The sequence below is a fragment of the Aotus nancymaae genome, unplaced genomic scaffold (genome assembly GCF_030222135.1).
Source record: "Aotus nancymaae isolate 86718 unplaced genomic scaffold, 86718_ANA_hifiasm-v0.15.2.pri h1tg000038l, whole genome shotgun sequence".
NCBI classification, from domain to species: Eukaryota; Metazoa; Chordata; class Mammalia; order Primates; family Aotidae; genus Aotus; species Aotus nancymaae.
In genome coordinates, this window is record NW_026988452.1 from 8,524,426 (window position 1) to 8,596,514 (window position 72,089).

Genomic DNA, 72,089 nt, shown 5'->3' on the forward strand with positions numbered 1-72,089 from the left:
AATTTTTAGATGAATTACATATTATTATAATGTTTGGATATATTGAATTAAAATGTAATATTTAAGGACACCTGTTTTATTTTAACTCTTAATGGGGCAAGTAGAAGACTTAATACTTTTATGGTCCATTTTATATTTCTATTGGACAGCAATACTGTGGACTATGAAGAGGAGGCTTACTATTTCACAGAAACATGACGCATCGTGTTGCTGATGCATCCACATGACAGTAAGAAGGTTCTCCTGAAAACTTAAATTTGTTCATCTGATGATAGGTAGAAGACACTGTGTGCCCCACCCCCACCCTCTTTAACAGACCCGAGCACTAATTCCTCAGCTGCAGTGAGTGTTGGCTACTAGCAGCTCACAGCTGCCTCCTTTGAAATATTTACCCCAGACTGATAGCAGTCACCTGGTGAGGGAAGTGACAGTTCCCCCTCACCTCCTTCCCCCAAAATAAGTGGCCAGTGGTCAATGATCTATTTAGTTGTCAAAGGCCAGCCCACTTGCCTCAAGGTCAGACAAGTCCGTGGTGCTTTTATGATCCAAAGCCTCCATTGGAACAGACCATGTTGAGTCTTTGCCTTGCTTTGTCTGGCCCTTGCCCTGCCTAATTAGCTTAGCTCCCTTCCTGTGATCATGGGAGTTTTCTTCATCTTTGGCTTGTTGGTTGGTTTTTGTGTCGTGAAAATATTCTCAATGAACCACAAGCACAAAATCCTTGTGTCAGGCTCTGCTTTTGGAGAATCCAATCTGAAACCTGATGAAACCCAAATATTTCAGTCTGTTTACACAAGTCAAATGTTACAAATGTATTAGTAAAAAGTTCAGCAAGCATGGTAAAACACTACTAGCAATTATTAATGATTTCAAGGATATACGCTTATTAACCCATTTCTTTTTGCCTGACTCCAGTATAAAGGATGCATCTGCTGTCCCCCATTCTAGCTTCAAATGAAATAAGAAAAAAATTAAGAGAATTACAGATATCTTCCTGGGATTTATTTTACATTGCCTACTTAATACTGGATTAGAGAAATAAAAACCTGATAAAGTTCAATACTGGACTGGCTAGAAAGGAAAACAAAGGGAGCTAATTTTTTTTATACACCAATTGTCCCAGTAACTAACCTATGTGCTTTTAAAACTTTACCTCTTTTAACACCTGAGATTATTGTCCCTGTTTTACAGATAAGAAAACTGAAGTGCATAGAAACTCTCTAACTTGTCCTAGGTTACTTAAAACTCAAAGCCTGGTGCAAACGAGGACAGGTGTCTTTTTTATGTAATGTTTTCTGACTGCGAAGCAAGATAAAGTTAAACTAGGTCTGATCTGAGGGAGCCTCTGGGTCATAAACAGCACCACAGGCTTGTCTGCCCTTGAGGCAAACAGTGAATAGTGCCCTACCAATAATTTTCCAACTTTGCCAATTATTCACACCTGTAATAGCCTATATACCCAATGTGTAAAGTTCTAATTATTTTAGGTCACTTTTTAAATATGAGTAGTTTTTTTTTAATTATAATATTGGTGAAGAAATAAGAGTGAAATTCATCCCATTCCCAGAATATCCAAAGCAATCTAAGCAAAAAGAACAAATCCAGAGGCATCATATTGCCCAACTTCAAATCACACTACAAGCTAGAGTAACCAAAACAGCATGGTACTGGTACACAAATAGACACATAGGCCAATGGAACAGAATAGAGAATCCAGAAATAATGCCATATACCTACAAACAACTGATCTTCAGCAAAGTTGACAAAAATAAACAATGGAGAAGGAAGACCGTATTCAATAAATGCTGCTGGGAAACAGGCCAGCCATATGCAGAAAAATGAAACTGGACTCCTATCTCTCAACATATACAAAAATTAACTCAAGATAGATTAGACTTAAGTGTAAAGCTGAAACTATAAAAATCATAGAAGAAAACCTAGGAAAAATTATTCCGGATACTGACCTAGAAAAAATAATTTATAATGAAAACCCCAAAAGTGAATGCAATAACCATTTTTTAAAAACACATAGGACTTCTGCACAGAAAAAGAAATAACATAGTAAATGTATAATCTACAGAATGAGAGAATGTATTTGTAAATTATGCCTCTGACAAGGATTATGTCCAAAGGAACTAACAAAACTACAAGACAAAAAAAAAAAACCATATTAAAAACTGGTTTATACACTGTTGGGTAAAGGACATGAAGAGACACCTCAAAAGAAGAAATACAGATAGTCCCCAAACATATGAAAAAATCTTCAACATCAATAATAATCAGAAAAATGCAAATTAAAACCACAATGAGATATCACCTTACACCAGACAGAATGGCTACTACTAAAAAGTCAAAAACCAACAAACATTGGTATTGATGTGGAGAAAAGGAAATGCTTACACACCGTTGGTGGGAACATAAATCAGTTCAACTTCTATGGAAAGCAGTATGGAGATTTCTCAAATAACTAAAAATATAACTAATTGACTCAGCAATCCCACTACTGGGTAGTTACCCAAAGGAAAATAAATTATATAAAAAAGACATCTGCAGTTTTATGTTCATTGAAGCACTATTCACAATAGCAAAGTCACAGAACCAACCTAAGTGTCCATCAACAGTTGACTGGATAAAGAAAATGTAGTGTGTGTGTTTACACACATATATATGTATGTACAGATGTATAAATATATATGTATATATGTATAAATCATCTATATATGTATTTATACATATACGCATATATGTATGCATGCATACATATACTTTTTAAAAATACATATATTTATACATCTACACACACACACACACACACACACACACACACACACACACGGAATACTACACAGCCATAAAATAGAATGAAATCATGTCCTTTGCAGCAACAAGGATAGAGCTAGAGGCCATTATCCTAAGTGAACTAACTCAAAAACAGAAAATTAAATATTGCCTGTTCTCATTTACAAGTGGGAGCCAAGTAATGAATATACATGGACATAAAGATAGAAATAATAGATACTAGGCAATCTAAAACTAGGGGATGTTTGAAAAATTACCTATTGGACATAGTGTTTACTGAGTAATGGGTGCACCAGCAGTTCAATCCCTACCAGCACAAAATACACCCATGTAACGAACATGCACATGTACCCCCTGAATTCAAAATAAAATAAAATTTAAAAAATAAAAATGAATGTCATCTCATTATTATTTTTCATCATGTTTGCATTATTAGAATCCTCCTAAATCCGCACTTGGTAGAAGTCTTACAGAGCCATTTGTCTACTTTGTGTGTGATAGTTTTGTTAAAACTAAACAGTAGCTAAGAATCCACTTGGCATTGCATAATGATGAGAAAATGAACATAAGGCACCCACTTTCTCTCAAGGCGCCCTCAGTATCTGACATATATCCTGAAGGAAGGCATCTCTCTCAATCTGTATATTACGTGTTTATTAGAAAGGTTTTATGCTTTCTTATATCCTCCAGATTGCAAGGGATTTTAAATAGAATTTCTATCACTTTCCTTTTGCAGGTTAATAGTTGGCCTTTCAGTGCCTGAATCATCCCACTTTGCAGATCAGTCTTCTACTCCATAATGCCTCCCAGGGCTGTCAGCATCCAGTCATTCCTTTATGGCCCCATCACATGATTTCATCTTCTACTATTGCAAGATCCTTCCACTGAAATCAGTGTTTGGGTTTCTCTTCTGGGTAAGAACCATTAAGACATATTGATTAATTTAGCAGCATGAGCCTCCAATCTAACTCCTAACTAATGCTATCCAACAGATGACAGAAGTAGGTATCTTTTCTGACAACTCTCTCTAATATGTTTTCTTGACTATAAAGCAGATGAAGAGAGTGCCATCCTTCCATAAAAACCTCAGTGGCCTGGACAACTCTTCCCTTACAGCCTCTCACCTTCATGTTGATGTCTACCAATTTACATTAAGACTCCCTTCTCCTTGTAGACCAATGTCACTCTCAATCTTCATGTTTCTCTACCCTTAATTCACACCAGGTAACCCTTTCCCTGCTCCATGTTCTTGTTAAATCATGTGATGGGCAAACTGCAAAAAGTCCAGGGCTGAGAGTTCAAGTACATAGTATCACTTTCTCACTCTAACTCCTTCTTGTGTACTTTACATAAGTTCTTTCAAGCCTCAATTTTCTCTTCCCTAAAATAGGATACTGGCTGTAGAAAGCAGTTGGCGATAGTTGTCTCTTAATAAATGTTAGTTCAATCTAGAATTATCTTCCTTCTAAAATTGCACACAATTTTTTTTTTTTTTTTAGCTGGACTCATCATCTCATAGTACCACTGTGTATGTGTGGTAAGAGCATTTAACATCTACTGTCTTAGCAAATTTCAAATATACAATACAGTATTATTGGCTAGGCATATTGACTCATGCCTGTAATCCAGCATTTTGGGAGGCTAAGGTGAGCGGATCACTTGAGGCCAGGAGTTTGAGATCAGGCTGGCCAACATGGTGAAACCCCATCTTTACTTAAAATACAAAATATAGCCGGGTGTGATGGTGCACACCTGTAATCCCAGCTACTCAGGAGGCTGAGGCTGAAGAATCCCTTGAACCCGGAAAGTGGAGGTTGCAAGTGAGCCAGAATCATGCTACTGCACTCCCACCTGAATGATAGAGGGAGACTCTCCCAAAAACTACAAAAAAAAATTTTCCAAATGACCATTTCGCTTTCTCTGTGACCGTACAGGTATTGATCCTGCTCTCTCATTTTTGTCTACTCTACTACTCACTTCTTTCTATACTTTTAATCACGACTTTTCTAAGACACATCTTCCTCCTTCATTTGATCCCTGTGGTTTCTTTTTATTCATTATATTTTTGCTTTGGTTTTGACTGTTTCCTTTTTATCTAGATTCTAACAAATTTGTTTGCTTGCCTGACTCTCCTGCTCCTACGATGCACCCAGATCCCCTTTAGCAGACCAGCACACCCATCGCCCAGCTGTTGTGTTAGCTGCTAACTACTCCCTTCTGAAAATTGCCCTCTGCTAATAGAAGCTGCCTCACTGAGAAATATCTGGAGGGTTATACCTTCCCTGTGGGGTGTCCTGTAGTCAGTGACTGGCCATTGCAGAGGAGAAAAAGCCAGTGTCCTTACCTTAAGACAGGCCAATTCTGCAGTGGCATTTACACCTCACACCTCCCCATGAGTTAGGTTGGGGCAACATTTCAGCTATATCCACATCTCTGCCCAGCTTCTTCCTTGTAGTATCCTGCTTCCTTCATTTCCTTACAAGTTTCTACTTCAATAAATCAACTGTATAAGAATCCTTGCCTCATACTATTTTTAAGGAACCTGAACTAAGACACATCCCATCAATAATCAATATTTTCCCCTCATTAACATTCACCTTCACTTTTAAATTTCATTTGTTACTTAATTGTTCATTTTAAAACTGAAAGAGCACACATTTTCTCTCTCCAAAGACCAATGGTTAACAGAAAATATAGATCATTTTTTTCAGACTTTCTTCCTTGAAATATTTCTATAATTTCTAGTTGCCTTTAAAATATCCCAGTTTTACCAATTTAGTTAATCCCTGCTTGACTAGCAAATACAGATACAGAAATTTTAGCTAGCAAAAGACATAACAAAATTCCAAAATCACTTTTTAAATCTGAACATGGCAAGCTTTTATTGGCCATCCACAAGACCCTCTGCTTATAATGTCACTGTCGGGGAGACAAGCTGCCTGTCATATAGCTCAGCCATCTTTGTTCCTTCCGACACAGTCCTCCAACTCCAAAGTCTGACGTCTCCAACAGACTTTTAGCCAGTAGCTCTGCTTTGTGCCCCTCTGGAATCCACCTAAGATACGGTCTGTGGTCCGGGTGCGGTGGCTCATGCCTGTGATCCCAGCACTCTGGGAGGCTGAGGCAGGCAGATCACAAGGTCACAAGTTCGAGACCAGCCTGACCAATGGTGAAAGCCCATCTCTAAAAATACAAAAATTTCCCGGGCATAGTGGCATATATCTGTAGTCCCAGCTACTCAGGAGGCTGAGGTAGGAGAATCATTTGAACCCGGGAGGCAGAGGTTGCAGTGAGCCAAGATCATGCCACTGTACTCCAGCTGGGGTGACAGAATGAGACTCCATCTCAAAAAAAAAAAAAAAAAAAAGATATGATCTGTGTATTATACACGTTGGTAAAGGGGTTATCTTTTCAAGTATGTTTGGAAAACCATGCATACTAGATTTCTCCATTGGACACCACCTCTATTACTCCATAAATTCACAAACTGCATGCAAAGTATCTAAATGATATACCTGTGGTGGGGATTGGGAACAGAACATCCAAAGTCTGTTTTTGCGATGGTCATTGATCTATTCCAACAGATAAATTTTCCCTCTCTAATTTATTCCATGACACACCATTACTGAAGTCGGTATCAACTAAGGCTTGGCCTCCCGTCTCCTATATTGCAGTCTGGGTCTGTAAGAGTTAAAGTCCTATGAACTTCTGAAAAACTTCTGAATGAAACCCTCACTTTTCCAGGAAAGAATGAGCAAATATTGGCCTAGTTTGCTTTGCAGATATATGACCTAAAATTTTCACCCTTCAAGTGCTCGAAGAGGTGATATATTTACCTATGATCACATAGTTCCTTTGCATTCAGGCTATGGCTCTCCTTCTTCCTTGCAGAGAATAAATGTAAAACCTATTTTATTTTACCTTTGCTTAATTAATAGGAACACCTCCCAGAGGATTAACTCCTTTAAAATTTTAATGGAGTCACTGAGCTCTTCGTTGCTTTGCCATGATACAGCCTCATAGTTATGTTGCTTCAGCTCTTGTAATTGTGTGGCTACAACGTGCATACATGCAGAAGGTTAAATGGCTTGAAACACTTTTTTTAAAAAAAGTGGTTAACAAAGAATAGGGTTTGTGGGTCCAGCTGTTTCCCCTAACCTCCACAGATCATTAGCATAGGCTATCTTGTCTCTGAGATCTACCACTTTTTTGTGAAAAGTTGGAGTAGGCTTAGAGAAACAACCCCACATCGAGAATAGGGCCAAAGTGAAAGTGAAACTTTCTGTTCCTTAATGATAAATGAAGCTCCAAAAGCCAGGATTCTCTCTCAGTGGTTCTGCCAATCTGGAAGCACAGTCAATTCTCCCCACATGATGCAGTTGAAATGAGATCATATTCTGTCACATCAGAAAATGAAACCAACAAGGCACTGCGACCTATTAACAAGTAATGAGAATGACTTGACTAGATTATTTGAAGACCCATCTCTTCTCTCAGATGATTTTATCACCATAATTATGTGACTCAGCTGCCCCAGATTTTAAACAAGAATAAATGTAATTTGGGTTTTAGTTATAAGGGGAAACGTTTTTCTTTAAAAGTTAGAAACTTTATAAATTCTTAAATAAAATAGTCACATTTAGTTAGAATGAAAATGAGACTCTAGAGGAAAAGGATTGTTGTCTTAAATACCTGGAAGACATGTATCTGGAAAGCAAAAATAAAGGAACGGTTGTAGGTTGCATTGAGATATGTTTTTGTTCATTGTTCAGAGCCCCACAAAAGTGAAACGAATGGCTGGCTAGTTAGTTTCTCATTACCCAAACTATTCAAGCATAAGCTCTATACTATCTTGCAACAGATTTACTGTTGAGGCAGTTCATTCTAAGTGTATTATAATGTCGAAATCCTGCATTCCAGGCTTGGGCAAGATGCCCAAGACTATTTTTGAGAGGGGCAGATATACCATAGAGTAACCCAACTTCTGAACTAAAGGTCTAATGACTGATTGTGCTATTTTCAAATATTAATTCTCTTCACATAATAATCAAGGCAAATGAGGTTTAAGGTCTCTGAGATTTTTTTAACAATAAGCCTACATAGAGAATTATGTAGCATTTGAAATATAGAATTTAGAAAAATACATCCTTTAGATTTTGATAGAGTTCTAATTTTCAAGTTGCAACCCTGTTCACCAGGGAGATACTATATTCAACTGTCTTTGGCAATATGTCAATATTGCTGATAAACCACTTAAAAAGTATTCCACATGGCAAGAAGTACTCAGTTGCTCCTTGCTAAAACGATTTTTATCAAAATTAGTTATGGTATAAATTGTACAAAACAATCAGAAAAGTTACTTTAGAATGCACTTCCTGTTTTTACTGAGAAATAATGTAACTCTAAGGGCCTCCATCATGAAGTAAAACCATACACACTGAAATATGCATAAAGCTAATTATATATGGAACCGGTTCACAGGCTGTCATTCAACCAACCACTAACCTTTCCTTTGTTTCCAGTATCGTCCTGCTAGGTACCACTGGCATAATTCATCATTCAGTTTACTTTCTTTTTCATTATTTTATTTGTTTACTTCATGGAATTCTAATGAGATTCTTCTCTCCCAGTTAGCTCTCTCTGTGGAGCAATGGATTACATCAACCTGGATTTATTCTTAGAGAGCTAAAGTTGTAATAAATAGCAGGAACAAAAATGGGAAGCTATCAGAGGGTCCACAACTCTCCAGTGTAACTTGAGAAGCTATAAATGGCATTAATGATACAATATGTGCCTTCAAGAAACATGGAAAAGTTATTACTTAGATTCTAAAGTAAGAACACATGGTGCAGATTTTGTACCTTCAGAATTAGTTTTGAAAACAATACTTTCCAGCAACTCTAAACGTTAAAAGCACCCATCTTTGTGAAATGCTGAAACTTTGAGAAGCTTATGAGAACTGAAGATAACTACTAAAATCTCAGATTCATGTCTCTCATCTCAGCATACACTGGGGACACTAAATTAGTGGTAAGGAGAGTTTCCATTTTTCCTCTATTTTTAAATAAATTCAACTCAATTTATGTTCAATAAGAATTGTGTATAAATAACTGTTTAAAATCTTTTTAAATAATCTTGGGAGGCCGAGGCGGGTGGATCACGAGGTCAAGAGATCGAGACCATCCTGGTCAACATGGTGAAACTCCGTCTCTACTAAAAATACAAAAAATTAGCTGGGCATGGTGGCTCGTGCCTGTAATCCCAGCTACTCGGGAGGCTGAGGCAGGAGAATTGCCTGAACCCAGGAGGCGGAGGTTGCGGTGAGCCGAGATCGCGCCATTGCACTCTAGCCTGGGTAACAAGAGCGAAACTCCGTCTCAAAAAAAAAAAAAAAAAAAAAATTCTTTTTAAATAATCTAATAAACTGATCCAAAAAGTAAATAATTTTCTGCTTTAAAACCAACAAGCAAGCAAATACCAATATTCATGTCTTAACAGTTTACTTATTCCTCTTTCTTCCCATTTTTATGTCTATCACCTATTAATTACATTTTTATGGTTAAGTGCTTTCCTACCTTCACCTCCTTAACTCTCTGTCTCTTTACCCTGACCCCTGGCAGTTTTCTTCATTACACATGTCACTGCCTGGCATGTGTGTATGTGTGTGTGTGTGTGTGTGTGTATGTGTGTGTGTGTGTATGTGTGCATGTTCATTTGTTTCTATATCATCTATATCTCCACAGAGAATGCAAAATTTTTAAGGTAAAAAAATGTCAGTTTTGTTTACCATCATACTCTCAGTTCTCAAAACACATATCAGTATATGATAAACCCTCAATAAACATTTGAGGGAGGGAGAGAAGAAGGAAGAGAGAAAGCAAAAGAAAAGAAGGAAGGAAGGAAAAAAGGGAAGGGGAAAAATAAGGTTAGGTATACAGAGAAGGTTAGGTATACCCAAAAAATATTTTCATTAAAAATTATATTAAGGAAATATGTAAATACAGTAAATTATCAGAAAAATGCAAAACTGACTCAAACATTAAAATATAAATACAGCTATGAAAGGTAGATTTTATTACTAATCAAAAAATTTCCACAAAATAAAAACAAAGGCCTATATGGCTTCACTGATAAATTCTACCAAATGTTTAAAGAATTAACACCAATTTTTGTTTCAGTCCTGGCTCCCACAAGCAGAACAGCAATTCTTGAAGAACTCTTCCAAAACACAAGAGAAGGTAGTACTTCTGAACTCATTTTATAAAGCCATTATTGACCTTATACAAAGCCATAAAAACACATCATGAGAAAAGGAAACTACTGACCAATATCCCTTATGAATGTAGATGCAGAAATTCTCAGCTAAATACCAGCAAGTGGAATGCAGACACATAAAAAAAACATGATATACCATGACCAAGTGTGTTTTAGCCCAAGAGTGCAATGACAGCTTGGCCTATGAAAACCAATCAGTGTAAAATACCATGTTGACAAAATAAAGGACAAAAACCATATAATCAACTCGGTCAATGCAGACAAAGCATTTACAAGATCCAACACTCTCATAATAAAGAATACATAGCAAACTGGGAATAAAAGGGAACTTCCTCAACCTCATATAGGATATATATGGAAAAACTCACCACTAGTTTCTTGCTTAACAGTGAAATATTGAATTTTTTTCCTCTAAAATAAAAAATAAGACACAGCTGTCCATTACTGTCACCTCCATTTAACTCATTTAACTTTGTACTGAAGGTTCTATCCATTGCAATTAGGCAAGAAGAAATAGAAGGCATCCAGATTAGAAGTGAGGAGGAAAAACTGTCTATTCACAGATGACATCATGAGTTGCTTTTGAGGTGGGTCTCACGTCACTCAGGCTGGAGTACAGTGGCGCCATCAGGGCTAGCTATAACCTCAACCTCCTGGGCCCAAGTGATCCTCCCATCTTAGCCTCCCAAGAAGCCGGGACTAGAGGCACACCTCACCATGCCCAACTAATGACATGGTCTTACATATAGAAAATGCTAAGGAATCCCAAAATAGAAAATGTGTGTGTGTGTGTGTGTGTGTGTGTGTATACACATTATATTACACATTACATTACAATTAATAAGCTGAGCAAGGTTGAAAGATAGCAATGAACAATGTCAAATGAAATTAAGAAAGCAAATCCATTTTATCATAGCATAATATAAACAAAATGCTTAGGAATAAATTTAACAAAAGAATTGTAAGAGTTGTACAGTGAAATAATAAAGCCATGTTGAAAGAACTAAAAGGAGACCTAAACTGAGTATATTCCATGTTCATGGATTGGAAGACTTAATTTTGTTATGATGACAATACTGCCAAAATTGATCTACAGATTCAGTGCAAACCCTATCAAAATTTCAAATTCCGTTTTTGCAGAAGTTGACAAGTTGATTCTAAAATTCATATAGAAATACAAGGAATTCAGAATCACAAAACTATCTTGACAAAGAACAAAGTTGGGAATTTACATTTTCTGGTTTCAAAATTTATTGCAAAATAGCAGTAACCAAGACAGTGTGGTGCTGACATTAGGATAAACATATAAACCAACCAAATAGAATTGAGAGTCCAGAAATAAACCCTTGTGTTTATAGTCAGTTTTCAAGAAGAGTGCCAATACACAGTTCAACGAGGAAAGAATTGTCTTTTTAATAAACAGTACTGCAACAATATCAAAATATTAAAGTTGTTTCTCTACCTCATGCCACATGCAAAAGTTAACTCAAAATGGATTATAGACTAAATGTAACAACTAAAATTATAAAGCTCTTATAACAAGACCTAGGACTAAATCTCCATGGTTAGGCAATGAATTCTTAAATGCACAAAAAACTGAAACCCTTTTATCTAAGATCAGGAACAAAACAAGGATATCCATTCCTATCACTTCAAATTCAACATTGTGTTAGAGGTCCTTGCCAGATTAGGCAATGGATTAATTATAATACCAAAACAACAAACAAAAAAAATAGAATAAACTTAATATTAAAAAATGTTGTGCTTCGAGGGACTTTAAGGTAGTAGAAAGCCCACAGAATAAGAAAACATTTGCAAAGCATATGTCTAAATTGATAAAAATTTATCTGACATATACTTCTATACAGAATTTATCAGATATATACAATTCATACAACTCAACAACAAAAGAACAAGCCAATTAAAGATGTACCAGGACTGGAATAGACATTTTTCCAAATAAGTTTTTAAAATGTCAATAAAGAGGAAAGAAAATAACAGGCTAATAAACGATGAAAATAGATGCAAAAATCTTCAACAAAATATTAGCAAAGTGAATTCAACAACATATTAAAAGGTTCATTCATCTTGACCGAGTGTTATTTATCCCTGGGTTGTAATGATGGTTCAATACACACAAATCTATACATGTGATACATCATTTTAACAGAATGAAGGACAAAAACCACATGATCATCTCACTAAATGCAGAAAAAGCATTTGACCAAATTCAAGTTCCTTTCATGATAAAAAAAAAAAAACTCTCAAGAAATTAGGTATAGAAAAAAATGTATCTCAACACAATAAAGGCTATTTATAAACCCTACAGCTATTATACTTAGTGAAAAACTGAAACCCTTTTATCTAAAATCAGGAACAAAACAAGGGTATCCATTCTCACCACTTCAAATTCAACATAGTGTAGGAGGTTCTTGCCAGAGCCATTAGGCAAGAGAAAAAAATAAAAGGCATCATCCAAATAGAAATAAGTAAAATTGCTGCTGTTTGCAAGTGATATAATCTTATATTGAGAAAACGCAAAAGATTCCACAAGAATTATCAGAAATAATAAACAAATATAGTAAAGTTGCAGGATATAAAGATCAACACACAAAATTACCAGTGTTTCTATACACACAGACCAATCTGAGAAACAAATCATGAGAACAATCCCCATTCACAATAGCTACAAAAATATTTAGAAATAAATTTAATTAAGGAGGTAAAAGTCCTGTACACTGAAAACTACAAATGTTAATGAAAGAAGACACAAATAAATGAAAATACATCTTGTGTTTATAAATTAAAAGAATTAATATTGTTAAGATGTCCATACTACCCAAAGCAATCTACAGATTAAATTCAATTCTTATAAATATTCCATTGTCATTTTTCATTGAAATAAAAAAATTCTAAAATTTATATGGAACCACAAAAGAAACCCTGAATAGCTAAAGCAATCATAAGCAAGTAGAACAAAGTTGGAGACATCACACTACTTGATTTCAAACCATACTATAAAGCAATAGTAATTAAAACAGCATAATACTGATGTAAAAATAGACATATTGGCCAATGGAACTAAATAGATAGCTGGGCAAGGAACCCACACATGTATGGTCAATCAATTTTCAACAAAGTCGCCAAGAATATACAACGGGAAAAAGACAGTCTCTTCACTGAAGACAATTGGGAAAACTGGATATCTGTATGCAGAAAAAGAAATTGGACTCTGGCAGTGCTTACATTGTAGGAGTGTCCTTAAATTAACCACAATATCCCTTCCCAACAGAGGGACAAACAGCTTGGTACTATTACAAACTCCTGCCAGAAGATTCGTTTTTCAAATGGTCAGGTTAAATAAGGGGCGAAATGCCCGACTTTATTTTTCCCTTCCATTCCTATAACAGTCGTGGTCCTAGTGGAGGGTTTTCCTGCATAAACAGTAAGGACAGAGTACCCCTGTATCAAAAAGAAACTGAATTTGTGTACCCATTACATCCAGAGTTCCCTGGGGCTCCTCAGTAGGATGAATGTTCCTGGACTGGGGCAGTAAGGAAGGCCCAGGCCCCTTCAGTCTTTATCTAGTTCAGAACTCGCTGATCTTAGAGCGTCAGACGTCTCTGACGTCAGGTGTGTCCTTGCACTACTTTGATTGTTTTCCCTCCACAGGTGATACACCTACTATGACTCCCTTAGTCTCAGGATGAATACTCAGCTTTTTGCATCCCACCAAGTGAAATAAGCTTCTACAGGCTGTAACCTTAGTGAAACAAGGGACCTTGCAATGTAGCTTAAAACTGTTAACAAAGTCAGGGGTTTGTTTCTACAAACAATTAAAAATTACACGTTCTCATGCAAAAAGAATCCATACATAAAACAGGAGTCCCTTTCCCCACTCTAAGAAAGAGAAATAATCTGCACTACCACTTCCCCTACAAATCATCAATAAAATGAACATAGAGGCCTGGCACAGTGGCTCACGCCTGTAATCCCAGCACTTCGGGAGGCCGAGGCAGGTGGATCACCTGAGGTCAGAGTTCAAGACCAGCCTGGCCAACATAGTGAAACCCCGTCTCTACTAAAAATACAAAACTTAGCCAGGTTTGGTGGCTGGTGCCTGTAATCCCAGCTACTCGGGAGGCTGAGGCAGGAGAATTGCTTGAATCCAGGAGGTGGATGTTGCAGTGAGCCGAGATTATGCAACTGCACTTCAGCCTAGGCCACAGAGGGAGACTCCATTTAAAAAAATAAAATAAAAATTTAAAAAAACGAACATAGAAATCACAGAATGAGGGTTCTAACCTCCTGAAAGATATTTCACCATACAAACAAAAAACCTGTTTGTTGCACGGATTTGTCTTGTATTCAGCAGGACCTAAATATCCTGTTCCATAACCAAGTTATCCTATCACAGGAGACTTCAAGCAGCAGGCACCCTTCCAGCTTTTAACTGCCCAACGCATGTCTACAAACAGTGGCTTTGACAAAGAAAGAGAAGGAAAAATAAATCCCAGAATTTGGGCGTACCTTCTGGCTGGCTTGCCAAAATATGTCAGATGGAAGGTCTTGACTGTGGGTTGTCCAGATTCTTCGTGTGTTAAACAAAGAATTGAACAAAATACACAAACAAAGCAACGAAAGAACAAAACAATGAAAGACAAACAATGCAATAAAAGAACGAAGTAACAAAGACGCAGATTTACTGAAGAAGCAAAAGTACAACTCACAGAGTAGGAGCAGGCTCCAGCAAGCGGCCCAGAAGCTTCTCCATTGCAATGCTCTACAGGTGAGATATCACCTCACCTTTAAAGGCCCCAATTGATTACACCCTATGAAGGATTCACCTGCAACCAGTCAGAGGTTGAAGTAAAGGCTTGGCCTACAGTCAATCAGAAGTTGAAGTGGAAACTTCTGTCTTGTATCACGGGCGCAAGGATGTGGCCTGTATGCTGCTGAATCTTGCCTAGAAGTGTCTGCACCTGCTGTGCTTTCACTTATGCAAAATGGCTGCACCTGCTGTTCTTTTGCGCATGCCTTAACCCCTGGTTATCCAACTCTATTCTCCTGCCTCAGGAGGATCACTTGAGCCCAGGAGTTTGAGGCTACAGTGAGCCATAATGGCACCACTGCACTATACTTTGAGCAACAGAGCAAGACATCATCTCTTTTAAAAAGTAGAGCACAAGGAACTTGAATAGATATTTCTCAAAAGAATAAATAGAAATGGCCAATAGATATATATTTTTTTAATCTCAACATCACCAGTCATTAAAGAAATGGTTAACACACTAACCATTAAGGAAATGGTTAACACACTAACCATTAAAAAAATGGTTCACTCAATGTGATATCACTTCACAAATGTCAGAATGACTATAATCAAAAAGATGAAAGGTAATTGTTGGCCAATATGCAGAGAAAGGGAACTCTTGTGTGCTGCTGGTGGAAATGTGAAATAGTACAGCCATTATGAAAAGCTGTATGGAGGTTCCTCAAAAAACTAAAACGAGAATTCTCATATGATATAGCAATCCCACTTTTGGATATTTACTCAAAAGTTTTGAAATCAGTATGTCGAAGACATGTTTACACTCCTGTATTTTCGGCAGCATTATTCATAATAGCCAAGTTATAGAATCAATCTAAGTGTCCATCAACAAATAAATGGACCAAAAATGTGCTATATATACACAATGGAATACCATTCAACCTTAAAAATAAAGAAATTCTGTCATTTGCAACAACATGGGCAGAATTGGAGAGCAGCCACTTAAGTGAAATAAGCCAGGCACAGAAAGACAAATACCTCGTGCTCTCCCCATATGTGGAATCTAAATCCCTTACATGTGAAATCTAAAACAATCAAACTGATAGAAACACAGAATAGAATGGTGATTACCAGAGGCTGCAGGGTGGAGGGAATGGGGATCTGATCAAAAAATACAAAGCCTTAGTTAGAAGAAACAAAGCTTTTAAAATATCTACTACACGGTATGGTAAATATACTGAGAGTAAATTCCGAATGATCTCACCAAAAGAATAAGTATATTAGGTGATAGATATGTTAATTATCTTGACTTAATTACTTCACAGTGTGTTCATGAATCATAACATCACTTTTTACTTGGTAAATATCTACAACCCTAATTTGTCAATTTGCAATACAAGTAAAAAATTAATAAAATTAAACATTTCCATATGCTTAATGTTCAATATTCACATAAAAAGATGTTCAACATTGTTAGACATTGGAGAAACGCAAGTCAAAAGCATAAGATACCAGTTCACACCTAACAGACTAATTAAAATACAGGCAGACAATAATGAGTGTTGTCAATGTGAAGAAATTGAAGTCCTTATATATTGCCAATAGGGTTGTAAAACAGTGCAGCCACTTTACAGAACAATTTGAAAATTCCTCAAAAAGCTAAACATAGAGTTACCATATGACCTGTCTCTTCTACTCCTATTTACCCAAAAGAATTGGAAACGTGTGTCCACATAATACTTGTACACAAATGTTCATAGCAGCACTATTCATAATACCCAAAAAGCGGAAACAATGAAAATGTCCATCAACTGATGAATGGATTAACAAAATGTGGTGTATCCAAACAATAAAAGATGATTTAGTCAAAAAAATAAAGTACTGATATACAGTATAACACAGATGAATCTTGGAAAGATTATGCTAAGTGGAAAAAACTAGTCACCAAATGTCACATATTGTATGCCTCCCTTTATATGACATACCCAAAATAGGTAAATCTGTAGAGAAAAAGTAGGTGGAAAGAAAACAAGGAATTATTTTAGTCTCTTAAAAGAAAAACAATAATGCATTTCACAGTTTCAGTGGAAGTGTCACCAAGATCAGCGAATCTATTGATACATTAGTACCCTATTTCCACAATTAATGGAAAAATTGACTCATTGAACTAGTGTGTCAATACTGTAAGACAAAGCAAAAAGATACTGGATTCTACAAGGGCAGGAAATGTGCACTAGCCCAAGAGATATGTTCAACACCCAAAGCTGACACAGTGACAAGCAAAGAGAATACACTCAATACATGTTTTCCACATGAACGAATTCAATTTTGCTGCAATAACAATCAAAAGGCATCGTTTCCTTTGAGATAATTTATTTCTCTACTCTTTGAGATAGACATTTGAGAGGTTTCCAAATTTTTCCTTCCACACTAGTATTGCTATAAACATTCCTAAACAAATCTCTTGTTCTGCATATAAATAAATTTTTCATGGTATAGACCTAGAAGGACAATTGCTGGGTGTTAGACTGTGTGAATTTTCAGCTGTACAAGATAATGTCAAAGTGCTTTCCAAAAGGTTATTCTAAGTCACACATTCTCCAATAAAGTACAATAAATTATCTGGGTGGAAGAAAGGGGCAACAAAGAAATTGTTTTCTCTGTTCTTCAGGAAATTCCCATCCATCCCACCTTTCTTTTCTATCCTCCCTTTCTTTACTTCTCTTGCTTACAGTCATGGATTGTAAATGCTCAAGGCACTTAAAAATGTTCTGGTCCAATCCATTTGGCAGATGAGGCAACAGGTTTACCAAGGATAAAATGGCATGCCCAAAATCATACAGATAATTGTACACAGTACCATGTAACCAGAGTAAGAAATAGGTCTTCTGATTTTGAATCTATTTCCTTTTGTCTCCCTCACCCCTCATTTCCCCACTTCCTTTCAAAGCACAAGTGGTAACAAGAGGAGCAAAAAGAAAGAGCCGTGTTTCAGAAATCAGAATTCTCTCAGTCATAGTGTTCAGCTGACTTTTTCCAGGAGAAAGAGAACGAGAGGCACCTCATAACCTGCCTATCTCCTGGCACCTCTGGAGTGGGGTGTGAAAACACATCCTTAGGTAACAATAAAGTTATGCTTTGCCTTGTGTTGCCTAATGTTTACAAAGATCTTTTTTCAGAATTTTATGATTTACGATGGCAACTCGAGAGAAGGAGATTTGGGGTTTTCCAAGGTATGCTAGCCACATAATTTTAAGTAGGAAATGTTAAACAGAAATCAGAGGATCTATTTTGTAGAATATGGAAAAATCTCAAGTTAAAAAGAAGCTGCTGGTGGGCATCAAATGAAATAGTCAGAACTTATAGGAGGAAAAAAAAGGCAAGTAAGGATAGAAAACATGCAGAAATGTGGGAAGGTTTGTAGTATTTTAAAGCATAACAATAAAGGAAGCCAAAAACACAGAAGTCTGATGAAATAGGATTGAAGATCTTAGTCAAAATTCAATGGCATTATAACAGGAATTACGAGATGCAAATAAAGTGTAAAAAAAGAAAGAAAAAAAAAGGCAAGGCCATATGTGTTCTATTTGGCTTCTTCTTGGAAAAACTCTGAGGAGTTTGGAAAAAGTTGTCATTTTTTAAATCATCGACAATAAGAAGAATGTGATGTTTATCATTATAAATTTGTGCCTGTGCTTCTCCACCAGACTCTGCTCATGTCAGTGCAAGTGATAAGTCCAGCAGCTGCCCATTCACATTGACTCACCTGCTCCACTCTGCACAGCACTCTTGAAGGAATGCTAAATTGGGAAAAGATAGACATCCCCTTCCTAACGTGTGAAAGTTGACTAGATGGTGGAGCATCATGAGTAGTCTACCCTGGGTTATTTTCACCATCATCATTCTCACTTGAAATATGAGAGTCAACATGTTCCACAAAATTCTATTTTATTAATATCCCTTAATCTTACCATCATTGGCAATAACCTTATTACCGATGTTCATTAAGTTGTACAAAATGGTCCAAGAACACACTGATCATGGGATACAGATAAAGTTCAATACATACAAAATCAAATGTTTCCATTCAAGGAGAGGAAAATGCTTTGTCAGATGCTGTGCGGGAAACTTTACTACATGTCATTTCTTCCTTCATGGGTTTCAAACATCATTATTTTTATTAGACAAAAAAGCCAAGGCTCAGAGATATTAATTTGTCAAATACCACTTTGAAAAGGAACATTGCTAGAACTGAATCTCAGCTTCCTCTGATTTAAAAGCTTATCTTTCTTCTAAAATATCCTGGCCCATAGGTGAGCCAAAAGTAAAAGCATTTTGTACAAAATGTTATTTATTATTACGATCAGTTTAGAAGAAATACAACCAACTTTAATGTTATTTTAGTCCCTGCATTATGTTTTACATACATATATGTGAGCCATATATGTTTCAAAAAAAGCATTTTTTTTTCAAATTTGGATGTGAAACCACAAAATATTCTAATTACAACCAGCATGGGTTTATACACAGCAATCAAAGCAACCATCTTCAGTAAAGCCTGACAATTATTTTCTTGATTGTTGGGATGGCCCAAACATTGAAATAGCTCCTCTTGATTTTATGGCTTTTAATCAAATAAATATGGTCTCTGATTTCTGCAAAATGACTCAGCTCAGAGCCCATTCTGTATTTATGAGGTAGTACTGGAATAAGGAAGAGTTGGGATAGTTATGTAGTCTCTCTGCCCTAAGATTGTTAACCTATAAATGAAACAAATAATGCAAACAGTGCAGATTTTAGTAAGAACTAAATAAGATCAGGCATGTGGAGTATTTAACATAGAACATGGCCTGAAGCAGGCCCAAAGTATATTGCAGCTGTCTGTTTAGAATTTGTAGGAAGTGGGGGGATGGAGAAGTAAAGAGATTTATAGGTTACTTTGTGTCGCTCCTTTCTGTTTTTATATTTTTAAAAAACCCAGATCTCTTGGTGGCTTATTCTCAATAATGGGATTACTCCTCACTTCATCTTTCTGTAGACATAGTGATGTTCATTCAGGTACACCACTTCCATACCAGATAACCTGTTCATACCAGACTGGCCACCTTCTACACATACAAATTAGCCCTCAACAGAATTTTCAAACCTGCTTTTGCTAAGATGACATGATCCAGACTCACATCTATAACACTCCTAAAGGGAATTCACTGCAGCTATTTCTTCCTCAGCTAAATTAACAAGTGTAAGGATCTTATCCACCTCAAAGAGCTAGACTATTACCTAGCTAACAACTATTCTCTACAGAAATTAGACTGCAGATAGGTCACATTAATTTCTTCCTCTATGATGTCAAATAAAACCTCTTTCTTAAAAATTAGAAAGGGAATAATGGGGCTGCCAGGAATATGGACAGCTCCCATATGGAGGTCCCCAGCACCCCCGCTGAAATTAGTATAAAACTGGAAGCTCCTACTGTGTGACAGTCTTAATTGTTCTCAAATTCTATTAATACAACAATTAACAGAATCCACAAGAAGCTTTGCCCAGAGATCTTTCCAGATGAGCCATCCCTGGAAAAGGTTGGAAAATGCAGAGAAGAGAATAGGTTGAAAATGAATGCTTGTTGAGAGGCTGCTAAGAACAATTGATATTTTCTTTAAAAAATGTTTAATACAAAAGACATTTAAAACAAAATGAGATGTTGAGAGAATATCATAAAAACCATGAACAACACATCACTCAACTTCAATAATTATCAGCATCTTACCAATTTCGTTTTATCTATGTCTCCCATGTTTTTTTGTTTGTTTGGTTGGTTATTTTAAAGCAAATCCCATATATCAGGGCATTTCCCTGATAAACTACAGTGTGTATCTTATATTATTTTTGTTTACATCATAAAACAACTGATAAAATAATTTCTTGACATTATCTAATATGCAATCCATGCTCAAATTTCCTTATTTATCTCAAAAGATCCTTTTTACAGGTGATTTGTTTGAATGTAGATCTAGTAGGATCCACACATTATATTTGATTATTATGACTCTGCTTTAGAAATCTGCTATCATATAATGACCATCCCTAAATTTAGTGGCTTAAAAACAAGAATAATTTATTAGCTCTGTATGCTATAGGTCAACAATTTTGCCTGGGCTCAGGTGAGTGGTTCTTCTGCTAATATTGGCTGGGATTCTTTATGTGGTAGCAGTCACTGGTAGCCTTAGCAAAAACAGATGGTCCAAGATGGCCTTATCACCTATCTGGTGAGTGATGCAGCTGTCAGATGGGTCTTTCTCTCCAGATAGTCTTATCCTCCAGGAATTTAGCCTAGGCTTATGAAGTAAAACAGTCCATGACTTAAAAGTTGAGTCAGGCATGGTGGCCTGTAATCCCTGCACTATGTGAGGCTGAGGTGGGAGGAGAGCTTGAGCCCAGTAGTTAAAGACCAGCCTGGGCAATATAGCAAGATCCTATCTTACAAAAAAAAAAAAAATCAGCTGGGCATGATGGAGCACATCTGTGGTCCTAGCTCCTTGGGATTCTGAGGTGGGAGAATTACGGTACATAAGCAGTTCTGCCCACCCAGGGACCTGGAAGGGGACACACCTGTCCATATTTCTAGAGGCAGGGCTATTGATCTTAGTCCAACTCTGAAACTTGAAATAACTCTGTAACTCAGTTTTGGCCCTTCTTAGCTGTGATCCAAGAGCAGCTCTAACCACTCGAGGACAAGGCAAGAGACGCACTCATCTGTAGGTAATCCAGCACACTGTCCGCATATGCCTCCAGAGCTAGGCCTACTAACCTCAATCCAACTAAAAATCTTGAAAGAGCCCAGTAACTTAATTCCAGCCCCATTAAGCCCCAGATCACGATGTGTCCTGCCTGCTCAAGAACCACTTCTTGAACTGAAAGGAGCCTTTTATGGGACTTGGCAGGACATCTGCACATGCAGTAACAGGCCCACTATCTTTAAACTGCAGACCTTGAAATAGATCCTTGTCCTAGAACCAGCCATTCTGGGCAAGGTCCTAGAGGCAGTCCTGTTCACCTATGGATGAGACAGTATTGTTGACTGACCAGGTCCCTGGTAACAGGCCCACCAACCACAGACCCCATTGTGGAGCCAGCAGTAGCCATGCAACCTAACTTTTCTCCTTCCTGATTGCAACTGAGGAGGTTATCCCATCAGCCTGGGAACCCAAGAGAGAGAGAGATCTTTAACTACTAAAAATAGTGAGTAAAAATTGGAAGAAGTGTTTCTACTTCAAAGGCACATATACCATTCCAAGGCTACATTGATCATGAAGAATCAGGCAAGTATGACACTACCATAGAAAAACAATAAAGCTATAGTAACCAACCACAAAGAAAAAATTCAAAGAATTTCTGACAAAAAAATTTTAAAATAATTATCTTAAGGAAGATAATTTTCTGACAAAAAAATTGAAATAATTATCTTAAGGAAGCTTAATGAGATGAAAGGATATACTAAGTAACAGGGTGAAACATGAAATACAGATAGACTAAACAAACTTACAAAAATAATACATGAACAAAATGAAAAATTTAATAAAAAAAATAGAAGCCATAAAAATGAATCAAATGAAAATCCTGGAGTTAAAGAATGCAATGATGGAACTTAAAAAAAATTTAAGAGAGAGCTTCAAAAATAGACTTGATCATGCAGAAGAATCAGCAAAATCAAATAAAAGTCATCTGAAATTAGCCAGTTAGAGGATCAAAAAATGAAAAAAATGAAGAAAGTATGAGATCTATGGCATTTCATTAAATGAATGAATATACACAATATGAATTACTCAGAAAGAGAAGAGAGAGCAATAGAACAGAAGATTTCTTAAAGAAACAATGAATGAAAAATTCCCAAGTCATGAGCGCAATATAAGTATCCAGATTTATGAATCTCAAAAGTTTACAAGCAAGTTCAAATCAAAGAATATTACCCTATACATGTCATATTCAAATTGTAAAAAGTCAAAGAAAAAGAGATAAATTTGAAAGCAATGAGAGAAAAAGAATACCTTACACACAAGGGAAAACCCACATAAGATCATCCAACAGATTTTTCAGCAGAAATCTCGCAGGCTGGGAAGAAGTAGAATAATATAGTCAAAGTGCTAACAGAGGAGGAAAAAAAACCTGTCAATCAAGAATATGATATTCAGCAAAGCTATTATTTAGAAATTAAGGAGAGATAAAGATATTTCTAGACCAAACAAAAGCTAAAGGAGTTTATCACCACTGGATCTACCTTACAGGAAATGCTAAAGGGAGTTCTTTAAGTTCAAATTAAAGGATACTAAGTAACAGAGTGAAACATGAAAGTATAAGACCTACAAATAAAGATAAATATAGGGTTAAATTCATAATACTCTAATTTTGTAATGGCAGAGTGTAATCACTTTTAACACAAAGTTTTTAAAACAAAAATATTAAAAACAACTAAACTACAATAATTTATTAATTGATGCTCAATAAAAAAGATGTAAAGTGTCACATAAATAGCATATAATACAATGGAGAGAGTGTAAGTATGGAGTGTTGCATGCAAAAAATTAAATTAAGCTGTATGCTTAAAATAGAGTGTTATTTCTATGAGTAGTTTTATATAAGTCTCATGGTAACCACAAAACAAAATCCTATAGTAGACACACAAAACTAAAGCAAAACTTCAGAGAATACTACTAAAAAAGATTCAGTGACTCATAAAGAAAGACAGCAAGAAAGTAAGAAAGGAGCAAAGAAACTTTAAAAATTGTCAGAACACAATAAAGTGGCATTATTAATTCCTTCCCTATGAAAAGGTACTTTAAAGGTAAATTGATTAAATTAATAAAAAGACATAAAGAATGAATAATTAAATAAGATCAAACTATGTGCTACCTAGAAGAGACTAACTTTAGTTTCAAGGACACACATAGGGTGAAAGGGTAAGAATGGAAAAAATATTCTATGCAAATAAAAACCAAAAGAGAGTACTGGTGACTACATTTATATCAAGTAAAATAGAATTTGAGTCAAAAAAATGTTGCAAGAGATAAAGATCATTATATAATGATAAAGGGATCAACTCATCAAGAGAATATACCAATTGTAAATATATATTAACTCAGGGTCAAACTCCTAAATATATAAAATAAATATTAACAACTGAAAAGAAAATAGACAGCAATATAATAGTAGTGGACTTCTTTATCCCACATTCTACAATAGATAATGCACATGGAAAATCAATAAGGCTATATTTGAACTTAAACTGTACTTTAAAACAAATGGACCTAACACAGAGTTGGGAAGTGGGGGCTGATGCACATGCTCACCACTACCTGCCAACAGCTATGGCCAATGAAAGCAAATCCACCATCCCAGCAGAAGGTGAGCAGCCCAGCTGCAGCTTCCCTCACCCAAGCACTCTGCCAGGTGCCTGGGGATCACCCCACCCTTACACACCACAGTTAGCACCTATATGTACCACTGAGGGGCCTGGTGACAGTTCCACCTGACCTGATTAGCCCCCCATGCTCAGAACCTGAGTGTGCTGTCTGAGGGCCTACGTATTACCTCAACTCATCCAACCCTATTGGCACCTGACACTCCTCCTGAGGGCCTGTGTATGGGCCCACCCAGCCAGCAGATACCAGTACAGCTGGCATCCACCCCATATACGACTTGTGGGCATAAGGAATAGCCTACTCAGCATGTCACAGACACTGCTAACATCAGCATGAACAACTTGGGAGCCGGGGGTTGTAATGCCCAGCTACTACCATTGACCACACCACGCCTGCTACCCAGAGACCCAAGAACCAACCCAAATGCTCAGTCCATTGTTGCCACTGCTGGCACGCAAGTAAACTTCTTGGAGGACACAGTATCAGCTCATCTGAACCTGCTACACCACTCTGGGGCCTAACAGTCACACTTGGCCCACTGCTGCCCCCACTGGTACCTGAGGGCAGACTCACACAGCATTTCCATTTCCAGCAAAATTCACCACAGCCTCCGCTAACGGCTCCAGCCAAAAAATAATAATAATAAAATTTAAAATTTAAAAGAATTACAGACACCACTAACAATATTTATAGCCAAAGAAATTGTACAAAGACAACACTATTGCATGCACCCACTATCAGAGCCGATACACCCTATCTGACCAACACCTTAGATATTTCTTCAACAAAAGGTACTCTGCTAAGAAAGCAAATCCCCTCAAAAATGGAAGAAGCATCTATTACACCAGATGCACAGATATGAACAAGAGGACACAAGAAACATGAACAAACAATAAAAATCTGATAGTTCCAAGGAACACAAAAATTATTCAACAACAGATTCCAATGAAAAATAAGTTTATAAAGTGCCATAAAAAGAATTCAAAGTAAAAATATTAAGTAAACTCATTGAGGTACAAGAGAACACAGATATATAATAGAAAGAAGTCAGAAAAACAATCAGAATGTGAATGAGAAATTTACAAAAGAGATAGATGTCATAAAAAGAAAAGATTTCAAACAGAAATCCTGAAAATTAAGAATTTATTGAATTAAATAAAAAATAAAAAGCTCAGAACTGGATGGCTTCACTGTTGACTTGTACCAAACTATTATATTAAGTGAAATAAGTCAGGTACAGAAAGATCACATGTTCTCAGTTAGTTGTGGCATCTAAAAATCAAAACAATTGAACTCATGGGCCTAGAGAGTAGAAGGATGGTTATCAGAGGCTGGGAAGAGTAGTCGGGGAGGGAAAAGGGGGGAGAAGTGGGGTTGGTTAATGGGCACAAAAAAATAAATGAACTAATACAAATTCTTCTCAAACTATTCTTAAAAAGTGAAGAAGATGGAATTCTCCCAAATCATTATATGAGGTCAGCATTACCCTATGCCAAAATTGGACAGGGACACAACAAAAAAATGAAAACCACAGACCAGTATGTCTGACGAACACGGACACAAGTATTCCTATGAAAAAACTAGCAAACCAAATGCAACAGCACATCAAAAATACAGTATACCATGATAAAACAGAATTTCTACCATGGATACAAAAATGGTTTAACATATATAAATCAATGAATGCGATACATCACATCAACAGAATGAAGGACAAAATCCTATGATAATCTCAATATATGCAGGTTAAGTATTTGATAAAATTGAACATCACTTAATAAAAAAGACTGTCAACAAACTAAACATAAAAGGAACATACCCAGAATCTACAAGGAACTTGAACAAATTTACAAGAAAAAAACAACCCCATTAAAAAGTAGGCAAAGGATACGAACAGACACTTCTCAAAGAAGACATTTATGTGGCCAAGAAACACATGAAGCAAAGTTCATCATTACTGGTCATCATAGAAATGCAAATCAAAACCACAGTGAGATACCATCTCACACTGCTTAGAATGAGATTGTTAAAAAGCCTTAAAAGATGCTGGTGAGAATGCGGAGAAATAGGTATGCTTTTACACTGTTGGTGGGAGTGTAAATTAATTCAACCATTGTAGAAGATAGTGTGGTGATTCTCAAAGACCTAGAACTAGAAATACCATTTGACCCAGCCATCCCATTACTGGTTATATACCCAAAAGATTATAAGTCATTCTACTATAAAGACACATGTACACGTATGTTTATTGCAGCACTGTTTACAATAGCAAAGACTGGATAAAGAAAATGTGGCACATATACACCATGGAATACTATGCAGCTATCAAAAAGAATGAGTTCATGTCCTTTGCAGGGACATGGATGAAGCTGGAAACCATCATTCTCAGCAAACTAATAGAAGAACAGAAAACCAAACACCACATGTTCTCACTCATAAGTGGGAGTTGAACAATGAGAACACATGGACACATCATACACCAGGGCCTTTCAGCAGGTCAGGGGCAAGGGGAGGAAGAACATTAGGACAAATACCTAATGCATGCAGGGCTTAAAACTTAGATGATGAGTTGATGCATACAGCAAACCACCATGGCACATGTATACCTATATAACAAACCTGCACATTCAGCACATGTATACTAGAACTTAAAGTAAAATAAAGGAACATATCTCAACGTGCTAGGGGCTATATGTGACAAACTCATAGACATTATACTGAAAGGAGAAAAGCAGAGAATCATTTCTTTAAATCCTGGAACAAGACAAGGATACCCACTTTCACCTCTGCTATCCACCATAGTACCAGAAATCCTAGCCAGAGCAATTGGGCAAAAGAAAGAAATAAAAGGCATCCAAACTGGAAATGAAGAAGTCAAATTGTTCCTCTTTGCACATGATATATTATATTTAGACTAACCAAAAGACTCCACAAAAAAAAAAGACTCTTAGAAGTCATAAACAATTCAGTAAAGTTGCAGGATACAAAATCAACATATTAAAATCAATAATGTTTCTACACATTAATAATGAATTAGCTAAAAATAAAGAAGGAAATCCCATTTACAATAGCTACTAAAAATGAAATACAGAAGACAAAATTTATCAAAGGAGGTTAACTATCTCTACAAGAAAAACTATAAAACACTGATTTAAAAAACTGAAGAGGATACAAACAAATGAAAAGACATCTTATGCTCATGAATCAGAATGATTACTGTTGTTAAAATTACCATACTACCCAAGGCAATCAACAGATTCAATGTAATTCTTATCAAAATACCATTGTCATTTTTCACAGAAACAGAAAGCAAAATCTAAAATTCACATAGAACAACATAAAAGAGCCCAAATCACCAATGCAATTTTAAGCAAGAAGAATAAAGTAACGGCATCACACTATCTGACTTTGAAATATATTGTAAAGCTATAGTAACCAAAATTGTATGATATTGTTATAAAAACAGACACATAGCCCAATAGAACAGAGTACAGTCCAGAAATAAGTCCATGTCTTCACAGCCTATTGATATTTGACAAAGGCACCAAGAACATACACTGAAGAAGGGACACCCTAAGTGGTGCTGGGAAAACTCGATATGCATATACCAGAGAATGAAAGTGTCCTCTCATCTCTCACCATATACAAAAATCAATTCAAAATAGATGATTAAAGACTTAAATTTAAGATCCAAAACTATAAAACTACTAGAAGAAGATCTAAGGGAAACACTTCAAAACTTCAGTCTAGGCAAAGATTTTATGGCTAAGATCTGAAAAGCACAGACAACAAAATCGAAAATGGATAAATTGTAGCATATTAAACTAAAAAGCTTCTGCAAAGTAAAAGAAACAAACAACATAGTAAAGAGGCAATGTGTTGAATGAAGAAAATATTCACAAACTATGGAGCTGACAAGGGATTCGGATTCAGAATACATTTTAAAAAACTCAAACAATCGTATAACAAGAAAACAATTAATCCCATTAAAAAGTGCCAAAGGACGCAAATAGACATTTCTCAAAAGAAGACATCCAAATGGCCAATAGATATGTTTTAAAAATTACCAACATCAATAATCATCAGGGAAATGCAAATCAAAACCTCAATGAGACATCATTTTGTCCCAGTTAGAATGGTTATTATTAAAAAGACAAAATGGAATAGATGTTGGTGAGGATTCAGAGAAAGGAGATTTTTTTCGTAATATCTATTTAATTTTAATAATGTTAACTTTTGTTATTTTACAATATATATTTTAAAGGCTGCTACAGTTGTCTTAACTGCCGTATATAATCAAGAATATGAGAACCCTTAGAACACACAGCCAGGCATGGTGGCTCTCAATTGTAATCCCAGCACTTTGGGAGGCCGAGGTGGGTGGATCACAAGGTCAGGAGTTCGAGACCAGCCTGGCCAATATGGTGAAAGCCTGTCTCTACTAAAACTACAAAATTAGCTGGGCATGGTGGTATGCACCTGCAGTCCCAACTACTTAGGAGGCTGAGGTAGAAGAATTGCTTGAACCTGGGAGGCAGAGGTTGCAGTGAGCCAAGATCACACCATTGTACTCCAGCCTGGGTGACAGAGCGAGACTCCGTCTCAAAAATAAATAAATAAATAAAATAATTGGAACACACAAACATCAAGCTGTAGTAACACCTACTTGTATTGAACAATTACTACCAAAGGGATGTAGTATTTTAAATATGCAGGTGTGCGGCAATGCAAAATAAAACACAAACTTGTTCAAACAGAACAATAAATTTTGCTTTAATGGTTATCAAAGGCAGGTAGTTTTATTTTCTTTTTTCAACACATCTGGTTCTGGCAGTAAGTTGTATTATTCATTTCAATCAGTATGTGCCCTGAAAGCTTATATTTTTAATTTATATGTGACACTTGAATCAGAGATTAGACACGTTTTTAAAAATTATCCTCAATACCCTCAATAACTCTCCCTACAGAAGACTACAATGTTAGTGAACTGAAGGCTTTCATTAGTATTAGCATTTTATAATCATTTTTCTTCAGTGATGGTGAATACTTTTAATTTTCTCTAAAAGAGATGCAATGAAAACACAAGGAAACACTTTAGGATCCAATTTTCACATCACATTCTCCAAGTATTAAAATAGAAGCTCTACATGTTGATAAAAAGGAATTTCAAATTTTTCCTATTAGTTTTTAGTCATGTCAACATTAAAATGTATCTGTCCATATTTATTTGGATTTCTGAAAAGAAAATTTTAGTTATTAAATGGAGGAAAAGGATCTGTTACACACCCTTAGTGGGAATGTAAATTGAGATCAAAGAAAACAAAATTTGTAATCAAAGAAAACAAAAATAGAACTACTATACAATCCAGCAATTCCAGTATTGGCTATTTATCCTACAGAGAGAAAATCAGTACATCAAAGAGATACCTGCACTTCTCTATTTAATGCAACACTGTTCACAATAGCCAAAATAAGGAATCAACCTGTGTCCCTCAATGGATAAATAAATTTTTAAAACGTAGTATTATACACAATGAAATGCTATTCAGCTATGAAAAAGAATACAGTCCTGACATTTGAAGCAACATGGATGGACTAGAGGCTACTATATTAAGTGAAATAAGGCAGACACAGAGAGAAAGATATCACACGTTGTCACTCTTGTGTGAAAGCTAAAAATGTTGATCCCAAGGAGGTAGAGAGTAGAAAGATACTACATACTGGGAAGTGTTGTGCGTTAGAAAGGGGATTAAAAAAGGTTGGTGAAGCATACAAATCTACAATTAGATAGAAGGAATAAGTTATAATATTCAAAAGCATACTAAGGTGACTACAGTTAACAACAATGCATTGTATATTTCAAAGTAGCCAGAAGTGAGGACTTAAAATGTTCCTAATACATAGAAATTAAAAAAAAATTTGAGGTGATGGATAGCCTAAATACTCTAACTTAATTATTACACAATCTATGCATATAACAATACATCACATGTACTCCATAAATATGTACAAACATGCTTTAATGAATAAAGCTATTGTTTTTTTTAAAAAAAAAAGAGGAAAATTGACAAAACTTTTGCTAGGCTGACAGAAAATTGAAATAAATGAAATCAGATATGAAAGAGGAGACATTATGACTGATGTCACAGAAAAAGGATTATAACAGACTACTGTGAACAATTATACACCAACGAGTTAGATAACCTAGTAGAAAAGGATACATTTCTTTTAAAATGTAACCTGTCAAGACTGAATCATAATGAAAGAGAAAATCTGAACAGACCAATAATGAATAAAGAGATTAAATCAGAACAGACTAATAATGAGTAAAGAAATTGAAGCAGAATGTCTGGGGAGGGAGCCAAGATGGCCAGCTAGAAGCAGCTACAGTGCACAGTGCTCATGGAGAGGCATGAAAAAGGCAAGTAAATACAGCACCTTCCACTGAAACATCCAGGTACTCACATTGGGATTCATTAGGGAAACAGCTCAACCCACAGAGAATGAAGAAAAGCAGGGCAGGGTGTGGATCCCCGGGAATGGAGGCAAGGAGACCTCTCCCAACCCAGGGAAGTGGTGAGTAAATTTGCAACCCTAAGAAATCACACTTCTCCCACAGATTTTTGCAACCTTTGGGTTAGGAGATTTTCTGGTGAACCCAATCCACCAGGGCTTTTGGTCTGACACACAGAGTTGCATGGAGACTCAGCAGAGCAGCTGTTCAAGCACACATGAGCACCCAGGAGCTTTACATGCTCTGGTTCTTGGCTTCCAAGCAAAGGTGACTGTAACTCAGGAAAGGTAGGATGTTGGAGCTCTGTATGTGCCCCTAGGAAGGAGGTTGAATCCAGGGGACTGATCAGCAAGTCTGTGGGTCCCACTTTTATGGCACCTCATAGGATAAGACCCACTGACTTGGAAGTCCAGCCAGCCCCTATCAATAGTGTTGAGCCTACCTGGAACTGGATGGAGAGTCTGGGGAGGTGTGGGTGGGGTGGCTGCCATCATTGCTGTTTGGGTGACTGAGCAGTTCCAGTCTTTGAGCTTTGGAGAATCCAAACCAACCAGGGGTGGAAGGGATCCCCCAGCACAACACAGCTGCCCTACCAAAACGTGGCCAGACTGCTTCATTAAGCAGATCCCCAATTCGGTCCTGCTCACTGGGCAGGACCTCCCAACTGGGGCCTCCAGCCACTCCTGCTGTTTTTTTCTGGCCCAACAGAGATTTAATTTCTCCCTGAGACAGAGTTTCCAGAGGGAGGAGCGAGTCACCATCTTTGCTGTTTGGGTAACTTAGATGTTCTAGCCTGTGGCCTTTGGAGAGCCCAAGCTGACTGGGGTGGAAGTGGTGCCCCAGCACAGCACAGCTGTTCTACAAAAGCATGGCCAGACTTCTTCCTTAAGCAGGACCCTGATCTGTTTCTCCTCACTGGGCAAGACTTCCCAACAAGGGCCTCCAGCCATTCCTGCTAATGTTCTCTTGCTAACAAAGATATGAAAACTTCCTGAGACAGAGCTCCTAAGGGGAGGAATGTGCTGCCTTTTTTGCATGTCTTCAATCCCATTTCTCCTGATTGGCTGAGACCTCCCAACTGGGGTATCCAGCCACCTCCTACAGGGGCATTCAGGCCAGCAATAGCTTTGTATCCCCATGGGATGGAGCTGCAAGAGGAAGGAGAAGACTGCCATCTTTGCTTTTTGCAGCCTTCACTGGTGGTACCTCCAGGTATTGGAAAACCCGGACCACCATCAAACCACAACAGCTCTACAAAAAGTGGCCAGACTGTTAAGAGGGAAAAAAGAAAATCTCATCCAAAGGTCAACAACCTTAAAGACCGAGGGTAGATGAGGCCACTAAAATGAGGAAGTATCAGTGCAAAAACACTGAAAACTCAAAAAGCCAGAATGTTTTCTTTCTTTCAAATGACAGCATCCACCTCTCCAGCAAGGGTTCGAAACTGGGTTGAGGCTGAGATGGCTAAAATAACAGAAATAGAATTCAGAATGTGAACAAAAACAACCTTCATGGAGCTAAAGGAACACACTGTAAAATGCTAAGAAAACTAAAAACCATGATAAAACATTGCAGGTGCTGACAGACAAAGTAGTCAGTATATAAAGTAACATAACTTACCTGATAGAACTGAAAAACACACTACAAGAATGTCACAATTCAATTGCATGCATTAATAGCAGAATAGACCAAGTGTAGGAAAGAATCTCAGTGCTTGAAGACTGTCTTTCTGAAATAAGACAGGCACACAAGAATAGAGAAAAATAATGAAAAGGAATGAACAAAGTCTCCAAAATATATGGGATTATATAAAAAGACAGAATTTATGACTGATTGGTGTACCTGAAAGAGATGGGGAGAATGGAACTAATTTAAAATATATATTTAGGATAGCATCCATGAGAATTTACCCAACCTAGCTAGATAAGCCAACATTCAAATTCAGGAAATGTAGAGGACTCCAGTAAGACACTCCACAAAAAGATCATCCCCAAGACACATAATCGTCAGATTCTCCAGGGTTGAAATGAAAGAAAATATGCTAAGGGCAGGCCAAGAGGAAGACCGGGACACCTACAAAGGAAGTCCCATCAGACTAACAGCAGACTTCCCAGGAGGAAACCTACAAGCCAGAAGAGATTGGGGGCCAATATTCAACATTCTTAAAAGAAATTCCAACTCAGAATTTCATATCTGGCCCAACTAAGCTTCATAAACAAAGGAGAAATAAGATTCTTTTTAGACAAGCAAATACCGAGGGAATTCATTGACACAAGACCTGCCTTAAAAGATTTCCTGAAGGAAGCACTGATATGAAAAGGAAAAATCATTACCAGCCACTACAAAAACACTAAAGTACAAAGACCAGTGACACTATGAAGCAACCATATAAACAAGTCTGCAAAATAACCAGCTAGCACCCTGATGACAAGAACAAATCCACAAATAAAAATACTAACCTTAAATGCAAATTGGCTAAATGCCCCAATTAAAAGACATAGAGTGACAAGCTGGATAAGGAGCCAAGATCCATTGGTATACTGTCTTCAAGAAACCCATCTCACATGGAATGACACACATAGGCTCAAAATAAAGGGATGCAGGAAAATTTACTGAGCAAATGGAAAACAGGAAAAAAGCAAGGGTTGCTATCCTACTTTCTGACAAAAGAGACTTTAAACCAACAAAGATCAAAAAAGACAAAGAGGGGCATTATATAATGGTAAATGTTTCAATTCAACAAGAAGAGCTAACTATCCTAAATATATATGCACCCAAAACAGGAGTATCCAGTTTCATAAAACTAGTTCTTACAAACCTTCAAGAAAACTTAGACTCCCACAAAATAATAGTGGGAAACTGTAACACCCCACTGACAATATTAGACAGTTCATCATGACAGAAAATTAACAAAGATATTCAACACCAGAACTCAGCTCTGGATCAAATGTACCTGAAAGATACCTACAGAGCTCTCCACCTAAAAGCAAAAGAATATATATTTTTCTCATTGCCACATGGTACTTACTCTAAAATCAGTTATATAATTGGAAGTAAAACACTCCTCAGCAAATGCAAAAGATCTGAAAATATAACAACCTATCTCTCTGACCATAGCACAATCAAATGAGACCTCAAGTCCAAGAAGTTCACTCAAAACCATAAAATTACATGAAAATTTAATAAACTTCCTGAATTGCTTTTGGGTAAAAAATGAAATTAAGGCAGAAATCCAGAAGTTCTTTGAAACCAATGAGAACAAAGATACATCATAGCAGAGTCTCTGGGACACAGATATGGCAATGTTAAGAGGAAAATTCATAGCACTGAATGCCAACATCAAAAAGTTAGAAAGATCTCAAGTCAGCAACCTAACCTCACAACTAAAAGAACCAGTGAACCAAGAGCAAACAAATCCCAAAGCTAGAAGAAAACAAGAAATAACCAAGATCAGCAAGAAACTGGAGATAGAGACACTAAAAATGATAGAAAAGATCAACTAATCCAGGAACTGGGTTTTTTGAAAAAATAATAAAACAGAAAGACTGCTAGGGTAGACTCATAGAGAATAAAAGAGAGAAGATTCAAATAAACATAATCAGAAGTGATAAGGGGATGTCACCACTGAAATACAAACAACCATCAAAGAATATTACAAACACCTCTATGCACATAAACTAGAAAATCTAGAAGAAATGGATAAAATCTTGGACATATACATGCTCCTAAGACTGAACCAGGAAGAAATTGAATCCCTGAATAGACCAATAACAAGCTCTAAAATTGAGGCAGTAATAAATAGCCTACCAAATGAGGAAAAAAGCTCGAGACCAGACAGATTCAGAGATGAATTCTACATTATGTATAAAGAAGAGCTGGTACCATTCCTACTGAAACTATTCCAAAAAATTGGAATCCTTCCTAACTCATTCTATGAGGCCAGCGTCTTCCTGATACCAAAACCTGGCAGAGATACAACAAAAAAAGAACTCTTCAGACCAATATTTTTGATTAACATCAATACAAAAATCCTCAAGAAACTACTAGCAGACTAAATCCAGCAGCACATCAAAAAGTTTATCTACCATGATCAAGTAGGCTTCATCCTCAGGATGCATGGTAGGTTCAACATTTGCAAATAAATAAATGTTATTCATCACATAAACAGAAATAAAGAAAAAAACCATGTAATTATCTCAGTAGATATAGAAAGACTTTTGCTAAAATTCAAATTCTGTTCATGTTAAGAACTCTCAATAAACTAGGTATTAAAGGAACATATCTCAAAGGAATAAGAGCCATATGTGACAAATCCAAGCCAACATCATACTGAATGGACAAAAGCTGGAAGCATTCCCCTTAAAAACTGACTTGTATTAGTTTGTCCTCATAATACTATAAAGAAGTACCTGAGACTGGTAATTTATAAAGAAAAGAGGCTTAATTGGCTCACGATTCTGGAGAGTATACAGGATTCTGCTTCTGGGGAGGCCTTGGGAAATTTACAATCATGGCAGAAGGCAAAGAGGAAACAAGCAGCCTCTTCGTATGGCAGCAGAAGTAAGAGAGCAAACAAAAGGAGAGGCGACATAGTTTCAAACAAGGTCTTGTGAGAACTCTACCATGAGTAAAGGAAGAGGGAAGTCTGCCCCCATGCTTCAATCACCTCCCAGTAGGCCTTTCTTCCAATACCTGGAGATTACAACTCAACATGAGATTTGGGTGGGGACACCTAGCCAAACACAGCACGGCACCTATCTTACCACTCCTATTCAACTTATTATTGGAAGCTCTGGCCAGGAAAATCAAACGAAGAAAAGAAATAAAGGACTTTCAAATAGGAAAAAAGGAAATCAAACTATCACTGTTTGCAGATAACATGATCCTATATCTAGAAAACCCTATTGTCTTAGCAACTTCAGGAAAGTCTCAGGATACAAAAATCAATATGCAAAAATCACTATCATTTCTGTGTATCAACAGCCAAGCTGAGATCCAAATCATGGACAAACTCCCATTCACAATTGCTACAAAAAAATAAAATACCTATGAATACTGCCAGCAGGGGAGGTAGAAGATCTCTACAAGGAGAACTGCAAACCACTGCTCAGCAAAATCAGAGGTGATACAACAAGAGATGATATAGACAAGCAAAAACTGCTCATGGATACAAAGAATCGATATCACGAAAATGGTCATACTGCCCAAAGCAATTTATAGATTCAATGCTATTCCCATTAAACTACCAATGACATTCTTCATAGAATTTTAGAAAACTACGTTAAAAATTATATGAAACAAAAAAAAGAGCACAATAGCCAAGGCAATCCTATGCAAAAAGAACAAAACTGGAAGCATCATGCCACTCAACTTCAAACTTTACTACAGGGCTTTGTTGTCCAATACAACATGGTACTTGTACAAGAACAGACATGCAGACCAATGGAACAGAATAGAGAACCCAGAAATAAGACCATACACCTACAACTAACTGATCTTTGACAAACCTGACAAAAATAAGCCCTGGGGAAAGGACTCCCTATTCAATAAATGGTGCTGGGAGAACTGGCTACCCATATGCAGAAAACTTAAACTGGACCCCTTCCTTACACCATATACAAAAATAAACTGAAGATGGATAAAAGACTTGAATGTAAAATCCAAAACTATAAAACACTGAAAGATAACCTAGGAAATGCCATTTTGGACACAGGAACTGGCAAAGATTTTATGACAAAATCACCAAAAGCAATTGCAACAAAAGCAAAAATTGGCAAATGGGATCTAATTCAACTGAAGAGCTTCTGCATAGCAAAAAAACCATCAACAGAGTAAACAGACAACCTATTGAAAGGGAGAAAATTTTCTCAAACTATACATTTGACAAAGGTCTAACATTTAGCATCTATAAGGAAGTTAAACAAGTTTACAAGAAAAAAAAACAACCCCATTAAAAAGTGGGCAAAGGACATGAACAGATACTTCTCAAAAGAAGACATACATGTGGCTAACAATCACATGACCAAAAGCTCAACATCACTGATTATTAAAGAAATGCAAATGAAAACCACAATAAGATAGTATTGTACACCAGTCAGAATGGCTATTAGTAAAAAGTCAAAAATAACAGATGCTGGTGAGATTGTAGAGAAACATGAACACTTATACACTATTGGTGGAAGTGTAAATTACTCCAACTATTGTGAAAGACAGTGGAGCAATTCCTCAACGACCTAAAGACATAACTACCATTTGACCCAGCAATTCCATTACTGGTTATATACCCAAAGGAATGTAAATCATTGCATTATAAAGATACATGCATGCATATGCTCATTTCTGCACTATTCACAATAGTGAAGACATAAAATTAACCTAAATGCCCATCAATGATAGACTAGATAAAGAAAATGTGGTATGTATACATCATGGAATGCTATGCAGCCATAAAAAAGAATGAAATTATGTCCTTTGCAAGGACATGGATAGAGTACCAGGTTATTATCCTTAGCAAACTAATGCAGGAACAAAAAAAACAAATATGGGATGTTCTCACTTATACATGGGAGCTAAACGATGAGAACACAGGGACACATAGAGGGGAACAAGACACACTGGGGCCTATTGGAAGGTGGCGGGTCAAAGGAGGGAGAGTACCAGGAAATATGACTAATGAATACTAGGCTTAATACCTGGGTAATAGAACAATCTATATAACAAATTCTGATGACACACATTTACTTCTGTAAGAAGCCTGCACATCCTGCACATCTACCCCTGAACTTAAAAGTTTTTTAAAAAAATTGAAGCAGTATTCAAAAACTTCCCAGCAAAGACCAGGACCAGATGCCTTCACAGGTGAATTCTAAACGTTTAAAGAATTAATACCAATCCTTCATTTTAAAATATATGTAGAGGAGGGAAGACTATGAGCTTATTCTAAGACTTAGATTATCCTCATACCAAAGCCAGACAAAGACACTGCAAGAAGAGAAAATTACAAGCTAGCATCTCTAATAAACATAGATGCAAAAAATGCTTGACAAAATACTAACGAACCAGATTTAAGACAGGCTTTTGAGTGCAGATAGGTTGAACTTCCTGCTAGCCTGGTCATTTAGATATTTCAGTGCTCCATCTGTGAACTCTACTGGGAGTAAAGTACTCTGGTTTTGACACAAACTCTAACCTTAACATAAAATGGTTTTCTATTTTCTTACTCTCACATGGGAACCTAATGGCTTCCTTCCATAGGTTTGCATCACCATTTCAATGAGCTGAGTTAACAGTAATATACACAATAATCATGAAAGAAGAGAAAATAAATTAAATCAAAAGGCAAGTTTGATCATATCCCTTTCCCATCTAATTGTCATATGACCCTGGGTGTGCCACACAAACTCTTTAAAACACTATTGCCTCAACCTTCATATGGGATATGTCACTTCAAGCGTTTGCTTTAAGGATTAATGAGATAATGTGTATGAAATACCTGCACATACTGAGTAATCAATAAATTTTCACTGAATCATGATCTTCCCTCTACATCTGTTTGTGGCTTTTCAAATAAATATTTTGTTTGGCAATTTAAAAAATCTATTTTTAGGGCAGATTATTCTCTGAAGGCAAACGTTTGCAAATATTATATTTCTCTTCCGACATTTCTTTCCCATAAAGAAAATACCTGTGCTCTTCCAGCGGCTAGGTTAAACTGTATTACAGGGTCTTTCTCATACCTCTAACATAAACCTTTGCATTATAAATATTTTGTATGGATATAAGAATCAAACAGTTTTCATGGTTTCGTTTATCATTTAAGTGGCTATATCATACTCCCTAGGAACTAAGATGCTGCAATGTGTACCATATTTGTTATTTGAAACAAAGCCAAAGATCTAGTCAATGGCTTTCAAATAGGCCCAATTTATAATGTAAATGATGCATGCAGAGTGCTGTAAAAAGTAATAATAATTTAAAACCCTTATATCCTGTTATATATTTGGATGGCAGCTACAAGGAAACTGCTAACATAATTCTCTTGATGGCTTTGTGTGAATGTATTGAACCAATCCATTAAGCCTCGATAATAAGCCAATTAATTGTTTAGAAACATTACCCCAGCTCTTGTATGTGGTTTTTCTCACTCAGAGACAAGGTGCCTATTTATCTCACAGGAGAACTGACTAAGTTAGATATCAATATTCTCCATGACCGAGCTCTCTAAAATGGATTTGCTATCGATCAGTCTATTTGCTGCATCATGAGACCTCCAAGTTTTTTTTATCCCTGCTTAGAACCGTGAATCATTCTTCCTCTAACCAACCAAAAATAAAATCAGAATTTGTATGTTTATATATGGGTTTTTTCTCATAAGTGCAATATTAATTTTCCTCAAAAAGCATACTTTTTACATACAGATTTTTGAGGATTTAGATATGCTATATAAACTGATGTCATTTCCCAATAAAGTTTAATTTGACTGCAAAATGATGGAGGGAGGAATTGTATCCTTCCTCTCATTTTACAGGTAATAAGACTGAGGCTCACAGAGACCAAATGACTTGAAGACAGACAGACCTGTGTGAAACTCTGGCTTGACACTTGCCATTAACCAAATTTGCTCTTCCTAAATCTCAGTTTGCTCACTTCAAAACGGGAACAATTCTAGTGTTCAACTCTGCTAGTTGTTAAACAAATATAAAGCTCTCGGCATATAATAAGGATTCAGTGTTACCACTGTGAGCCACAGATCTTTCATTACCTCCCTACCTTTGTTCTTACGTGTAACACATTGAATCTCATGCAATGTCTGCTTGGTTTTGGAAATCAAAAATCATACAGGTAGGGGAGGCATGTCCCGGGTCCAAAATCTGTGGCTCACATTGCCAAGCTGCAAAAGGCAAAAGGTAATGAACTTCCACTAAACTGGGTTAAATGTATACTGTTGAGTTTACTATACATAAAAACAATAAAAATTCTTTTTAAAAAAATGTCATCAGATATCAGCATTTCTATATGGTTCAAGATAAATAGGTTTTGCTTATTGAGAAACAGATAGAGATTTTGAAGCCAAGCATTGTATCTTCTTCATCTTTTACAATCCGAGAGCCTGCTGCATACTAGGAACTCAGTGAAATGCAAATAATATATTATAAAAGTGCATAATATAGCACTTTTATTCATCTCCAAATCCCTGATTATACAAGCCCATCACAGACTTTTTTTTTTTTTTTGATATGTCCTATTTCCAGGGGAAAAAAAGGTATTGCATATGTTGGTTGTGATATGACTTTTGAACATAAAAGTGTATTTTATGTGCAGGCTATTCATGCTCAGCTGAAAAGAAAGCAAGGACAGGATGCCTGAGTTATGAAGGACTTTGCTCAGTTCTCAGAGATCCTCACACTACAAAGCTCAAGAACAGACCACTATTCACATAAGCTCCAGAACTCAGCACTCTGGGCCCCTCTGTGTCAAGAAGAGATTGCAGAAGCAGATCAAAACTATCAGTGATACAACACGAAGGCAGGGTCCATCAAGTTTTGTCATGGGACCTGAACTCCAATCACAGGCACAAACCTAAATCTGCCCCAGTGACAGTAAAAATCAACTGAAGAAATAGAGTTGCATTTACCTTCCTCACTTCATGGGCAGTCCACAGCCCTGAGCTCTGATGACAAAGTCACCGTTTTTCACCTGTAAAAAAAAGCAGTAAAATTTCTGTCTTTCAGAATTATGAAAATTAAAGGAGATGTGCCAAAAAGCATAGAAAAAATTGAATCAATCTGTGAACAAGAGGCCAGTGTCAAGGAAAGATTTTTCCTCCTACTTCAGGGCAAGAGCGGAACAAAAATATAGAGTCCTATGAATGTTTTGGAAGTCTTTTAACTAAAGACCTCCCCCCCATAACTCTCTCTCATACTCACTACCAAATGTAACTCAACCACAAATCCAATGTGGCAAAGATTTGTCATTTGGTCTTAAAAAGTAGATGTGAGGCCAGGCGCGGTGGCTCATGCCTGTAATCCCAGCACTTTGGGAGGCTGAGGCGGGTGGATCACAAGGTCAGGAGTTCAAGACCACCCCGGCCAACATGGTAAAACCCTATCTCTCCTAAAAATACAAAACTTAGGCTTGGTGGTGTCCATCTGTAACCCCAGCTATTTGGAAGTCTGAGATGGAGAATTGCTTGAACCTTGGAGGCAGAGGTTGCAGTGAGCTCTGATGATTGTACCACTGCACTCCAGCCTGGGTGACAGAGTGAGACTTCGTCTCACACACACACAAAAAAAAGTAGATATGAGAAAATATTAAGACTCATTGACTTTAAAGAGTCATTTTATTATAATTCCCAGGCCAGACAGAATTTTCACTGTCTCTAGGTCTCCCCATCACTTAGACATTCTTCTGTTACAGAACATACCATACCCATGTTTAAATACTTCTTTTTACCACTTATTGAAATCCATCTTTGGGCTACATTCTTTGGATGTCACATTACATTTAAATTTCACAATAATTCTATTAGATATTTTTCACTCTCATGTTAAAACGGATCAGGAGTTTTGAGAGTTCTTAGAGTTTTTATAATGAGACCCAAGTTCACACAGTTAACATACAATAGAGCTAGAAGGTAAGACTGTAAATGTTTGTCACCACAGTCGTGCCTTTGCCACCACGGCAGACAAAAATTTTTTATTTACAGGCTACTTTTTGAGAACAAATCTGTGTCTTATTTGCTGCTGTGGCCTCATTGCCTAGGTGCTTATATTCATTAAATAGTGAATTAATGAGCAGTCAACTATGAATTTTCCCAATTCCAAAGTATCTACAAGGCTCACAGGAGTAATCACTCTTACCTTAGGACTGCCTCTAAGGAGAAGACTCATAGTTATGTCTTACTAGGGACAGGGTTAAGCAAGAACTTCCAAGATCTGGGGGGGGTCTCCTCTTGATTTTTTTTTTTTTAACCAAAATATGAATCCAGCTGTGGGCTAGCTTCCATTTGACTTCATGCTTTCCTAAACAAATCCTAGTCAACTGAGTTCAGTACAATAGGAAAAGTTAGATTCTATGCCCTTGGGCTGTAATAACGTGGTCTTGGATAAGTGATTTTGTCCAATATGGGCCTCAGCTGCCTCGAATGAAAAATGAATTGATGAAACACACTCTGATCTCTGTAAACAGGTGCTTATCGTACCCACTACACTGCAGCCATGAGGCAGTGCCACACAGTGGTCAGGGTACACGCACTGGAGCCAGGCTGTCTGGCTTTAGATCCCAGCACCAGGTGTAACTAACCACTTGATCTTTGTAGATCACTACCTCTCCCATTATGATCAATATTTGCCTCTCATTTCTCAAAGCTGTATTTTATACATTCACAAAGAAAACAATACCATTAAGCATCACTGAGATATTAGAAAAGATTTCTAGAAATATACATAAAAACTCATGGCTAAAAGGGATGTTGGTTTGTGTATACCAACCCCGCTTTATCCTTTGTTTTGGTATCCTTCATTTGGTGGTAATGGGGTAAGGAGAAACATCTTGCCCTGTGTATTTAGATTATGAGAGATGTTTTCCGTGTGAATTCAAGTTTTAGCTGTATGCACTTCTTAACATTTAATTTCTTAACATAGTATTAAAAAATGGTGTTTTCCATGTGCCATCTTTTATGTGGTTTTCATGAAATGTCATACTTTTTAATGGAAGGTAACAATTGGTTCAGAAGCTTCTTGTATTTCAACAGAGAATGTTAAAGGTTATTTAGTGAGTGTATTTATTTAGGATAAAATCACTATTTGAAAGTTTTTAACCAAAATAGACATTTATACTTACTCATTCCTAACATGTAAATTTTATGAATAATTAAATGGCAAAACACTCCTTTTGATTTAAACTGAAAACAGAAAAAAAGTAAAAGAAATTAAGCACAGTAGATATTGATAGTCTACCAATTAAGCAGGATTATCTAATGACAAGCTTGCTTTTCATAAACTTGCAGAAAATTTGAATTCTACCCATGGTGAGAGAACATTTTTCTCCATCATATTTCATATTAGTTCATTATTGCTGCTGTAACAAATTGCCACAAACTTAACAACTTAAAGCAATACAAGTTAATTATTTTACAGTTTTGTAGGTCAGACACCTCACATTGGTCTCATAGGGCTAAAATCAATGTGTCAGCAGGGCTGTGTTCCCTTATGAAAGCTCTAGAATCCATTTCCCTTCAAATATTTTTTTTTTTTTTTTTTTTTTGAGACGGAGTTTCGCTCTTGTTACCCAGGCTGGAGTGCAATGGCGCGATCTCGGCTCACCGCAACCTCCGCCTCCTGGGTTCAGGCAATTCTCCTGCCTCAGCCTCCTGAGTAGCTGGGATTACAGGCACGCGCCACCATGCCCAGCTAATTTTTTGTATTTTTAGTAGAGACGGGGTTTCACCTTGTTGACCAGGATGGTCTCGATCTCTTGACCTCGTGAGCCACCCGCCTCGGCCTCCCAAAGTTCCTTCAAATATTTTAACTTTGATTTTAGGTTCAGAGGTACACGTGTAGGTTTGTTATATACTTAAACTCGTGACTTAAGGGTTTGGAGTACAGATCATTTTATCAGCTGGGTACTAAGCATAGCACCTGAGAGTTTTTTTTTTTTTTTCCTGAACCTCTTCCTCCTCCCACCATCCTCCCTCAAGTAGGTCCCAGTGTCTGTGGCTTCCCTTGATGTGTCCATGTGTTCTCATCTTTTAGCTTTCACCTATAAGTAAGAACATGCAGTATTTTTTGTTCCTACATTCATTTGCTAAGAATAATGCCTCCAGTTCCATCCATGTTTCCACAAAGAACATCTCTTTTTTTATGGCTGTGTAGTATTCCATGGTGTATATGTACCATATTTTCTTTACCTAGTCTACTGTTGATGGGTGTTTAGATCGATTCCATGTCTTCACTATTGTGAAGAGTACTGCAATGAACATATGTGTGCATATGTCTTTATGGTAGAATGATTCATACTCCTTTGGGCATATAACTAGTAGTGGGATTGCTGGGTCAAATGGTAATTTCACTTTTAGTTATTTGAGGAATCACTACACTGCCTTTCATAATGGTTGACTTAATAACACTCCCACCATCAGTGTATACGTGTTCCCTTTTCTCTGTAACCTCACCAGCATCTGTTATTTTTTTGACTTTTTACTACTAGCCGTTCTGACTGGTGTGAGATGGTATCTCATTGTGGTTTTGATTTGCATTTCTCTAATGATCAGTGATGTTGAGCATTTTTTCATATGCTTGTTGGCTGCATATATGTCTTCTTTTCAAGTGTCTGTTCATGTCCTTTGCCCACTTTTAATGGGCTTGTTTTTTGCTTGTACATTTAAGTTCCTTGTAGATTCTTGATATTAGACCTTTGTCAGATGTATAGTTTGCAAAAATTTTCTCCCATTCTATAGGTTGTCTGTTTACTCTGTTGATTGATTCTTTTGCTGTGCAGAAGCTCTTTTGTTTAATTATTTTTCACTTACCAATTTTGCTTTTGTTGCAATTGCTTTTGGCAATTTTGACATGAAATCTTCGCCAGTTCTTGCATCCAAAATCACATTTCCTAAGTTATCTTTCAGTGTTTTCATAGTTTTGGGTTTTACATTTAAGTCTTTTATCTATCTTAAGTTGATATTTAAATATGGTATACGGAAGGGTTCCAGTTTCAATCTTCTGCATATGGCTAGTCAGTTCTCTCAGCACCATTTATTGAATAGGGAGTCCTTCTTCCACTGCTTGTTTCTGTCAGCTTTGTCAAAGATTAGATGATGGTAGGTGTGTGGCTTTATTTTGTGGCTCTCTATCCTGTTCCCTTGGTCTATGTGTCTGTTTTTATACCAGTACCATGCTGTTTTGGTTACTGTAGACTTTTAGTATAGTTTGAAGTTGGGTGATGTGACTCCTCCAGCTTTGTTCTTTGCTTAGGATTGCCTTGGCTATTTGGGCTCTTTTTTAGTTCCCTATGCATGCATTTCTAAAATAGTTTTTTTCTAATTCTGGGAAGAATGTCATCAGTAGTTTGATTGGAATAGCATTGAATCTTTAAGTTGCTTTGGGCAGTATGGTCATTTTAATGATATTGATTCCTCCTATCTGTGAACATGCAAGGTTCTTTCATTTGTTTGTGTCATCTCTGATGTCTTTGAGCAGTGTTTTATAATTCTCAATGTAGAGTTTTTTACCTCCCTGGTTTATTGTATTCCTATGTATTTTATTATTTTTGTAGCAATTGTGAATAGGATTGTGTTCCTATAGATGCAATTTTTTTGCCTTTTCCAGCTTCTACAGGCTTCCCATATTCCTTTGTCCTCTTCCATTCCCAGAGCAGACTGGCAGGTTGAGTTATGCATCACTTTGACCTTTTCTACCTCCCTTTTCCACTTTGAAGGATGCTAATGATTAAATTGAGTTCATTCAAATAACCCAGGACAATCTCTCCATCTCAAGGTCCTTAATTTAGTCACATCAGCACTGCCCCTGTTGCCTTATAAAGCAACACACACACAGGTTCTAGGAATTGGGATATGGACAAAGGGAGGACCCATTATTCTGGACCCCAAAGGGGGCTCCATTATTCTGCGTACTATACATCTACAATTCAACCACATCTGCACAGACCCTGTTGCCTTATAAAGTGACATATAGTCAGGTTCTAGAGATTGGGATATAAACATCTTTGGAGGTCCATTATTCTGCCTATTACACATCTCTTTCTAATCCTTGTATGGTGGATAAGAGCATTTATATATGGCTGTTACCAGCCATATGATCATAAGCTAGTTACCTAACTTATCTGGCCTCAATTTCCTCATCTTTAAAAGAATGTTATTAATCCGTATGCACCTCGTGTAGTTTTTGAGAATATTAAATAAGTTAATGAAGTAATTGGGACATGTTAGGCTTGACATAATAGTTAACTGTTAGGAAAGATGGATGTACAGCCGTGTGCTGCATAACAACATTTTGGATAACAAGGGACCACATAATACAACAATTGTTCCATATGATTATAATACCATATTCTTCTTGTACCTTTTCTATGTTTAAATACTTAAATACTAATCATGGTGTTACAATTTTCTATAGTATTCAGTACAGTAACATATTTATAGGTTTGTGGCTGAGATGCAACAGGCTGTAATATATAGCTTAGGTGTGCAGTTTGATTATAACATCCAGGTCTGTGTGAGTATACTCAATGATATTAGCACAGTGATGAAATCACCTAGTGATACATTTCTCAAAATGTATCCCCATTGTTAAGTGACATATGACTGTATCGGCTAATATAGGCTCACTTTTATAACATGCAAACTCCCGAATTTTGGTGGCTTAGTACAACATGCTAACATCTTACTATGAAAAGTTCAGTAAGAGTCAAAACAGAAGGGGCAGGCTTTGCACTACGCAGTTATTTTTGTTTCCACCCTTTCCTGGGGTATCTGAATCCTCTCCCTTCAGCCCTAAGGAAATAAAGAGAAAAAAATGAAACATCTCAAAGGAGGTTTTTCTGGGTCAGATCTGGAAATTATTTATGTCACATTCCATTCAGTCACAGCAAAGCAGGTTGGAGAATGTTTCACCATGTCCACCAAAAGAAAAAAAGAGATGGGGAGCTGGGCGCGGTGGTGCACGCCTGTAATCCCAGCACTTTGGGAGGCTGTAGCAGGCGGATCACGAGGTCAAGTGATCGAGACCGTCCTGGCCAACATGGTGAAACCCCGTCTCTACTAAAAAAATACAAAAAAAAAAAAATTAGCTGGGCGTGGTGGTGTGTGCCTGTGGTCACAGCTGCTCGGGAGGCTGAGGCAGAATTGCTTGAACCCGGGAGGCGGAGGTTGCAGCAAGCGGAGATGCTGCACTCCAGCCTGGCACTTGGTGACAGAGCAAGACTCTGTCTCAAAAAAAAAAAAAAAAGAAAAGAAAAAAGAGAGGGAGGGGATTTGTTTTTTTGTTTTGTTTTGTTTTGTTATTGTATTTTAGGTTTTGGGGTACATGCGAAGAACATGCAAGATTGTTGCATAGGTACACACGTGGCAGTGTGATTTGCTGCCTTCCTCCCCTTCACCTATATCTGGCATTTCTCCCCATGATATCTCTCCCGAACTCCCCACCCACCTCTGTCCCCTCCCCTATTTCCCCCCAACAGACCCCAGTGTGTAGTGCTCCCCTCCCTGTGTCCATGTGTTCTCATTGTTCAACACCCACCTATGAGTGAGAACATACAGTGTTTGATTTTCTGTTCTTGTGTCAGTTTGCTGAGAATGATGGTTTCCAGGTTCATCCATGTCCCTACAAAGGACACAGATTTGTTGAAGAGCCAGGCAGTCTCTGACACAGGAAGGTAAGCATAAGGAATGAAATTCCAGGGACTCCTGGCCCCTTTTGCAAGCAAATCAGCCATTCAAACTAAAAAACACTTTGATCAACTTAAGGGGGAAAAATGACTTCTGGAGGAGACAGGAAACTTAAGTGGGAGATTTGTACAGTTCAGACCATACACTTCTTTGGAATGTTTGGAACTCAGACTGTGGATAAGAAGCAACAGTACCAATGTAAACATAGTCCCATGATTTCAGCCTGAAGCAAAGGCCACCATAGAGATGACCAGCAAGCAATTAAATAAGCAAACCCAACATTAGAAAACGAATTTGGGTTGTAGATGTGCATCTAGTCATTATTGGCATATAGATGGTAACTGAAGCCAAGGCAGTGCATGAATGCAGGTAGTGTGAGAATAGGACCAATGAAGAACCTGAGAAGAGGAAACCATAAGGAGAAGGAGCCAGTGGGGAGGTAGCAGGAGAAAAGGAGAGTGGAGGTACAGCAAACAACGAAGGAGAAGAAACTTGTCAGCAGTGTGAACAGCGCTATCAAAAAATGAAATGACAATGGCCCACTGCCTTAAGAAACTTGAGGTCACAGGCATCTCTACCAGGAACGATCTCTGTAGAGTGTAGAGTGGAAATGATGTTGCTGAACATGAATTGTAGCGTGAAAGTGAACAAGTAAGAAAGAAAAGTGAGGGAGAGGTGCTGAATACAGACAGCTCTTTCTTTTTTTTTTTTTTTTTTTTTTTTTTTTTGGTGACGGAGTTTCGCTCTTGTTACCCAGGCTGGAGTGCAATGGTGCGATCTCGGCTCACCGCAACCTCCGCCTCCTGGGTTCAGGCAATTCTCCTGCCTCAGCCTCCTGAGTAGCTGGGACTACAGGCGCGCGCCACCATGCCCAGCTAATTTTTTATATTTTTAGTAGAGACGGGGTTTCACCATGTTGACCGGGATGGTCTCGATCTCTTGACCTCATGATCCACCCGCCTCGGCCTCCCAAAGTGCTGGGATTACAGGCGGACAACTCTTTCAAGGGGTTATATTGTGAATGAGAAAAGAAAAGAGATTGGTGGAAGATGATGGTTAAAAGGTTTCTTTTTTTTTTTTTTTTTCTTTAATATGGAATAAGTTTGAGCAGTTTGGAAGTTGAGGGGAAAAAGCAGTGTGAGAAGTGTTGAAAAACAGCAAAGATAGGGATGATGGGCAGGTAGGAGGTATGGAGTAGGCTGAGAACCCCAAAGTTTCAGCATTTGCAGCTCCATTCTTACTGACATATTGTGAAGGAGAGGACAGAAGGGCTCACCCTTGCAGTGTTTGGGAGCCTGGAGAACAATGCAAAGCGGTTCAGTCTGAAAGGCCCTTCAAAGGCATGCAGCGTTGATTTTATGTCACTGGGTACCACTACCAGTAATTATGAAAATGAGCAAATAGCACTATTCACATTCTGCCTAAATAAAATGCAACTTGCATTTCCATTTAATACCCTGACACCTTTCACTGTACAACAGAGAACAGAGAATATCCCAATACTAATTAGAAGACTCTTTCATTTATTTTATACCTGCTTCTACTCAAAAAGATTTAAGATAATTAATTTCTTAAAAAAATTTACCCAGATATTTCACTCCTTCCCTAAGAAAAGGATTTGATGCCAGAGCAGTTACAGCAAGCAAAGGGCATAGAGCTATTGCACCCCCAAAACCAGTCACCAGAAAGCTACATGGGAACACAGACAAGGCTTTTCTGTGCCTGAAGCAAGAAACCTAGTAAACATTATTCACTTTTTTAAGGATATAGAAAAATCAGTCTTCAATTAAGCTGATGTGAGAGATCTGGTAGAAGTATTTATGAGTATTAAAATCTAGTTCCATAACATTTATGACAGTGTTTATAAATCACAATTAGTAATAAATCAATCACTCCTTTTTAAAACAGAGAAAATGAACTGTTTATGATATTATATATAGGATGGCTAAAAGGTTCAAAATGCCTTGCAAAGTCACCAATGTAATTAAGAACCCTAGGCTCCAGACTTCAGATGGAGGCCATCAGCTCAAGTAAAGTCACAGTGCATGAGAAGAAAGGTAACCTGCCTTTGCAAATTCAAATCCTAAAACAAAAAAGTTGTAGGATTTGAAACCACTCGGTCCCACATGCTATACTTCCTCCATACATCTCGTTCCCAGCCCTCCTCCATACCCCTTCTTTCAGGATTTACTTTTCTCCATATGACCAATTACAATTCAACATACTAATTTTTTTCAATGGTTTTTGCTGTCTGTCTCATGAGAATGCATGCTCCATGAGATAAGAAATTTTTCCCGGTTTGGTCAATGTTCTATTGTCAAAACCTGTTAATAGTCTCCAATACATGGCAAGCACTCAGTGGATACCTTTTAAGTGAAGGAATGAACAAGTCAGTAGAATTTGCTCATATTTTAATCTGCTCCTATCTGCCACTTCAGCTTCATTCACAGTGCTCCCTATGCTCCCAAATGGTCTCTATTCTCATGTGGTCCCTGCTGTTTTATGCCACTGTCTTTCCTACACTTTCCCACTGATTTAGCATCTCTTTCTCCATACCCCTCTTCCCACAACACATGCACTCAACCATCCTCATCCACCCCAATATTCAATATTCAGACATCAAGTGTCTTAGCTGAAATATTTTTGTCTCCTTCACCACTCCAGCATATTCCCTCATCCTTTCATTCAATATTTATTCATTTGACTGATACCAATTGAGGGTTTTCCATGTGCCTGGCACTGTGATGGGCATCAGAGGAAAAAATTGCAAGCAAACACACACATGGATCCTGTTCATCACCATCATTGTATGTTGCTCATTCAGCAAACTACAATACAATTATGTGTTTACATCTGTTTCCTCAACTTGTCTCTGAAGTCTTGCAGGAAAAATCATTTCTTATTCATCTCCAACTCCTCAGCACTTAGCACAGTGTTTCCCACTTGACAAATGTTTAAATGAATGAAACACCTTAATAACCTACAGATACAAAGGATACTATCTCCACTTTTCATATTGGCAACTTACTTCTTTTCAATCCTGGCACTGAAGAATTCTGTGCTATTGCTGTGGATGTTATTTTTTTTACTTACGGTCTTTTTCTCTTTCTTCCTCTCCGGTGCCTAATAATGGATATGACTCATTCACTATCTGCTTTGTGCCAGGCAACACAATACCATACAATGTATAATATCTTGTTTAATCCTCACAACAGCTCTACCAAGCAAATATAATTATCCTTATTTTTAAAAAGATCTTTCATTTCCTCTTTCCAGCCCCCTCCCTTTGTAAATGTCCTCTATGCCCTAGTTTTCCCAGAGGCACACAGCCACTCAACATTTACAAGAGAGATCCAGATCCTCTTATCTACTTTGCCCCTCCCACTCTATTCCTAAACTTGCCTTTTACCATAAATTGTCCAATACAGATCTTGGTAAGGTAACAAGTCTAGACCATATTGATTTCCTTGACAAGTGACAAATAAAACATCATGATGAGTTATTTCAGTAAAACCAGACAGAGCTACAACTTAGGACAGCTGCCACTGAGCCTAATGCTACCTAGAGATTAATACCAGGTCCTCATTCAGAGAAAAAGCTAACAACAGTCAATTCTCCTCCCCAAGCCTGTGATTGGCAGCATTTGGACATTCACATTACATGGCAGTATCTATAGTGGTCGGCACATCATAGCTTACAAACCAAAGGAGCTTAATAATTAAAGGTGTGAGAATGACCTCATTATACCCTGGCACCACCTGTAACATAGTACATAAAATGAAATCCCAGTATTATTGTGTGAGAAAACATCAGGGTATCTTCAGGCTTTGGATTCAATAAGACATTGTTGGAATCTCAACTTCTTCATTTGCTGATTATGTGACTTTCAGAAAGTTATGTAATCTTAGTATCTTGTGTTAGGCTGTTCTTGCATTGCTATAAAGAAATACCTAAGACTGAGTGATTTATAAAGAAAAGAGGTTTAATTGGCTCATGGTTCTGCAGGCTTTACAGAAAGCATGGTGCTGGCATGTGCTCAGCTTTTAGGGACGCCTCGGGAAGCCTACAATTATGGTGGAAGGTGAAGGGGGAGCAGGCATAGCACATGGCACAAGAAAAAGAGTCGGGGAGGGGGAGTGTCACACTTTACAACAACAAGATCTTGCAAGAATTCATCCACTATCATGAGAACAACAGCAAGCCACGAAAGATTCACCCCCTTGACCCAAATATCTCCCACCAGGCCCCACTTCCAATATCAGGGATTATAATTCAACATGAGATTTTGTGAGGACATATAGTCACACTGTATCATCTCCCTTACTTGTAAAATCAGACAATACTATCAGATTACATAGGCAAACAATGAAATGCCATTAATAGAGGAGCTAGTATTTTACAGTAGATATAAATTTCCTTCCCCTCTTTTGTTCTCTTCTATTTCTTCCACTTTATGTGATGCAAATCTAGAATTTTAACTGTAAGGGAATTAAATACTACCAATGTCAAACCCACAATCACTGCAGAAAGCATTCCATGAGAGATCATCTAGCTGCCAGGGCTCAAGTCACTCACAAGGACAGAAAACTTTGCTATTTTACAAGGCAAGGTGATGTTGAATGAAGGAGTAAATTAATGAATAAATGAACAAAAGAATGAAAACAAAACACATCCCAGTTCTTTTGTGCTGCTTTGGCTACATCCCCATTGTCCTTAGTAATTTAGACCTGTCTGTTTTAATACCAGCCTTTTTTATTATGTGCATTTGTATCCCTCACTAAACTGAGGACACTTCTATCATAAAGTCCATTTTTCTCCAACACCTAGCAGAGTGTCTGGTACAGAAGACTGCCTTAATAAATATTCAGATAGAAGATGCATGAATGAGATATTTGTAAGAGTTCTAGAAATCCTTCTTTATATAGTCCTTCTTTATGTGAGCAAACATCTTACTAAAATGGCCCACCCATCTGCTGCTATGCATGTATATTTTATACACAGCTACTAGGCTGGCTGTGCTGTGATCGTTCTAATACACACATCACATCATTCAGCACCATGGATAAGGTTCTATCCCCCTAAAACAGGGTGGCATATTCCTAGAGAGGGATAGACATTTTCCATGTGAAGCACAGGAATAAGTGTTTGGTTGATCATCAGTCAAGGCACTGAAATATGGATTCTAAGAGAGACTAACGCTACATAGGCCTCTGCACAGGGCACCTGATAAATGCTAATTGATGACTAAAGGAAAATGAGAGAAATTTCATTGTCTCTGATCTAAATTATACATTTAGACTATCCTGGTTTTTCAGGACTGATAATAAATGGATTAAAAAAATACTTTGGAGCATAAAGTCTTAAAATTAAGAGATTTTCTCCCCCTAAATCCTTCTCTAATCCTTTTTTTAAAGTTTTCTTTCCTTTTTAGTGATAAAAATCTCAATTCCACATAGCCATTTAAAGGGCTAAGCAGAAATATGCTCTGTACTATTTATAAAACATATATTATGGCTCCAAACACTGAGCTAGCCTCACAGATTGGCAGTTTGAGGGAAGCAAGAAACAGTCCCTGTCCTTGAGGAGCTTACAGGTTCATGGGATAGATGATAGAAACATAACGTAATAACTATATTTAGATGCTATAAAAAATGCCATATAGTTGGTGGTTTAAAACAACAGAAATTAATCTCTTATAGCTCTGAAGGTCAGATATCCACAATCGAGGTTTCAGCAAGGCTGCAGTCTCTGCAGAGGCTCTAGGGGAGAATGTGTTCTGTGCTGCTTCTAGTTTCCGGTGGTCACTGGCTTCTTTGGCCTGTGCTCACATCACTTCGGTCTCTATGTATTCACATCGCCTTATCTGAGTCTGACTCCTCTGTGGCATATGCATTATAAGAACACTTATCATTAGAATAAGATATATCTGAATTATTCAGGATGATCTGTGTATCTCAAAATCCTTAACTCGATTATATCTACAAAGACCTCATTCCCAAATAAGGTAATATTCAAAGGTTCTGGGGATCGGGATGTGGACACATATTTTTTCATGGTTACTATTCAATCCACTACAGTAACGAACCAAGCAAAGAGTCATCATATTCATTTGAAGAGCAGAAACTGAGGTTTCAAAGGGTTAGATACCTTGTCTGAGATCACTAAGGGCTGGGACTGGCAACCAGGTCCGACTCAAAGACACCTACTCTCTATGTCTCTCCTCAATCGTGAGATTATAATATAGTATCAAACACGGTCCCAAATGGTCATAAGATCTAACTCAGATCAAGTAAGGCAGGATTGTGAAAAGCCATGTGAAGACTTGTCTTGAAAGATGAGTAAGTAGTAAAAATGCTGTCTTTAAGAAGATGGTGATGTATACATTGATGTGAATCAAATTCCACCTATGTGGAGTCTGCAGTAACAAAGGTGAAGTGCTTTGGGTGAAGTACTCTAAGCGTGACATATTTCAGAGGAAGAAGGGTCATTATTAGCTAGGGAGAAGAGAGGAGGGAGCTGAAAAGGCTTCCTGACTGGGTAGTACTTGAGAGGGAACTAAAAGGAAGAGTGGGATTTAGATGTATGAAGAAGAAGATACCACAGACACTAAGAACATTAAGATGAAAGCATGAAGGAGAGAAGACATGGGGCCTGCTAGGAATCTAGAGAAACATAATGGGGCTACAGTAAGGTAAGCAAAGGAAATTACTGAGAGAGAGAGAAGGTTGTAGGCTTGGCAAAGGCATTTGACCAGGCATCTTACTTACTAAGGAATTTAGACTTGGCTTCAAACAGTGGGAGCCAAACAGTACTGAAGATTAGTCAAGACACATAGTGAAAGCTGATGCAAAATACAAATCAAAGAAAATGAGATTTGCCTCTGTTCCTTTCAGTTTCTCTTTTGTGCCTTGATTGTGTGTGTGTGTATGTGTGTGTGTGTGTATATATATATACACACACACACATATATATGTACATATGTATATAGCATATATATGTACATATATATTGCACAATGTTTATTAAACCATTTTTTGCTTTTGTTCTGGGGAGGGATGTGGTAAAAGACTGGATCTGAGATACATCCAACACTAGGAGTTTTAAATGGTACAATATAGCCATCCCTCCCTAGTAGAAAAGGAAGTCAATTGTTTCTGGTCCCAGGACAGAGACTTGAGTATCAGCCGCTTTAAACTCTGGAATGAGCGGTTTGTTTCCACTGGCTATTTCTCAATCACCAGAACTTTCATATCTGGACACTGAGATATACTCAGTAGACACTGAGGTCTACTGAGATCTAATAGGGCTGAAATGCCTAATGAAATTGGCTACAGTATTTGATCACAACTTGTGGGTCAGGAAGCCATTTACCTTTACTAGAAGGGCAAGTCCAATTCCCTATCATTATACATCTTCAGCTGTGATGGGAGTGGAGAACAGAATAAAAGGGCTGCTCACTTCTGATACCACACTGTAGCAGAAGTTCATAAGGTCAAAGCCAAAGGAAGAATTGAAAACAAAAATCTAAATAACAACCCCTTCCAGCACACATGTTCATTCTCCTATTTCAAGAGTCAATCTATCTGCTTCTCTCATCACCTTTTTCTTACTTAGAAGTTATGAGTAAGAGAAAACTGACCTGCTGCTTCTTCAACATAGATTAATATCTGAAAAAAGAAGAGATTGGTCTCAAATGAATCATAGGCTTTACAGTATAGGAAAATATTAATTATACCTAACATTTGTAGAGCATGCTATAAAACATTTTTACATGCATAATTCCATTTTATCTTTACAGAATTAATAAAACAATACATAAAACATGCTTAGAACTGTGCCTGGAACGTAGCAGGTGTTCAATAAATATCATTCTCCTCCTCAATTTACCACTGAACTGTTTCTGCTGTCACCACTTCAGCCTGCCCTAGGCTGTCACTTCCCATTGCTCTCTGCAGTGAAAACTGGGGCGATATTGCTCATTCCTTTTTCTGCTAACAAACAGATTCTACCAAATCCTTTTTAAATGAACCTGCAGAACTGTAGAGTGACAGTTTCTGTAAATCATTTTAATGGGAAAAAAAATTATTTCTCTGCTCAATATAAACACAGCCTGGGTCTGTTAAACTAAAACAATCAAATGCCAGCAGCCTATTTTGGCTGCCCTAACAACCAAATCGCATTAGGAGATTTTAGGTCCAGGTGATTGCACCATGATAAGTTATGCAGATGATCAGAAATATTAGTATAAGCATGCTGGCATGGCTTTGTCTATGTCATGCAGGTAAGATGCTGGCCTTTAAGCCCAAGTCATGGAAAACTAGTGATAAACATCCTATAGCTGGAGTCTTGCCAGATGTGAGACAGTTTTCCTCTCTGCATCTCAGTGACTCCTACACACACACACACACACACACACACACACACACACACACAAATATTATCTATGCATACTAACTCACAGATAAAACTATGTATGAAAACAATTGAAGAATGCTGCTTCCAGTTTTGTACTGTTGTTTCCCACAAAGATAAATAAATCTAGCTCCTTTCCTTGTCTATCAACACCATGCTCATTCCTCAATGTCACTTCCATATCCCCTGCAGTCAGAATTAACCACTTGTCCTGGGCTCCCACCACTGGGTACAGGAATGACTAATTAGCCCTTATTCTTTCTGCAAAGTGCAATACTTGTTTGTTATATGCTAGGCTCCTCTCTAAGAACGAAGGTAGGGCAAGGTCTTCTTTATCTTTATAGTTTCCCCAGGGTCGAGTGTGGTGCCTGGCACTTGGTAGGTGTTAAGAAAATGTTTGTGGAATTTAAATGAAAGTCAAGTAAAGAGTACAGAGCAAATAAACACAATCACTTCCTGAAATGATCTGAAGACCCCGTGTTGTTAGAGCCCTCCAGGTTCAAACACATGGGAGCTTCACGTGGAGACCATGTGTCTTGTCTGACAGTGTATTTTCAACAGGCCCTATGGCAAAGGAATCTTTCTTGATACTATACTGATGATTAAGGCATGCATTACACTGGCTCCCAGATTTTGTGAGACCTTTCTAAGTTATAAATGAGAGAAGGTTTAATTGTACTCAGCCTGAGAATCAAGGTGATCAGTCTCTATAAGGAAAGACTTTCAGAGACACTGCGCTGATATGTTAGTCACATCTGCCAATCAGAAAGCATTATTAAGTTTAGGAAGATCCCATGTGTTTGTGATCTGAAGATCACATTATCTATAGAAATGAAAGGAGTTAGAGCCAGTTTCCAATGTTTCATTGCCCAGAGTCATTGACAATATTCTAATGTTACAGAATCCTTGGAAATAAAGGTGCTACACCTGCAACAATGTCTTCCCTTAATTCAAGATCCCAGTCAAACAGGAAGTATGATGTCTTATCATTTGGGACAGTGTGATGTGATTGTTAAAAAGTGATTCCGTGTCTAGGCCTGATTCAAATCCCAAATCTACTAATAGACAGGTTATGATATTGTGCAAGTTAATAAGATTCTCTGGGCTTCAGTTTTCTTCTATAAATGGAGATAATATTAAAATGGGGAAAATAAGATCTTCCTGTGTAAAAAGGTATTCATTCCCTTTCTGACTCTGGCTTGGGGTGTATTCATATTACCCACTCAGACTTCAATACATACACAGAAATTTCACTCACTCACTCTGCTGTTTTTGGTGGTCTTAAGGGGCATAAAATATTACAGTTTAGGAAAGAGGCATTTTCGTGGGATGGCCAAACACCGTGGTTTATGAAACCAAGAGGAACAGACAGACATTAGTTCGACTTAGTGTAAAAATAGATGATTGCTGTTACAGATACCCTCTTTCACAATGCAGGGTTAAGTCAAGGCTCTGAGTAAAGGGGATCTGGGCAGAACATCTACCATATCCACTACATACACATAAATTGTACCTGGCTGAGAAATATTAAATTATGATGAGCATGAGTACTCCTCATGGTAACCTGGACCCTAAAGTAATCTATCCCACAATGTGGCAGCCTCCAATTCTAACTTCAGATGATACTTGAGCCTGACTATCCATGAATTATTACACATAATTAGATGGTGTTAGCATTCCACCTGTATTTCTTTGCACTTATCTTGCCAGTACATACAAATTGCAAATTAAAGAAAGCCCAAAGACTTCCTTTTGCCACCCACAAATTGGGCAGGCCATAAGTGCCATATGTTTGGTGCTCCTGGAAGTATCCCTCAGTGACAACAGGTGGAAGCTGGAGGATACAGACCAAGCTACCTCAGCCTTCGGGTGGCGTACTTGAAGGTGTGTTCTGTACCATCTCCCAGTGCTCCCCAGTAGGCTTGAGCCCCAATTGCCCATGTGGTAACTGACTAAAAAGTATATATTGTGGGGGCCTTTTTCTCTTTTATTTCTTATCTTTGAATGCTTTCTCTGATCACTCCTCAAATAAGCTACTTGGTCTCAAATCCTTGGAGTCTTCTGGGGAAACCAACCTAAGACCACATTTAACCACTAAGACTCAATATCTACATTCACAACGTAATTTAATTCTTAGAAAATTTGTATTCTATTAACAAGATGCATGATAAGTCTTTGTTACAACATTATTTGATTAACTACAACATATCATTTTCCCACAGGGCTGAAAAATAGAGTTAACTGTATTTGCATGCACATGCACACAGAGTCTCGTTTTGAATATTATGCAAATGGAACAAGGCTTTCGAAGCATATAGCTGTCTGACATTACCCAAGGAGGCATGACTAACATTTATGCACCCCCACCTTGACTTCTGGTGCCTTCCTCAGCACCAAAGCTCCTCCACTGATGAGTAGAATCTGACACCAGCCTTCCTCCTCTTCCTCTATTTCCTCATCCTCCTTTTTTTCGTTCTCCTCTTCTCTTCCTTTGCTTTCTTTTTTCCAAGTATGATCACTACAAAATACCAAGCCATTTGAATTTCCATTCTTGCTACACTAGCGAATCTGAATTGTAAAGTAAAATAAGTCCTGTAAAATGAAATAGACCTATTATTTCTTGTACTGCTCCATGAGCTGAGAGAGTGACAAATGGGAGACCAAAACACCAGGGCAGTTGGCATTAATTAATACTAAATTTACTGAATTAAACAATGAATTTTAAAGAAATAATTCTAAGATGTCATTTCAATTAAGGCGCTGTCACTGAGAAAATGGATGTGGGTGGTGTCCAGGAAGGTTGATTATGGCACTGTTACAGGAAGAAACCATTAACTCCAAAGAAGCAAGTACATGAAAAAAGAAAGGAAAAAAAAAAAAGCATGTTTTCCAAGGCTTCTAGAAGAAACTACCAAGTTGTTAAGCATCAAACTTCTCTATCTTTTCAACAAAGGAAGATGTATCTCGATTAAGCTCAATAATCCAGAGCAGGTCGCTTTAGCAGTTACTCAACTTTACTAAGGCTGAGCAAAAATAATTGCTTCCTTGGGTTTAAGGGAAAAGCAGGAAGATTATTTAGGGTAAAAAGTTCTAATTGACATAAGCCTTGGTTTTTCTCCCAAAAATGATTTCCTCTGCCAGGCCCAGAGAATAGAACTGTGAACCCAAACATATCTGAGACAGGTCTCCAATTTAGAAAGTTTATTTTGCCAAGGTTAAGGATGCACCAGTGACAGCCCCAGGAGGTCCTGATGACATGCAACTAAGATGGTCAGGGTACAGTTTGCTTTTATACAACCTAGGGAGACATAATATGTCAATTAATACATGTAAGATTTACATTTATTTGATCAGGAAGGATGGGACAACCCACAATGGGGGTGGGGATAGGCTTCCAGGTCGTAAGTAGGTAAGAGACAATAGGTTATATTCTTTTGGGTCTTTGGTCAGCCTTTCGCTAGACACACAATTTGCATGTGACAGGCAGGTAGAGGAACAGTCACTTATACCTTAGTCCAGCTCAGTGAATCTGCATTTTTACATAAAGAGTGAGGCAGAGGAAGCAATCAGATATGCATTTGTCTCAAGTGAACAGAGAGATAACTTTAAGTTCTATCTTTTGTCCCACACCTGTGAAGATAAGTTGTTAATTTACATTGCCAGGGTGAAATTCAACGGAACTGTTTTAGGGTAAAGATCTTAAGGCCCACAGTGAATTTTCTTGTGGACAAATTGTGAGGGAGGTATGTAGCTTTTCTTAAATCTTTGTAGCTATCTTATTCAGGAATAAAATGGGAGGCAGGTTTGCCTGATGCAATTCCCAGCTTGACTTTTCCCTTTGGCTTAGTGATTTTTAGGGTCCCGAGATTTTATTTTCCTTTTACAGAACAATAGCAACTTTCTAATGTTTGGAAAGCTGAGACAAGAAGGGGAATCACAACCGCAGATTTTAGAGCTAGAAGAATCTTTTTAACTGTCATTGAGTTCAACTACAAAATTGTCCAAACAAGGGTACAGATCTAGAAACTGGAGCTTTGCCCAAGGCCTCAGAGTCCAGACCCCAGACCTACAGCCTGTTTGTTTCTTCCGCAACACCAAAGTGGGTCTCTATTTGTGCTAAGTATAAGGAAACATCCTAAAGAGAGCCCCTGATTAAAAATAAAAATTAAAAACTCTAATGAAAGGAATAACCAAACATGTCACTAACAGGCATCCACATCTGTCAGCTCAGTTTGTTCATCTATAACATGGATATAGCAACTACTAACTAAGGTTGAATCCCTGTAGGAGCACCCTGCTTTCTCATCTTGTGTATTTAATACATGTCTGCCCCAGCATATTGAATTTTGAAGAACTTCAGTATATCCGGAAAAGGAAATGCGCATGTGCACATTAAAGTGTTGGCCAGAGGCAGGGAAGGGAAGTGGGGAGCAAGCACTCAGGACTTGTCCTCAAAGCTCCTTCCCTCTCAGGGTGACTGACAGTTTCTGTGTTCTCCACAAGTAGGCCATGTGGAGGGGATGGAAGAGACGCCATCAATCTAACTGTGTTTTACCAACCCTCAGATGGCTTCCATTGTGTTTTCTGGGTTTGTTTTTGTTTTTGTTTTGTCTAGCTTTGTTTTGCTTCTCTATCTTAGAATTTTTCTTAAAACAAATAGCTCTTCTGGCCCAGGACACCCCTGGGGATTTTTGTTCACTTTCACACTCTGAAAAAAAAGACTATTTCATTTTTAATTATAAATATTCATGTGTTCAGCTGAGACTGTGCATGTCATTATGATTCCCAAATTAGTTCAGAAAAAAAAAAACTGACATTTTATTCAAATTTCTTTATTCTTCATTGAAGCAGAATAGGGTGACATTTTGCTCTTGAAAGGAAATGGAAATTTGCCTTGTGTTTGTCACCTGAAAATTTACCATTCTCAACGAATTCCCATTTGTAGAACTTCCTCTTTAAGTTACAAGAATCCAAGGGATCAAGAGAGTTAGGACACTTCAAAGTTTACAAGAGAGGAACTGACTTAGACAATATTAAAGCAAACTGAAGGTGACAACATGAGTCATGCAATGTCCTCACCACTATCCTATTATTATCCCTCATTCTACAGACGGCAAAACTAAGAATCGGAAAAGTTCAATAGTTTACCTAAGGTCGTACAGCTCTTAAACAGGAGAATAAGAATGCAAATATAGCTCTTTGGATTCCAAATCTAGTTCTCTTTCCAATCCACCATAGCTGCCCATACATTTTATAAATGCTACATATTATTGTTTGGTTTGTAAAAGCCTCTGAGCAGCCCAACTTCCTAGTGAGTGCCACTTAATAAGCCAGCTGACACACCAACCAGAGTTATTCACATTTCACAGATGAATGAGGAAGGCATAAGAAAATTACATCATTTGACAAATATTATACAAAGGCACCTAAAGGTTCTTGTTCTTAAAGATTCTCACCTAAAAAAAAATTCAAGTTTAAGTAGGAACAGAAATGGAAGAAATCATGTGTAGGACCACTAATCAATTACACGAGGTGGAGTGAAAATTCTTTCCACAAACACAAAGAATATGTTAGTTTTTTAGGCTAACACATTTCCACTAACTCAGAAGCTCAAAACCCATTTATTATCCCGCAATTTTTGTAGAGCAGAAGTCGGAGAACAGCTTAGCTGCGTCCTCTGCTCAGTCTCACAAGGCTGTAATCAAGGTGTCAATCCAGTTTGAGCTTAGGGTCTTCTCCCAAACGTACATGATTGTTAGAAGAATTCATTTCCTCGTGGCTGTACAATCCAAAGCCATCAGGACAATCTTTCTAACCTCTGGGAAGGCCTAGGCCCTCTTTTTAAGGGGTCTTCCTGATTAGTTCAGGCCCACCCAGATAATCTCCCTTTTGATTAACTCAAAGTCAAACTTATTGGGGGCCCTAATTACATCTATAAAATCTAATTACATTCCCATATAATGTAATATAATTATGAGAGTGACATATATAATATTCTTAGGTCCTGCCCACAATCAAAGGGAAGAGAATATACATGGTGCATAGACTTAAGGGTTGGAATCTTGGGAGCCATCTTAGAACCCTGAGTATCACAGAAGCAATAAAGCTTTCTGGCTTGTAGTTCTCATGTTCTACTGGTAATCCATACCTCAATGTGACACTGTCCCTGGGTTCTGTACAGCCCTTTTAAATAAATGCCAGATCATTACTCAATTAGGTAAGCCAGGATGAGAACCTATAGTCATGCCTGACACAGAACAAAGAAGTCCAGAAATTCCAAAGCAAATAAAAGACTCAATATTTTTTCAGCAGATACTTCTATTTTAAAGACAGTTTGAAATGCTATTTACAAAAATTGGTAGGTCACTGCTACATTCACAGGCCAAGATACCAACGGTGAACATGGGGACTCAAAAAGTAGGGATCACAGAATAAATAGAGTTGTTTCAGGGTCCATAAGACTAGATCTAAGAGTAATGCAGCCTTTGTAAGGTTTTGTTGGGATCCAACTTTAGGAAGAACTGAAAAAACAAAACCCATAGAGATCCTGGCTAAGCATCTAAAGACTTAGAATGTAGCCCTAACCTGAACCATCCCCTTTGTGACCTAAATACCTGTCTTCCCCTCTATGGGACACATCATCCTTTCCTATAAAATATGAGTGACCTACCCAAGTTGAGATGATGTCTAAGGTTGTTCATCTTTAAAAAAAAAATGCTATGATTAATACTAATGATTCATGAGCTCAAGCAGAGCCAATGGCATTTGTCATATGACTTTTCTCTTGTCATATACTCTTGTATGTCCATGGATAATTTATTTAACCATCTAAGGCTGTTTCTTGTTAAATGGAGATAATAATGACCAATCAAGGAGGTAGTGAGAGGGTTAACTGACATGATGGACAAGTCAACTACCCACCAGGGTTCCTGGCACATAGTAGGCACTACTGGACTACTCTTAGCGTCCTCTATCCCCTTAAGAAAGCAGACTTCTGTGAGATTACTTGTGATATTCTAGAGGCTGTCTGTCTGCTAAGTGAGCATACAGAAAATTCAGGTCCGATAATCAAAACTAATAATGGTATTCAATCTAATTTTCCAAGCCAAAGGAGTGGAAGGCTGAACTGTAATCAATCTTTAGAGGTCAATTCACAAGGGATTTACCAGGTAAAAGGCATGATGCCCCCTTCTGCAGAAAAATGCCACATTCTTCTCAGCCTTGTGTCCACACACATACTTTCAGCAAGATGCCCTGTGGCTCTCTTAGACACTTGAAAATGCACCCACCCTCTCGTATGACCTTATGTAGTCAACTCTTCTTTGATATCAATTATTCTTTTAGAAATGATCAATTGTTTGATTCACTTTAAACAGGATTCATTTTCCTTGCACATAAAACAAATATCAAGAGTCTAGCATCAGTCTTCTTCCCACTCCTGAGCCCAGAGAGCCATATCCCTTCCCCAGAGGCAAACATTGTTGCCAAATTTCTGTGAACCCTACCAGAGATTGTGTGTATGTGTGTGTGTGCACATATATAGGTATATACATATTCAGACATATGTAGATATATTCCTCTACAAATATAATATACTATCTGCACTTGCCCCTTGAATTTTCTCTACATTTTGTTTTCTGCGCCTTACTTTTTTGACACATGTTGGAGATCATTCTTTAACTGTATATACCAAGTTGCCTTATTTTCTTAGTGACTGCATAGTATTTCACTGTATGAATAAACCATAATTTGCTTATATAGTCTCCTTTTGGTAAATGTATGTATATAAGCATATATACTCTCCCAAGCTTTTTCTTTTTAAGTAGGCTATTGCTTTAAATAAGCTATTGCTATTTATGTAATTAATAATCTTTTCTTCACATTGGCTTAAATTATGATGAGTGTATCTATAGGGTAAACTTCTAGGAGTAAAATTGTGTCAGGTGTTGTTCCAATCACTTTACATGCATTCATTCAAAAAATATTTATTGAGAATCTAGTACATATACATAACAGGCCCTATTCTAGGTGCTGAGAATATATCAGGGAACATAATAGAGAAAATTAATCTTGAGGTGTTTTTATACTGTAGTAACAATTCATTTACTCTGCACAAAAACTTTTTATAGATAGGGGCTATTATTTTCACATTTGATAGATAGGGAAACTGAGGTACAGAAGATTAAGTTGCCCAAGATGATGTGTGTTGTGCCAGGGATTAAAACCAAACAGTCTTGTTCCAGAGTTCAGAGTTTATGCATCTTGGCATGTGCTATATTTTTACACTTCTCTTAGTGTTACTCTACAATTCAACTCAATCTTACACAAAGACCCTACTTTTTTTTTAACTTATATTTTAGGTTCAGGGGTGCATGTGCAGGTTTGTTGTACAAGTAAATCGCATGTCACTGGGGTTTGTCATTTCTTCATCGCCCAGGTAATAAGCCTAGTACCACATGGGTAGTTTTTCAATCCTCACCCTCCTCTCACCCTTCAGGCTCAAGCAAGCCCCAGTGTTTATTGTTCCCTTCTTTGTGTCCATGTGTACTCAATGTTTAGCTCTGACTTACAGGTGACAACATGTGGTATCTGGTTTTATATCTGTGTGGTAGTTTGCTCAAGATAATAGCCTCCAGCTCCATCCATGTTGCTGCAAGGGACATGATCTTGTTGGACACGATCTTGTTCTTTTTAATGGCTGTGTAGTAATCCATGGTCTCTATGTACCACATTTTCTTTACCTAGTCTACTGCTGATGGACATGGAGGTTGATTCCATGTGTTTGCTATTGTAAATGGTGCTGCAATTAACATATGTATGCATGTGTCTTTAGAGTAGAATGATTTATATTCCTTTTGGTATATACCCAATAGTGAGGTTGCTGGATTTAATGGTAATTCTATTTTACGTTCTTTGAGAAATCAACAAACTACTTTCCACAATGGCTAAACTAATTTACATTCCCACCAACAATGTATCAGCATTCCCTTTTCTCCACAATCTCACCAGCATCTGTTATTTTTTTAACTTTTTAATAACAGGCATTCTGACTGGTGTCAGATGGTTTCTCACTGTAGCTTTGATGTGTATTTCTCTAATGATGAGTGATGTTGAACATTTTTCCATATGCTTGTTGGCTGCACTTATGTCTTCTTTTAAAAAGTGTCTGTTTGTGCCCTTTGCCCACTATTTTCTCTCACCTGCAGTTTCCCTGACTCCATTATTGATATCTCACATCTATCATTCATACTGCAACCAGAGAGTTGTCTAATTTGTAACACTCATCTTGGTCCTCTCTGGTTGCTTTAAACCTTTCAAAGACTCCTATTCTCCTCTTTATCAAAGTCTGCATTTCTTGCACGGCCAGGAAGGAGACACCTATCAGTTATCTCTGTACCCTCTATGCCACTCTCTACATACCCCATCCCACTAAACACACACCCTCATTCAATCCGATTACTTGGGCTGGGCAAACTCCAGCCTCTTGACTTTAAGTCCTATCTTACCTTTGTCAAAAGTCTTTTCAACCTGGACTTCTTCTGCCCTAGAGTAGAGCTGGTCTGTTGTTCTTTGGAGATCTCTAAGCCCTTGGTAAATATAGGAGCTAGTATCCAAAGATGTCCCCCACAAAAAAAAACAATGCCTCTCAGTATTTGCCCCCCATCCCTTGAATCTGAGCTGGATTGGGACTCACTTGTAACCAAGAGAATGGTAAGTGAAAGTGTGTGGCTTCAGAGGCTTACTAAGAAAAAGCCTTGTAGCTTCCAACCTTGTCTCTTGGAAGTTTTAATCCAAGGGAAGCCAGTCACAAGAAATATTTATCTACATGAGACTGTCATACTATAAGGAATTTTAAGCTAGCCATGTAGAGGATCCATGTGAAGAAACAGATATCTTTCAGAACAGCCAATAATGGTTCTATTCTTCCCAGAACATAGATGTGTAAGTAAAGAAAGCCTCAGATGATCTTAGTTTCAACCACCATTGGACTGCAAAAACACAACAGAACCCAAGCTGAGTCCACCTCAAGAATCCTAAGAGACAATAAAACTGCTGTTTTAAGACACTAAGCTAAGGGTAATTATTATTCAGTCATAGATCACCATATATATTCTTGAATTGATGTATAGACTGCTATATAATAATTCTTTGTCTATTTTCCCCACGAGGTCACCCAGGGTTAAGGATGTACAGAGATAAGTTCATCTCTGAGTCTTACAACATAGTATATTGACAAGAATATAAATTCAAGAAGTGTTTCATAAATAAATCAATGGATGGGGAAAGGACGAAATTTTGAGAAGCCTAACTCCTTTGTACCCTGGGCCATCTTCAATGAGTCCATCGTTATTACTTCCACAAAAGTTCAGTTTTACAAGCATTTATTGGGTGACTACAGTGTTATCTGTGAGGCCCTAAGCATGAGCTTTGGCATTAGATAAACCTGAATTCAGATCTCAGCTTTGTCACTTACAAATTAGGTAACCTTAGGCATTTGATTTAAACTCTTATTTGCTCATTTACAAACTTTGGATGATGAAATGCCTAACTTCTTGAAATTGTGGTGCAGACTGCATATTTTTAATCTTCACAGCATATGACTCAATATTTTTCATGAATGTGTGTTAATTTGACAGCATATATAAAATACTTAGTCCAGTCATTAGTAAAAGAACAAATGAAATAGCCAATGCACTTAGTATCGTCTCATTAAGCATGTTCCTTCCTTTATCCTGTTCCCTTCCCATTAAGTCAAAAAGGCAGTTTAAACTAAGACTAAAAGATGCACAGTACAATTAAAAAATTGCAGTGGCCAGGTTTAGTTTTGAGTAGTTATTACATGCCCAGAATTGGCATCGGCAACAATGAACTCATGTCCATACCTGGAGTCAATACCAAACTTCAGATTCTGAGCTAAACTTTTCTAAGAAATGAGCATCCCTACAAGTAACAAATTCTCCCTCCAGCATTCTCCTGCTTTATCCTTCTGAGAAACGTTAAAAAGATTGTGTTCCGAACACCACTTTGTTGAGTTTTGTCATTTGTTTCTCTTCTTCAGTAAGGAAAATTATTGAAATAGGAAGGCTCTTGGCCATTTCTCCAAAAAGAGAAACCTTTTCAGGATGACATTTATGTGTAATGGGATGTTTATCAGCAAAGAACATTTCTGCCTAAAGCAGAAAATGACTCCGCAAGGTAAAATTATAGGTGATCTATTACTCATGCCAAACAGGAAGGGCAAAACGTCAACATTTATATCCAGAGGATTGAGATCCCCGTAGCACATTCTTCCCACGGTGCACTTAGTGTGGAGGGCTGCTTCTACAAGTCATTTCCGGGGCATTTTACCTGGAGTAACACAAATATCTGATCACCATAAATAGGGAGAAAATAACAGGGACTTTGATTTCTGCAAAGAAATGTACTCATTATGATCAAGGAGAGGAACGTTGGACTGACTTAACGTATATAAATTGGCTGAAGACCTGTCTAGTGGCAAATATATCCTCTTCTCTCCATTAGTCTGTGGCTGTGGGTTTTTAAAAATCCATTTCCACCGTACTGCCTAATAATAAACATAAAATAAAGTTAAGGTAATTCTTCTTTCCCAGCAAACATAGAAAAACTTGTCTTGTCTCCTTGGGCCCCATGGTTTGTCCATATAACTAGTTCTCCTTTCCCAGGATTGCAGCTTCCACATGCATTAAAACTTTTATGTGAGTGTACCAAACAATTGCCCTTGAGAAGACAAAATGCAGCACTGAAATACATCACAGGAGGCCCAAAATTCAGAAGGCCTTAAGAACATCTATTTTCTCTCTTCAGCCAGCTGTCCTCAGGCTTGAGAAAGAGGTCCCCTTTGTCCCCTTTCTTTAAACAAGCTCTCTATGAGGTGTCTTCCTCATATTCTTGCCATTACTTAGCCTTTAAGTAATCATCCTTTAAGAATTAACTCAGCTGTGATCTCTGCAAGAATTCCTCTTGACACAAGTTTGGTTACAGATACCATTGTGTGTCGTCCCTATCCCTCTGTGCTTACTTTCGTCACATTGCTGTAATTCTTCATAAGTCTCTTTCTTTGAAGAGGTGCAGATTCCTGCACCGTAAGACTGTGTTGCATTTGTCTCTATAATCCTAGCAACTAGCACTAGGCCTGAAATGTAGCTGGAGCTCTGTAATGCTGAATGAAGCCAGGTGGATGGGAATAATCAGAATAGTCAAACCATATATCCCTCCCAGAAGGGTCCTTGGGGAAGATATTGTACAAGATTCTAATTCTGTAGATACAGTTATGAAATCTAAAGTAGACTGAGGGAGTTGCCCTAGATCATACAGCATGTTGGTTTCAGAGAGGCAGCTGAATTTAGTCTTCCTAAATCGTACTTCAGGACTACCTTATTTAAATTAAATCAACAATATGAATTAAGTATGAGGAATTCCTCAAGGAAAATGGGCTCTTTCGTTTGTACAAATAAAATGGTATGGGAGAATGGGGATAATGTGAAATTAGTTCCAGAAGAACTGAATCTGATTCTTGGTGTTTTGAGCCACAATCACTTTGTCCCCTCTCTTCTTTCAGCTTCAACTCTGTTCAGCCAGGCGACCTCACTCTCATGCGAATAGACATCTCACCTTTAACAAGCACTTTACATTTTCCTCTTCAGGGCTGGCTCCAGTGCTGAGGCACCACCAAGCATTTATGCAAACCCTGTGAAAGAGAGTTTACAACCTCTAGAAGCAATGCTCAACAAATGGAGAACAGAAGTCGGTGAATAAATATCCCGGCCTTCTATCCTTCAGATGTCCAGGAATACTGGAAGGCATTCTATGCAGCTTTGGAAATGGAGGTCCTGGTGAAATGGAATCATGTTGCCCACATCAATGACCTTGAGAACACATGCTTTTATTGACTTTTCCTCTTTCACCCTATGCCCTCACATCTGCTTCTTAGATATCTTCCCAAAAAAGCTTTCTGTAGAGCCTTGTCTTAGGCTCTGCTTTTGGGGAAACCAAAATTAAAACAGGAAAATAGAGATCCATGATTGCTTTGCAAGTTCCATGGGCCCTGAAACTTTTGCTTTCATGGGCCCCTTCTTCCATTTAAACAAACTAACTAACCAAAATACAACTAAAAATTGTATATTAACACTACATTGATAGAAAGACTATAATCCATGGTGGATTCATTATTATATATGTATTATTAATCTTTTTCTTCTGATTTTAAAAGCATTTAAAATTTTAATGTTTTCATGGACCCTTTACATTGTACTTTCTGTGCCTAATGGATAAGTCTGCCTTAAAGAGGTGAAAATGCAAAGGAATAATACCACAGATAAAATATTATTGGAGTGCCATTTGAGAGGGGCTTCAATACAGCTAACAAGAAGACATCTGGTACTTAACTCCTCTATAAAGAAATAAAATAGCAGTTAGATAATGCCGCGTTTAATAGAGCATCTAAGAGAGAACATTGGAATTGAACAGAGAAGTGAGGAAATACCTGAGGCACAGAAGCAGAGGGAAGTGAGGCAGCCATGTTGGCCAAGATTGGCTGGGAGCCTGGAAAGCCTCCCCAGTATGGGAAAAAAAGAAAGCAACACATCTGCAGCAATCTATATGTCCCCATGAACTCTTGTAACCGTAGCCACAGGAGAACCCCTTGATCCTCATGGGCCCTAAGACTAACATAAGAAGCTGCCTGGAGACTATATGATGGCTTCACTCTACAGAGTGAGCTTATGTTGGATTCCAAACACCCTGTGTGGTAAGTATCAGATTCCTTCTAGTCAGCCATACTGAAGATCCTCCCAAGGGGCACTCCAATAACATTTTGTCCATGAGATTATTCCCTTGCTGCACTGAGCAGGTGCAGCATGGTGCCACTCTGAGAGTTCAACACCCACCATACTGCATCCTTCCCTGGGACCCAAAAGCCCTTGCATTGCTATATCCCTGGAGCCCCACTAACCTCCTCTCACATGCACTTGGAGGGCTGCATTAGCACAATGCTGGTGGTACCCAGTGGAAGGGTCCCCAGAATTCTAGCACAAACTGGGTCTTACATCTTGGAGAGGCTGCCCCCAGGACAAAGGGAACCAAAGTGCACACTCCCTAGAGCCTGAGAACTACTTGGGGGTTACATAAACAGCAACCCCCAGCCTCAGCAGCAGGACTGACATGCACAAACCCTAAAAACAGGCTGTGCAATTGTTCACTGCAGCCACTGCTGAGGTGGCTATGGGCCACAGCAGCAGGGCCACTGTTCACTTGAATGTCCCTGAAAACGCTTTTTTCACTGCTGCCACTGCTGTTGCCATAGCCACTGTCCCCATGGGCTGATGTTTACATTCCCCAGAACCTGAGAACTGCCTGCCTGTAGCTGCAGCCAAGACCACATCTCCCTGATGGCAGCAGAGCTGCAGCACATTTGCTCATGCCCCTGTCTTCACAAGCGTTCCCCACCTCAATTGCTGCAACTGTTGCAGGCAGCCAAGCACTCCACCAGGTGATCTGGGGATCGCTCTACAATGCCTACCAGAGCTAGCACCTGAGCACACAACCAGAGGGCCTGAGGACAGGCCCACCCAGCTGAACATTACCTCCTGAGTGACTAACAACAACATCCAGGAGCCTGGGGATTGCCCCACCCTGTACAGCACTGCTAACATTTATGCACTCCTCCTGAGCCTGAGGATGAACCCACATAGCCTGTCACTACCATCAAAGCCAGCACCCACCAGAATATGCCATGATAGAGTCTGAAACTTGCCTGCCAAGTTCACTGCAGCTACCATTAACACCAACATGTGATGCTTCAAAGAGTTGTCCTACCACTGACATCATCCAGGCTATGTATGCCATCCAGGGTCTAAAGACCTGCCCAGCTGCTGGGTCCCAACCCTGCTACTGCCAGCACCTAAACAAGCCAAGAATCAACCCATTTGGAGTTACTGACACCCAGTGCCCAAAGACAGGAGACCTTGACCCATGCTTCTGCCACAGGGGCCTAAGGATGGGCCAGCAAAATCTCACCACAGCTTCCACTAACAACCACAGCTTCCACTAACACAAAGGAAATCACAGACACCACTGATACTGTTTACAGCCCAACAAATCATACAGAGAATAAAGTGCACATAGCACAAATCAAAGCTAAAATATTCCACCCAACCAAAACTATAGATATATCTTCATAAAAGAATCTTTCACAAAAAAGCCAATCAAAAAAGTGGGAGAAGCCACTGTTACACTAGATGTCCAGACATCAATGTAAGGACACAAACACACACACACAAGAAAAAAATTTAAAAAATGACACCTCTAAAGGAGCACAATGCAAAGAAATCAGAAAAACAATTTAGGATATGGGTGAGAAATTCACCAGAGAGAGAGATATAAAAAAGTAACAAACAGAAATCCTTGAACTGAAGGATTCAATGAATGAAAGAAAAAAAAGTATCAGGGACTTCAACAATAGACTAGAACAAGCAGACAAAGGACTCTCAGAACTTGAAGACAGGTCTTTTGAAATAAGGCAGTCACACAAAAATAAAGACAAAACAATTAACAAAGCCTGTGTGACATATAAGTCACCATAAAGTGATGGAAAATATAAATTTTGGAAGTTCCAAAAGGTAAATAAATAAAAGGCATAGAAAATATATTTAATGAACCGATAGACATCCAGATACACGCAGTTCAGTGACCCCTAAGTAGAAACAACTCAAAAAGTTCTTCTCCATTGCATATTAGGGTCAAATTGTCAGAAGTAAAAGACAAAGAGAAAATTCTAAAAAACAGCAAGAGAAAAGCATCTAGTCATATACAAGAAAACACCATCAGACTAACAGCAGATTTCTCAAGAGAAACCTTATAGGCTAATACATTCAAAGCATTAAATGAAAGAACTGTGAGTCAAGAATACTATGCCCAGCTAAGGTATCTTTCATAAATGAAGGAGAAATAGTCTTCTGAGACAAATAAAAACTGAGGATATTTATAACCACTAAACCAGCCCTACAAAAAATTCTTAGGAAAGTCCTACATCTGGAAGTGATAGGATGATTTTTACCATCATTAAAACATATGAAAGTATAAAACTCACTGGAAGAGCAAACACACAAATGAGGAAGAGAAAGAACTTAAATGTTAACACTACACAAAATCACCAAACTGTGACCATAAACAACAAGAGAGAAAGAAAGGGAAAATAACATATACAACAACAAAAAAATTATTAACAAAATGACAGGAATAAACCTTCACATATCAACAATAACCTTAAATGTAAATAAATTAAATCAGTCCTTTCACACAAAGGACTGATTGAATGGATTAAAAAACATGACTTTACTATATGCTGCCTATAAGAAACTCGCTTCAACTGTGAAGACTCGTAGACTGAAAGTCAAGGAATAGAAAAGATACTCTATGCAAACAGAAATCAAAAGTGAGCAGAACTATACTTATATCAGATAAAACAGATTCCAAGTCAAA